General features: G+C 48.1%; 2 protein-coding genes and 1 long non-coding RNA gene across 7 annotated transcripts; 1 reads left to right on the forward strand and 2 right to left on the reverse strand.

Moving 5' to 3' along the window:
* Positions 1-16,508: 16,508 nt before the first annotated feature.
* Positions 16,509-21,348, reverse strand: GJB2 (gap junction protein beta 2). Its single transcript, XM_020900418.2, has 2 exons — positions 21,052-21,348; positions 16,509-18,298 (listed from the first exon to the last, which is right to left on the reverse strand). The coding sequence occupies exon 2, from the start codon at positions 18,274-18,276 to the stop codon at positions 17,596-17,598; it is 681 nt and encodes a 226-aa protein (XP_020756077.1). The 5' UTR covers positions 18,277-18,298; positions 21,052-21,348; the 3' UTR covers positions 16,509-17,595.
* LOC139036343 (uncharacterized) lies at positions 20,400-30,181 on the forward strand. Its single transcript, XR_011489083.1, has 2 exons — positions 20,400-20,872; positions 29,852-30,181. It is a non-coding gene; the product is annotated as an uncharacterized lncRNA (long non-coding RNA).
* Positions 30,182-37,450: 7,269 nt separating this feature from the next.
* Positions 37,451-45,800, reverse strand: GJB6 (gap junction protein beta 6). 5 transcript variants are annotated; one of them, XM_070471642.1, is made up of 2 exons: positions 45,165-45,800; positions 37,451-38,821 (listed from the first exon to the last, which is right to left on the reverse strand). In XM_070471642.1, the coding sequence occupies exon 2, from the start codon at positions 38,805-38,807 to the stop codon at positions 38,022-38,024; it is 786 nt and encodes a 261-aa protein (XP_070327743.1). In that variant the 5' UTR covers positions 38,808-38,821; positions 45,165-45,800; the 3' UTR covers positions 37,451-38,021. The 5 variants fall into 5 exon arrangements, with proteins under 5 accessions (XP_070327743.1, XP_070327745.1, XP_020756058.1 ...); XM_070471644.1 differs by lacking the exon at positions 45,165-45,800 and adding an exon at positions 44,645-45,136; XM_020900399.2 differs by lacking the exon at positions 45,165-45,800 and adding an exon at positions 44,590-45,135.
* Between the last annotated feature and the right edge of the window lie 25,681 nt (positions 45,801-71,481).

A 71,481-nucleotide genomic window follows, 5' to 3' on the forward strand; every position in this document is an offset into this window, starting at 1 on the left:
CTCAAGGAGATGTTTGTACACTAATGTTCACAACAGTGTTAGTCACAGTGGCTTTAAGGCAGAGGGAACCCAGCGTCCACTGACAGATGAATGGATTAGCAAAATGCGGTCCATGCATACAGTGGAACATAATTCAGAATTCAAAATGTGGTCCATGCATACAGTGGAGCATAACTCAGAATTCAAAAGGGAGGAAGTTCTGATGCAGGTTGCATGTGGATGAATTTTGAGAACATTATGCTAAGTGAAATAAGCCAGTCACAAAAAGACAAATACTGAGTGATTCCTCATAAAGGAGGCCCCTAGATTAGTCAGATTCAAGGAGACAGAAAGTAGGATGGGTGGGGGCAGGGAGGGAGGTTGGGAGCTGGTGCTTAAATGGGGGGCAGAACTTCAGTTTTGCAAGATAGAATTCTGGGGACAGATGGTGGTGGTAATTGCACAACATTTTGAATGTATTAAAACCATTTAATTGCACACTTAAAAATATTTACAATGATACATTTTATGTTATATGATTTTTACCACAATAAAAAAGTGAAAAAAGCCCTCATACTTACTGTATGACCCTAAAAGAAACGTGAACAGAGGGGTTAACAGGGAGGTGATTCGGGCGGCTGAATTCCATCTCCTTGAGTTGAAGAGTGTGATTTCTAAAGCAAGTAGAACACAGCTGATAAAACAAGTGTGTGGGAGGCCCTGCCTACCGGGTTATCACCCCAGAGCACAGCCCTCTTCCTGGCGTTTCATGCTCTTCAGAAATAAAGACCGTTTTGGCTGAAAATGGTCTTCCCTCTAACAATAAAAATGCAGCAGCCCACAGCGGCTGGGTGGTTTTTAACTTTTAGTTTTCAATCTGCTTGATCAGACTTGAGCCTCACAGCACAAGTGTGAGGACGGGGGCACTTTCCTGTGTTATGGCGAAAGAAGCTGAGATGCAGGGAGGGGACCTTTACCACTGCTGGTAAACAGCTCAGCAGCTAACACTTTGGACTATGAATCTATTAATAGTACTTTTTGTATAAAACCACAAGACTTGTGAGGCCGATGAGGAGAAGAACTTTGTCATTTATGAATGAGGAAAGTTCTGTAACACCCGGGAAGGGTCAGGCCGTGGGTTGTGATGCTGGGCTGGTGTTTCTGGGGTCCTCATGCACTTCCATCTCTCACTGTCTGCAGAAGCTTTATCCCCTGTCATCACCTGGAGAGATGTTATGTTATTTTGTCTATTTGGGAACTGGGGAAACTAAGACAGTGCCATGAAATTAAAAGATGCTTGCTCCTTGGAAGGAAAGCTATGGCAAACCTAGACAGCATATTAAAAAGCAGAGACATCACTTTGCCAACAAAGGTCCATGTAGTCAAAGCTATGGTTTTTCCAGTAGTCATGTATGGATATGAGAGTTGGACTATAAAGAAAGCTGAGCACTGAAGAATTGATGCTGTTGAACTATGGTGTTGGAGAAGACTCTTGAGAGTTACTTGGACTGCATGGAGATCACACCAGTCTATCCTAAAGTAAATCAGTCCTGAATATTCGTTGGAAGAATTGATGCTGAAGCTGAAACTCCAATACCTTGGCCATGTGATGGAAACAACTGACTCATTGGAAAAGACCCTGATGCTGGGAAAGATTGAGAGCAGGAGGAGAGTGGGATGACAAAGGATGAATGGTTGGATGGCATCATCAACTCAACAGACATGAGTTTGAGAAAATTCTGGGAGATGGTGAAGGACAGGCAAGCTTTGTGTGCTACAGTAAATGGGGTAGCAAAGAGTTGGACACGACTTAGTAACTGACCAACAATAAAGACAGTACATGTGTACTAAGTCATTTCAGTTGTGTCCAACTCTTTGAGACCCTAAGGACTGTAGCCTGCCAGGCTCCTCTGACCATGGGGTTCTCCAGGCAAGAATATTGGAGTGATTTGATTCTTCTCTATTTTCTTCTTGATGAGTCTGGCTAAAGGCTTGTTAATTTTGTTTATCTTCTCGAAGAACCAGCTTTTAGTTTTATTAATCTTTACTATTGTTTCTTTCATTTCTTTTTCATTTATTTCTGTTCAGCTCTTTATGATTTCTTTCCTTCTACTAGTTTTTTTTTCTAATCAACAAAACTAGAAATGAAAAAGGAGTGGTTACAACAGACACTGTAGAAATACAAAGGATTATAAGATAATATTATGAACAACTATATGGCAATAAAATGGATAGGCTGGAAGAAATGGACAGATTATAAGAAAAGTTCAATCTTCCAAGACTGAACCAGGAAGAAATAGAAATTATGAGCAACCCAATTATAAGCACTGAAATCAAAGCTATGATAAAAAATCTCCCCAAAAACAAAAGCTCAGGACCAGATGGCTTCACAGGAGAGTTCTATCAAACATTTAGAGAAGAGCTAATGCCTATCCTTCTAAAACTCTTTCAAAAAATTGCAGAGGAAGGAACACTTCCAAATTCATTCTACAAGGCCACCATCACCCTGATATCAAAACCAGACAAAGACAACACAAAAAAAGAAAACTACAGGCCAATATCACTGATGAACATAGATGCAAAAATCCTCAACAAAATTTTAGCAAACAGAATTCAGCAGTACATCAAAAAAGCTCATATACCATGGTAAAGTTGGCTTTATTCTAGGAATGCAAGGATTCTTCAATATATGCAAATCAATCAATGTGATACACCATATTAACAAATTGAAAGATAAAAGCCATATGATAATCTCAATAGATGCAGAAAAAGCCTTTGACAACATTCAGCACCTATTTATGATTAAAACTCTTCTAAAAATGGGCATAGAAGGAACTTACCTCAATGTAGTAAGGGCCATATATGATAAACCTATAGCAAACATTATTCTCAGTGGTGAGACTAAAAGCATTCCCTCTAAGATCAGGAGCAAGACAAGGGTGTCCACTCTCACCACTATTATTCAAAATAATTCTGGAAGTCCTAGCTACAGCAATCAGAGAAGAAAAAGAAATAAAAGGAATCCAGATCAGAAAAGAAGTAAAGCTTTCATTGTTTGCAGATGACATGATATTATACATAGAAAACCCTAAAGATAGTATCAGAAAATTACTAGAGCTAACCAGTGAATTTAGCAAAGTTGCAGGATACAAAGTCAATACACAAAAATCACTTGTGTTTCTATATACTAACAACGAAAAATCAGAAAGAGAAATTAAGGAATCAATCCCATTCACCATTGCAACAAAAAGAATTAAATATCTAGGAATAAACTTACCTAAGGAGACAAAAGAACTGTACGTGAAAAATTATAAGACACTGATGAAAAAATCAAAGATGACATAAACGGATAGGGAGATATTCCATGTTTCTGGGTAGGAAGAAGCAATATTGTGAAAATGACTATATTATTAAAAGCAATCTATAGATTCAATGTGATCCCTATCAAGTTACCAGTGGCATTTTTCACAGAACTAGGACAAAAAATTTCACAATTCATATGGAAGCACAAAAGACCCTGGATAGCCAAAGCAGTCTTGAGAAAGAAGAGTGGAGCTGGAGGAATCAGGCTTCCTGACTTCAGGTTATACTACAAAGCTACAGTCACCAAGACAGCATGGTACTGGCACAAAAACAGAAATATAGACCAATGGACTCTCTATCTTGCAGAGTCCAGAGATAAACCCATGCACCTATGTGCACCTTATTTTTGACAAAGGAGGCAAGAATATAGAATGGGGCAAAGACAGCACCTTCAATAAGTGGTGCTGGGAAACTGGACAGCTACATGTAAGAGAATGAAATTAGAATACCTCCTAACATCATACACAAAGATAAACTCAAAATGGATTAAAGACCTAAATATAAGACCAGAAACTATAAAACTCTTAGGGGAAAACATAGGCAGAGCACTTGATGACATAAATCAAAGCAAGATTCTCTATGACTCACCTCCTAGAGTAATGGAAATAAAAACAAAAGTAAAGTGAGACCTGATTAAACTTAAAAGCTTTTGCATAGCAAAGGAAACTATAAGCAAGATGAAAAGACAACCCTCGGAATGGGAGAAAATAATAGCAAAGGAAACAACTGACAAAGGATTAATTTCCAAAATATACAAGCAGCTCATACAACTCAATACCAGGAAAACAAACAACCCAATCAAAAAGTGGGAAAAAGACCTAAACAAACATCTCTCCAAAGAAGACATACAGATGGCTAACAAACACATGAAAAATGTTCAACATTGCTCATTATTAGAGAAATACAAATCAAAATCACAATGAGATATCACCTCACATCAGTCAGAATGGCCATCATCAAAAAGTCTAAAAATAATAAATGCTGGAGAGGGTGTGGAGAAAAGGAAATACTCTTGCACTGTTGGTGGGAATGCAAATTGATACAGCCACTACAGAAGATGGTATGGAGATTCCTTAAAAAACTAGGAATAAAACCACCATATGACCCAGCAATCCCACTCCTAGGCATATACCCTGAGGAAACCAGGGTAAAGACACATGCATCTTATTGTTCATTGCAGCACTATTCACAATAGCTAGAAGATGGAAGCAACCTAGATACCCATCGACTGGTGAATGGATAAAGAAGTTGTGGTACATATACACAATGGAATATTACTCAGCCATAAAAAGAACATATTTGAGTCAGTTCTGATGAGGTGGATGAACCTAGAACCTATTATACAGAGTGAAGGGAGTCAGATAAATATGGTATTCTAATGCACATATATGGAATCTAGAAAAATGGTTCTGAATAATTTATTTACAGGGCAGCGATGGAGAAACAGACATAGAGAATAGACTTATGGACATGGGGAGAGGGGAGGAGAGGGTGAGATGTATGGAAAGAGTAGCATGGAAACTTACATTACCATGTGTAAAATATATAGCCAATTGGAATTTGCTGTACGGCTCAGGAAACTCAAACAGGGACTCTGTATCAACCTAGAGAGGTGGGATGGGGAGGGAGATGGGGGGGGCGGAGTTTCAAAACGGAGCAGATATATGTATACCTGTGGCTGATTCATGTTGAAGTTTGAGAGAAAACAACAAAATTCTGTAAAGCAATTATCCTTCAATAAAAAAAAAAAAAAAGAGTACCGGAGTGGGTTGCCATGCCACCCTCCAGGGGATCTTCCTAACCCAGGGATTGAACCTGTGTCTCCTGAACGGCAGGCAGATTCTTTACTGTCTAAGCCACCAAGGAAAGAGAATGGCTTTTGCTTCAATCCATCACAAGTGCCTTGGAGTCCTCTAGAAGGGGGTGGTTCCTGCTGCTGGGAGCCCTGCAGGGTCAGGTTGGAGGGCAGGAAGGACACACCAAGGTGAAAGGTGCTGGAACTGCATGGTGGAGAGAAGAGGAGGACAGCTTTCCACAAGGGAGTAATGAGTTCAGATCCCATCAAGGCTGGATACCAGCTCAGACTGTCAGCGCGTTAAATAAAACCTCCTAGGTGATTTCTTAAAAAGCTGGAAATAGAACTGCCATATGACCCAGCAATCCCACTTCTGGGCATACACACCGAGGAAACCAGATCTGAAAGAGACACGTGCACCCCAATGTTCATCGCAGCACTGTTTATAATAGCCAGGATATGGAAGCAACCTAGATGCCCATCAGCAGACGAATGGATGAGGAAGCTGTGGTACATATACACCATGGAATATTACTCAGCCATTAAAAAGAATTCATTTGAATCAGTTCTAATGAGATGGATGAAACTGGAGCCCATTATACAGAGCGAAGTAAGCCAGAAATATAAAGACCATTACAGTATACTAACACATATATATGGAATTTAGAAAGATGGTAACGATAACCCTATATGCAAAACAGAAAAAGAGACTCAGATGTATAGAACATACTTGTGGACTCTGGGAGAAGGCGAGGGTGGGATGTTTCAAGAGAACAGCATCGAAACATGTATATTATCTAGGGTGAAACAGATCACCAGCCCAGGTTGGGTGCATGAGAGAAGTGCTCGGGCCTGGTGCACTGGGAAAACCCAGAGGGATCGGGTGGAGAGGGAAGTGGGGGGGGGGGGGACCGGGATGGGGAATACATGTAAATCCATGGCTAATTCATTTCAATGTATGACAAAAACCACTGCAATGATGTAAAATAATTAGCCTCCAACTAATAAAAATAAATGGAAAAAAAAAAAAACCCTCCTAGGTGACCTCGCTGACTTTGGACATTTGTCAGAAGGACATCTGAGCCGTCTTGTGTAAGGGCAGGAGGAGGGGGGCTTCCTCACCCGCTGGGAGCCTGGGGTCCTCTGAGACTGAGCTCCCAGGGCACAGAGAGAGAGGGGCCAGAAGAGCACTGGCCGCCCTGGGACTCCTGAGACGGCTCCTGACGCAGCCTCTGCCTGGGGTGGTGTTGGGGGGGACAGCCGTGTCTGAGGCTCGGCCCCACCGCAGCCAGGCTCTTGATTAACCAGACTTTTTTCACTGATCACCTGTTTCAACTACTTTCTACTTGTTTCCTTCTTGACTTCTACCGGATACATTTTCTTCTTCGTCACCCTCTCATTTTAATTTTACTTTTACCTAATGTGTCATTCTTGTTTCCCTCCCCATACTCCTCGGGGCGGACGGCTCCCGCTCCACACCCCACATCTGTGATGGGAATGAGCAGAGGTGGGCGGGCAAGCCCCTGTCCCCTCGATAACTCCTGTTGGCAGAGTCCCTGCCCTCAGCAGCGATGATCAGACAAGAGCTAAGTATGTTCTTCAGATAACTGAGAGGATGTCTAAACTCAAATCACAGACCTGACCCTCATCGGCTCCCCATTTGTTAAGTTTCACTTGCCCAAAATGGCGTGAAATGGACAGCATCTATGCAGCCTGTAGTTTTCTCTAAGAGGTCAGATTTTTTCCCCTTAATTAATTAATTTATTTGGCTGCCTTGCATCTTAGTTGCAGCATGGACTCAGTAGTTGTGGTTCACAGGCTTGTTGCCCCATAGCATGTGGAGTCTTCCCAGATGAGGGATTGAACCCGTGTCCCCTGCACTAGCAGGCGGATCCTATGTGCCATCAGAGAAATCCCCATAGGATGGTTTTGAAGATGAATCCAGGTGGGCGGTGTATGAAGTAGTCTAATACAGTACACAGCTGCTGCCCCTAAATGGCTCTTATTACTAGTACTTGGAAACTTTTCTAGCAATTTATCATCACTGCTGTGACATTTATATTGTAATTTACAAAAGTATCGGTCCCCAAGAGATGAGGGGGAAAAAACAATCTTTCACTGCAGACAGTCTGAGAAACACTGGTCTGCACCTCATGATTCCTGTTCTCAGAGAAAGCTCCTTAGAGTGACCAGAGGTGCATCTATAATTAGTGAAGTCCTCAGAAAGTTGCTGAGAGAAGCAACTGGGGACCCAGTGTCACAGGTTAGTTCTGAGTGAACAGGCAGACACAGGACACCCTATTACATCCTCTTTCTCCTTTCTGTTCCTCCACAGCCCCCTGGGGGCCAGCAGGGCAGAGGCTGAAGGGATGCTGGGCACCTGGCCGGAGCTCCTGCCCTGTGCACGCACACCGAGGCGCCCAGACCAGGAGCCCCGTGTCCCTACACACGGGGACAGACTTACTTTTCTGTGTGTTCCAGATTCATTTCACTTGATGCGTGGGAACGTGTTTGTAAGTGGCTTGCAGCTGCCGGGAATATACAGGTGAGTCATTGTCTTCACATCGCCGACCCTCTGGAGAAGAAAAAAAAACTGACACTGCTTTCAAGTGATTCCCGTGTAACGTCTCCGAGGCAGAGAGTGTTGCCACAAGGGCAACAGGAAAGATTATGTGTGCAGGTTTCAGGAAGCAGTACTCTCTTTTCAGAGGCCGGGCTGGCCGTTGGCCAAGGAAGAGAACACACAGGCTAGTGTGCACTCTTGCCAGCACTTCTCCTTCGAGAAGAATGAGGCATGTTTAATCCTTTCCTTTCTCTCAATGAACACAGGCCCGTCAGGGGTAGACGCTCTCCATCCAGCTTGAACGCTGTTCACTTGGCAAGTGCCTAGGGCAGGCAGCGCCATCACAGGGACTCTGAGCTTTGGTGGAAGAGGCGAGGACGGTCTGCTCCCCGTGAAAGACCCGCCACCCAGCTGCCAGGGGCCCAGCAAGGCATCCACCAGGCTGGGGGTGCAGCCGCGGGCTGAGCCAGTCACTGTGTCCTGGAAACTCGCGGTCCAACCTGACGGCCACCGAACAAGCACCTCACCAGCACACACACTGAGCTCCATCGACCCCATAGCACAGCCGATGGTAAATGGGCATGAAGGCAGGTCTTTGGTAAAAGCAAAGCCACGTAAAGTGAAGTTTTGAGAGGCAGGGATCCCTGTACTTTGTTCTACTAGAATCAAGGCTCGGTCCTGATGCTGAGATGTCGTCAGTGGTAGGACACAGCTCTCTGCTTCAGAGATGGCCAAATGCGAAAGAACCAAGGAACTGTTTGTCTTAGAATCTGCGAGTGAGCACCATTCCCTCCTCAGCGCCGTCCTCTCTGACTGAAGGGCCCTGAGGCCTGGCCAGCCCCCTGCTGCCTCTGTCCTGGGGGTACCGCTCACCTGCTCCCTCTGGCGCTGTCCCCAGCTGTGAGGAGGTGAGCAGTCCTCTCTCCTTCTGCAAGGAGAGTCGTGTGGGGCCAGCCTGGACGAGTCTAGAACTGTTCCCTCTTCATCCCTGGGGTCAGCTGGGTTTCCTTGTTGGCCTCGGGCTTTCCCTCGCATGGAAGTCCAAGTGCTGATCATCCACCAGTTCTGGTCTCTCCCTCTCCTTCCGATGGGACCACATCTCCACCCTCTGCTCTGAGCCCTGGTGAAGCAGGGCACGCAGTCTGGACAGTGACCCGGGAGTTGGGACAGAGAAGCTGAGGACTTGAGGGTCCTGGAGGACAAACTGGGAGGACGGGTTGATGCAGGTGCAGACAGAAGAGTGGGGAGGGGAGGCAGGACCTGGGTGGTGCCCTTTATTAGGGTCTGGGGGTAAGGCAGGGCTGGTCAATTCAAACAAAAGACTGGGATTTTGTTCAGTTCCTTAGGGTCTCATCTCAGGACTGCTCAGGGGGAGGCTCGGGAGGGTCAGGACAGAAAGATCACGGGGGCTCTGCCCCTGCTGTCCAGGGTCTGAGTGCATGAGGGGCTGGGGTCCCTCTACGCCCCGCCTCAGCCCTGTCTCCTGGCCGCTCAGGATGGCGCCGAGGCAGCGACACACACAGCCGCTCAGCTCTGCCTCACCACCTCACAGGCAATAAACAGAAGGACTTTCCTGTCCCGACAAAACAGAGATAAATCATTTTTCAAAAAAGGATGACTTCTTAAAAAGCTGGAAATAGAACTGCCGTATGACCCAGCAATCCCACTTCTGGGCATACACACCGAGGAAACCAGATCTGAAAGAGACACGTGCACCCCAATGTTCATCGCAGCACTGTTTATAATAGCCAGGATATGGAAGCAACCCAGATGCCCATCAGCAGACGAATGGATGAGGAAGCTGTGGTACATATACACCATGGAATATTACTCAGCCATTAAAAAGAATTCATTTGAATCAGTTCTAATGAGATGGATGAAACTGGAGCCCATTATACAGAGCGAAGTAAGCCAGAAAGATAAAGACCATTACAGTATACTAACACATATATATGGACTTTAGAAAGATGGTAACGATAACCCTATATGCAAAACAGAAAAAGAGACTCAGATGTATGGAACAGACTTGTGGACACTGGGAGAAGGCGAGGGTGGGATGTTTCAGGAGAACAGCATTGAAACATGTATATTATCTAGGGTGAAACGGATAACCAGCTCAGGTTGGGTACATGAGACAAGTGCTCGGGCCTGGTGCACTGGGAAGACCCAGAGGGATCAGGTGGAGAGGGAGGTGGGAGGGGGGACTGGGATGGGGAGTACATGTAAATCCATGGCTAATTCATATCAATGTATAACAAAAACTACTGTAATGATGTAAAGTAATTAGCCTCCAACTAATAAAAATTAAAAAAAAAAAAAAAAGGATGACAACCACAGCGATGCCCATTTTCTGCTTCTTGTAAAGATGATGGCTCTGTTTGTTATTCTGGGAGCTTTGTGTACATTTTCAGAAATGCAAAGGTAGTCATGATGCTTGAGAACAAAAAATCCATCAAAATTCTTCTTGTGAGTACAATCTGTGCTGGCCATCAGGAGCAAACTCTTCCCCCACGTGTTTCTGGACTTGTGTGAGTATCACAGGCGCTCCTGCCTCTGTCTGGGGCAGGAGTGAAGCCCAGGCAGTCACTGCAGGGATGCAAACGTGCTCCACCTCCTGGGGCCTGGGAAGTGTGTGAACTCTCACTACCTGGCCATAGGCATTTCCTCTACCTTTCATCTCTATCCCGAGAGTAGCTCTGTTTGCAATGTTCTCCTGACACAGGCGACGGAGACCATGGTGCGCACTTCCAAGGTGAGGAGAAGTCCCTCCTTGTGTCTGAACATGGGGCCTCTTCTCTGGACAACCTGAGTGGACTTGAAAAGGAGTGTTCTCTGAGGAGCAGGAAGGCTCTGTGCTCAGACCTGTATTTGTGTCGTGTTTACAGCTAATCTATGGGTTTAGGGAGTTATTTGGGGGCGTTATAGCAGTAATAAACTGGTTTGGAGACGTCGCAGTGTTGGAGGTATGTCTGAGCTCAGAACTCTTCTTAGTGCTTCTGGTCACCAGCAGTGTCTTGTGTGAAGACAATCCATTGTCTCCTGGGTTAAGAAAAGACATCTTAAAAACTTACAGTAAAATACACATGACATAAAATTCACTGTATTAGCCATTTTGTGTGTGCACTTTGAAACACACTCACATCACTGTGAGACTATCCCCAGCACCAGCTCCAGAAGCTTTTCGTCCTCCCAGGCTGAGACCATCTGCCCATTAGTTGTGCCCCTTCCCCCGCCCCTCAGACTGTGGAAGCCACCCTTCTGTCTCCGTGAATGTGACTAATCTGGGGACCCCATGGAAGTGGAATCCTACAGTATTTGTCCTTTTGTGTTTGATTTATTTCACTGAGCATGATGTCAGGTTTCACCCATGTGGTAGCCTGTGTTGGAATTTCCCTTTTTTTTTTTTTTTTGCAGGCTGGATAATATTTTGTTTCGTATTCGAGCCACATTTTTAAAAATCTGTTCATTTATCCATGGACACCTCTAGTGCTTCTAGTTTTTTGCAAGTGTGAATAAAGCTGCTATGAACATGGGCAAATACACATCTGTTAACACTGAGATCTGTTTCTTTTGGAAAAGTCAGGGCAAATGAGAAAAATTAACGCTTTATTGAGTTCTTGTGAGTCACAATTGCCCAAAACCACTTTTTACGTCTTGTAAATATTATTTGTGTAAATATCACAATTAATAAAGTGCCTGAGACTTTTGAGTGGAATGTTATTACGTGATTTTCCCACCTAGACAATATAAAGGAATTAAGACCAAATAACACTGAATATTTAGAGTTGCTGTGTTAATATTAGATGATGGCTTAAAAAACAATTTAAATACGAGACTTCCCTGCCCCATAGATGAGTCCTGAACAAGAAATAATCTCAGCAAAGGATTTACGGCCCTGGATGGTAAGACTTCAAAATACTGGGCCCCCCAGAAACCGGCCGGCCAGAGAAGCCTTGATAAGTCATGCAGCATCTCAAAGAAAAGGAAGAATGCCAGGCTGCACACTGTCTCCCTTCCTGGCCAAAGGCTGCATCTTCCACGGCTTACTTTGTGCTCTTTTAAGCCCGGAAGAAACCATTTCCGGCCCAGGTCTCTCCTGTGGTGCTTGGTATGCCAGCACATCGCTGGTTTGTTTGGACACACTGGCCCTCCACCATGACTGCTTCTGGAATCACCTCTGTGTTTATCAGTACTCCCCACCTGTGGGGACCTCGGTGAGCGTGTCCTTAGAGAAGACACCAGAGTCATAAACGCACTCAGGTGTATGCTGAAGGCCGTTCGCCCCATCTGTCATAATATCCTTACTCTTAAGGAGAAAACGTGTGAACCAGAGGCAGCGAAGTACATTTACGTGGAAAACTCCAAACTCAAATCCTGCTGGTAAATGAACTGTGGTGGAGCGCAAAGGAAGATCTGGAGGCATTCCACAGTCAATGTTTTTACTGGCTGAAGTGGCCTTAGGCTCATTAGACTGACAGGTGACATGAAGTTGGAAGGAATTGCTTTCAACATATTCATATAAACTGAATATGGGGCCATGGAGGTCTAATGGAGCCGAGGGATAGGCCAAAGTCAGCAGGTTGGAATCCACCCAGGAAAAGGCGAAGCCCTGAGTTAGGCTTGAAAATCCACGAGGTGCTTGCTACAAAGGGAAGGGTAGTTTGAAACGAGATGGAGGTGGTGGGCAGCAGGGAAGGGGGGGTTACCCTTTGTGAAAAACTGGAAACAGTGTGACAGCTAGGCACTAACAAGGCAGGATTACCACTCTGAACATTGCTTCTCTGTAAAAAAAGATCAAGTTAGAGCTACACACAGACCTGCAGAGAGTTCTGGGGCGTATTACTGAGACACCATCACAGAGAAAATGACGTAAGAAAAGCAGACTGACGTGGCCGTGTGCATTTGCATGGTTTGAGTGTGAATATCTGCGGTGCAGGACCTCTGGGGCAGGTTTGCATCCAGGGGTTAATACATCGAGCAGGGCTGCAGAGGAGACCTGCACCTGGACTTTGCTTCCGTATTTAACCTCAAAGCCAATGTACTTCTATATTAATTCCACAATCTCATACATCACATCACTGACCTTTTTGATTGATCATGAAGAAAGATGGGGCAGCTGTTAAAAAGCAAACTCAAGATCCCACCGCTTTAGCCACAGGCTGCGTCTGTCTGTGGCCAGGCTGTCTGCTCAGAGGACCGGGTGGAGCCCCTGCTGCTGGACCCGGTCAGGGACTAACCGGGGCTCCATGGCAGAGGTCAGGGTGAGGCCTGTCTTGTTCCTTCTCTGCCTGGACCTGGTGGATCTGGACACAGGAGCTGCTTCATCATGTTGAATAAACAAGTCAGAGTCTGCTAATGGAAATGCGGACCCGTGTGGCTGGAGAATGAAGTTAGGGTTGAATTTGGACATGTTCTTGGTAATGGGAGGTTCCTGAGAGGCAGACAGACTCCTCTGGGTCCAGCAGAGGGCAGGACAGATGCTGGAAGCAGGTGTCCTGGGGGAGGCGTCACCCCAGCCCAGAGGCCTCCCCTCGGCCACGCCGTACCATCTGGCCCCTGGCACCGCCTCTTTCCCATTTATTCCTCTCCACTGCACTCATCTTCAGGTATTTGTTGGTATTTTGTTTGCTCCCAGTCCTGTTGCCCAACAGTTCCTGGTGCTCAGTGGGCACTCTGTAAATCTTGGCTGCGTAAATAAATAATTAGCGACTGGCAGGAATGGAAGGCGGTGTCACCAGAGGGGGCCCCTCGGCCATGCCGGTGTGGGATGAGAGGGCTGTCAGCTTCCGGAAGTAACCCCCAGCTCCAGAATTTCCGCCCCCACCACTGTGCTCCTGCCCTGAGCTGCGCCCCCCACACGGAGGAGGCGTGGCCACCCCTGGGGCATTGCTGGGCAGCTCTGGAGCACTTGGTAACTTGGAAGGAGGTGTGAAGTGACCCTAACAATGTGAATCAAAACTGGAGCCCATGATACAGAGTGAAGTAAACCAGAAAGATAAAGACCAATACAGTATACTAATGCATATATATGGAATTTAGAAAGATGGTAATGATAACCCTATATGCAAAACAGAAAAAGAGACACAGATGTACAGAACAGACTTTTGGACTCTGTGGGAAAAGGTGAGGGTGGGATGTTTTGAGAGAACAGCATCGAAACATGGGTGAAACAAGGGTGAAACAGATTGCCAGCCCAGGTTGGATGCATGAGACAAGTGCTTGGGGCTGGTGCACTGGGAAGACCCAGAGGGATGGGGTGGGGAGGGAGGTGGGAGGAGGGATTGGGATGGGGAATATATGTAAATCCATGGCTGATTCATGTCAATGTATGACAAAAACCACTACAATACTGTAAAGTAATTAGCCTCCAACTAATAAAAATAAATGGAAAAAAAAAAAGCTTTTTTCTTTCAAGATCTTTCTCCAGGTGCAGGGTAACAGAGCCTCTCCTCCCCTTCTTGGTGGTCTCAGCCACTCCACCCCCTGCCCCCCAAAAATTGTACTTATTTCAGACTTTGAGTAAACAGGCACTTTCCCCAAGCTTTGGGAGGGTCATTCCTTCTAGAACCCCATCCATCCACCCCGCAGCCTGGGATCCACCTGCTGGAAAACAAAGACAAGTGTATATCACTTAGCACTTTGCTGCATGGACACTTTGATGTAAATTATCTTATTGGGTTTCTGTGACCCTCGGGTACTGTTCAGCCAGAGCTTTAAGATGAGGAACCAGGTCTGACAAGTGAGTGAGCTCCCTGTACCCACGACAGACCCCTCAGTGCCCTGCCTCTCCCCAGGCCCTTCCCCAAGGTCAGGGGCAGCGTGAGGGACCACTCAGGCCCTGGTCACTCCCAGATTCCCACCTTCATCTTCCTGATTCAACCCAGATTTACCTGCCCACAGCTGCCCATGCATGGAAGAGTCAAGGTGTCCTAATAAACCCCAAACAAGAAAGCCTTAGCAGCTGGGCTGTTCCCACTGCCTCTTAGGGGCTTAGTATGGCCAACCTGACATGGGCAACTTGGGTGGACTCTCCACAAACAACACAAAAGGGGAGCTTTTTTACACCTACAACAAATTATAAATGAGTGGCTTGAGATATATGTTAGGATGATCGTTTTTAGAGTTCAAGCTCTAATTTTCAGGCATGTGGCCAAACCTGTCTGTAAATTCTTAAAAGCGGTCAGTAGTCGTCTGTAATTATTTTGACCCAGTCTTTTAATACCCAAGCGTCATAATCTTCATAGCTTGTGAGTGCATCTATTTAAAAAGTCACGTGTTCCTGTCACAGGCTGTGTGGAGGGCAGCCTGGAAGGTGGCCAGGGACCATTTATTATCCCTTCTCTATCATCTGGAGGAAAAGTGACTGCTTTCTGTCCTTCAAAACCCATCAACAAACTGTATGGGCTTCCCAGGTGGCTCAGTGGTAAAGAATCTGCCTGGTAACGGGCAGGAAATGTGGATTCAAGCCCTGGGTCGGAAAGATCCCCAGGAGAAGGAAATGGCCACCCACTCCAGTATTCTTGCCTGGAGAATCTCATGGACAGAGGAGCCTGGCAGGCTACATTCCAGGGGGTCACAAAGAGTTGGACATGTCTTAGAGACTAAGCAACAACAAAGGAGCGCATGGTTCCCCATAAACACACTTGTAATTACCAATATGTAAAGTGCTTTCAGGTCCCTGGATGAGGTCTCCGACCACCTTGGGTGTTTCTGGCATCCTAGGAGTGCGCTGGGCATCAGGCTACATTCATGGACTGGTAGGTGCTCCCGGAACAGAAGACAGGTGATAACACCAGTTTGGTTGCACACAAATGGACATGAAACCCCATAGAAAACCCCATAGAAAAGACACCTGATTGAATTTTTCTCATGCCTCAGCCAACTTTGACTGTGAATAACATTTTAACATCTTTGAATGATTCTTCTAGGAGCCAACCTGGTCACATGACCCCAGCTTAGCGTCCTCCAAGTGGCAAAGCCTGTCCACACCTATTCTGTGCATGTTTCTCAGGAACCCGCTAGTGGTGAGCACGGGGCAGGAATAACCCTTTTTTCTCCTTTCCCGACTGTCCTTCTGGTGACACAGGCTTTTCCATAACTGGGGCGGAAGGATCCCAGAGTCTCAGACAGACACAGTGGTAACTTACCCATTTAGTGTTATAAAATTTTCACATACTTTTACAAAACCAGCTATAGATGAAATTAAAAGCTACTGTTCTATCTATTAAAAGGGCTTCCCAGGTGGTGCTAGAGGTAAAGAACTTGCCTGCCAACACAGGAGACATGAGATTCAGGTTGCACACCCCTGGGTCGGGAAGATCCCTGGAGGAGGGCATGACAACCCACTCCAGTGTTCTTGCCTAGAGAATCCCTTGGACAGAGGATCTTGGAGGGCTATAGTCCATGGGGTCGCAAAGAGTTGGATGTGACTGAAGCTACTTAGCACACATTCTGTAATAGATTTTAAATAACCATTATATGAATCAATTATATTTTAATATTTAAATGGTATATGAGATGTTACAAAATTATTTTAATTACAAGTATGTAATTAAAACTATTATGTATTATTAGAAAATGTTTTTATAAAGCTATTCTTGGCAACAGAAAAGTATTTACTCTCACTGCAGTATACTGAGTACCATTTTTTTTAAACCATGTCAAGCATCATGAAAACATTAGGATTCTGTCTGTCTTATAGAACTGCTAAATAGTTATCTAAACCCTAGTTTCTACTTTTTAAAAAATGTCTATTAAATCTATTTTCACTTTAAAAGCCTCGATGCTGAAAAGGGAAGTGAACAAACCTTTGAAGTAGATGAAACTCATTTTTATTTGTCAGAATTGAGAGTCTAGTTTTTACACCTCTTTTTTAGAAATATTTGCTGCCCCTTACCCCTCAATTTGTCATTTTCTTCTGCACCATTAAATCATACTGTGGCAATAAAATAATCCCAAGCAACCTCTGTAAGTCAGCATTCTTCCTGTGGGAGTGGAAAAGGCACCATCGTAAGGAAGCTCAGGGTGTCTTGAACCACCCCACCATTGGTAGTAACTCATGGTACATAAAGTCTGTATTCCTCATGCAAAATCACATCTAAGCTTTTGAAAGGAGGCAGTTTGCTATTAGAAGCCGTCACCAAGGGCTGCTAGTTTGTTTCACTGAGGGAAGCTAAAATGCGTCCCTGTAGCACACACCACACGTCACACAACAGACAGCCTCTTGGGGGCAGTGCAAACCACTCACACCTGAAAGGCCATAGTTAAATTCAACAAGAGCATCTAATTATACCCCGTTTACATATCATAATCTGAGCCTTTGAAATAAGAGGAACCTATAATGAATGGTTCCTTGCAGATCAAAAGAACACGTCATATTTTAAATTTTCACTTAAAAAACGTGTAACAGAGTTTGAAGCATTAGGGAGCGCGTCCACTGTTGAAGACTGAAACGTCAAAGCAAATAAAAGAACCAAGATTCTCTGTGTTCACCTTTAATGCAGGGGAAATGGCAAAGAGAGCCCTAATTGGATCAACCAGACCCTGTGCTTTTCAGGCCCTGGCGTTTCTCTCCTTTCCTCAAAGAAATGGAGACAAACGCCATGTCCTTTGTCTAAATAGGCATGGCCACCCGGGCCAGCTCGGCCCCACAAAGACCGATTTCAGAGAAAAGTGGCAGAGGCTCTGAGTCTGCCTTCAATGGGACACTTGCAGGGGTGGGGTGGGGGACACAGCCTCTAGAGGCATCTGGGGTTGCATGTGCGATCTACCGGGGAGGGGGTCAAAGGTGGTCCTGAAGTCGAGCTGTACCCGGGGCGGGGGGGCCAGCTGACTGTGCCTCTTGGCTGAGCACAGATCACACTCCTCTTTTATCTAAACCTGGCAACCACTATGGTTACACTGGTTTTTTGGACTTTCCGGAACAAAATCGAATCAGCAAGTAACACAGCTCAGTGACATTGAGCAGGATGCAAATTCCAGACACTGCGATCATGAAGACTGTGAAGACGGTCTTCTCCGTGGGCCTGGACACGAAGCAGTCCACCGTGTTGGGGCAGGGCCAGGCATTGCACTTCACTAGGCGCTGCATGGCGAAGCCATCATACATCACGTAGAAGACGTACATGAAGGCAGCCTCGAAGATGACGCGGAAGAAGATGCTGCCCGTGTAGGTCCACCACAGAGACCCCTCGATCCGGACCTTCTGCTTCTTGATTTCTTCGATGTCCTTGAACTCGGTCTTTATCTCTCCCCTGATGAACTTGCGCTTCTTCTCGTGCCTGTAGTAGGCCACGTGCATGGCCACCAGCAGGGCGGGCGTGGACACGAAGATGAGCTGCAGTGCCCAGAGCCGGATGTGCGAGATGGGGAAGTAGTGGTCGTAGCACACGTTCTTGCAGCCGGGCTGCAGAGTGTTGCACACGAAGTCGGCCTGCTCGTCCCCCCAGACCTCCTTGGCGGCCACCACCAAGATCATGATTCGGAAGATGAAGAGGACCGTCAGCCAGATCTTGCCGATGCTGGTAGAGTGCTTGTTCACACCCCCCAGGATCGTCTGCAGTCCGCTCCAGTCCATTGTCTCGTTTGGGTGGCTTGTGCTGGAAAAGACAGAGTGACACAGCGTGACACGGGGTGAGCATGTGGGACCGGCTTGGGGAGGCTCAGGGGGGCTAGCCCATGAGCACCAGCCATCTCAAAGGGCCAGTTCTTACACAGCCTCCCTCAACAAGGGGAAACAAGAGCAATCAGGCTTGCCATGGGGTTTGCTGGGCAGCAGGCAGTCCATTGTGGATGCGTTCTCTGTTCTCTAGTAAAGAGGGGTGTACTCACCCCAGTAATGTACCCAGCCTTCAGCACAATCAACTCGTGGGGTGGGGAGGGAGCACCCCAGCAAACGTGCCCACTGACCCAGGGCCCTGGGTATGCTGACACCCCCTGTTCGGGTGTCCCAACCCTCCAGTGGCATTCAGCACTCCCAAGTGTTTGCTGGCCTCTAGCTCTGGATGGTAGTCTGGGCTCGTGCCTGCCTGGGCCGACCTCGCCTTCAAGGCCAAGTGGCCATGTCTTCCCACAGCAACTCCTTTCTTAAAGTATTTCAGTTTTCCGGACATGGGATGCAGTGGCGAAATGACTGTCCCCAAGGGTAAAATACATGTTAAACATTTCCCATTGGGCTTCACTTCCTTTTCCTGTACAAAAGGGAGCTGGTTAGAAACGATCCTTCCTCAGAGAAGAGCCAGTGTGTGCCTGGGTTTCTGTGTGCGCCCTGTGTGTGGGCTGGGGTCCTCGTTGTCCTGATGGACTGACCAATCAGTCAGTACTTGAATTTGAAAACTGTTCAGATGGTGTATTTTTATTGTGGCTATGGTTTTAATTTAGAAGTGCTTCTAAAGAGGTGCATCCTAAGAAAATAAATGAAAGCTTAACTCAGTGAATCCCCAGGGACTGGCCGTCACAGGCATCCTCATGGTATTGAGGGTCAATGTGGATGCTGCTGGGTGACGTGCTGCCCGCTGGAGGGGACCTGGGGAGCCCGGGCATTCGCTCCAGGAGCTGGTGGCCTTCTCATCACAGGGTATGAACTGTTTTCATTTACGTGCAGTCACACCCATCTGTCTCAATCAAGCCTCTTATAACAAGGCTCCACCCTCCACAATCTGATGAGTAATCTGTGTCTACACTCTCCGTACTGGTTCTCAGTGCTTCTTCTTGCCTAAAAGCTTAGTGTTCTTATTCTGAGCAAGTCGGGTCCTGTTTCCTGCTGGACTTCCCAAGCAGCCAGGGTCAGCAGCGGGGGGCGGGAGGGGGTAGAGTGATCACCTCGCTGCCTATGGGGCACTGCTTGGGGCACCCAGGCCTGGCTGAAACCATCCATGGCCACTTCAGAGGAGGCAGCCTAGACACGAGAAAGTCAGGACAGGAGAGCTACGAGCGCTGAGACACTTGGGCAGCTCGGCTTGAAAGAGGGAAACGTCACCTGGAAAAGGCTCAGCCCTGACCCTGAACACAGATGGCCTGTGGGCCTTAGGTCCCTCTGAGCTGGCCCGTCCTGGCCGGCAGCGTGACCACCATCCCTGTGAAATCAGACCCTCCACTTCTCTGCCTTAATTACCAAGTGCCAATAGGACCTCTCTGAAACAGCCCGTCTGACTTGTATCAGTGCAACTGGCTAAAGATTCGGGGTGGAGTGGGTGCCAGCCCAGGACCCACACTCCTCTAACCAGTCAACCAGCGGCTGATGTTCAGAAAACACGGTGGGAAGTAAACCCTCCATCCTTGTACTTCTGTAAAATCTCTTGGTTGGGCGGCAGCTTCTTGTCCAAAGATCCTTGAGGCAGAGGAGCTAATTAAAGTTTGACCCCCATGGGACAGGGTGACAGGAGAGGAGGGCTGGCCAGGTGACCTGGCTGGAGGAAAGCATTCTCAAATTCATCCCGGCGCTGACCCCTGCCCTTCCTGACCTGCCCACACCACCTGCCCAGTGGGTGAAGGGGCGACCTTCGGGGGGTGGGGGGCGCTGCTGGGTGAGGCGCAGGTTGTAGAAAGGTCACCAGGAGTCCTTCACTCGTTAATTCCTGAACCCTCACGTTTTGGGTGGTGGCCCTTGTCTCCACAGACCCCGCCCCCGACTCAAAGGGCGGATGGGGACGCGGCTGTCACCGCATCTAGAGATGGGGGGCGCGGGGGTCAGATCTCAGGACTCGGGAAGACTGTGAGGCCTGGGCCCCGGCCGGCGGGGGACACCCCGAAGCACTGCTCCCCGTGTGTAACCGGCGCCCTGAAAGTCGCCCCCACTACTGCGCCTGGAAGCCCCGCTCGGAACTCGAGCTCGGGGAGGGAAAGAGGCCATGCCGGCCGCTGGGCTCTCGCTCGACCGCGGAAGGTCAGCTTCCTGCAGGTTGAGCTTCCGCTTCACGCCCGAGACCGCGTTTTCTTTCTGAGCGAAACCTCCGGCGACGGGAGGCTCCGGGTGAAGAGCCCGGCGGCCGCGCCAGCCTTTCCGGAGGAGCCGCGAACACTCCCGGCGAGCGCGCGCACCTGTCCGCCCCCGGCCCCGCTCCCTCTCGACCGCGCGCTGCGCACCAGACTCAGCCCGAGGAGCTCCGGCCACGGGTTCGCGATCGCCTCTCGCCCGGCGCCGCTGTAGCCACTGCCCCGGGCGCGGGACCTCGGTGCGCGCCGGGTGCAGCCTGGGGACCCGGGTCCCACCCCGCTGGGTTCCAGAGTCCCTGGCGGTCCCGGGGTCCCTCTCCGAGGGGTCCCACAACCCCTGGCGGCCCCGGGGGTCTCTCCCCGAGGGGTCCCACAGCCCTCTGCCTTTCGGGGCAGCCGAGAGTGGGCGCGGCCTTACCGCTGGGAGCGGGACGCACGAGCGGAACGCGCGGCGGCTGCAAGGGAGTAGCGGGAATCGCGGGGGTCTCGGGGGCGGCGGGGGCGCCGCTACAGCCTGAGTCCGGAGAGCGCGGCGCGCGGGGCGCTCGGGCCTTCGACACCTGTCTGACCGGCGGCGCCTTTTAACCGCGCCCCGCACCCCGCCTCCTCCTGGGAGCTGTTGAGAAAGTCCGGAGGGGGCGGCTCCTCGGCGTCCGGCCGCCCCCAGCGCCGAGGGGCGGGGCGCGCCGCTGGGGGGTCCACGGCGCTTCCCCCGGCCCGAGCGCGGTGAGGCTGGGGTTACCGGCGTCTCGGGCGGTGGCCGGGGTGGGGGTGGGGGGGGGGGGCGGAGACGTGAAAGGTTTGGTGTCGTTGCTGTTACTGTGGTTTCTGCCTGGACTGGTCCTAGAGTGCTGTGGTGGTCAAAGCTCGGATTTAATTAATTAATGCAAAATAGTTGAAGAGAGAGTTCAGGCGCAGAGGGCCGTTAGCTCCGAGGCTCTGCGAGCGCGCAGGTGCCCGGGCCGCTTCCCTGCCGGGAATGTGGGTTCGCAGTGGGCGAGGAGGGGCAGTGCTGCGCCTGGCCGAGTGCCTGCTTGTTTCTCCCCCAAACTTCGCAGGCAGACTTAACAAACGTCTCCTTGAGTTCCCTGTGTGACTCGATCCCTCAACTATGCGCCGAAGGCGGGGGCTGGCGGTGGTGGGGAGACCCTGCGGGCGCACCCAGGCCTGCGCCCCAGCTAGGGTGCCCGGGGCCCTGCCGGTGTTCTCCGCCTCCCACGGCCGAGAAATCGCGAGGACGGTACCCAACTCGGGGTCGGGGGGCCGCCACGAATGAAGTCCCCAGACCCCTGCCCTGCCCACTCGCCGCGAAGGGGAGCGCGGCTGGGGTTTCTGGAGACGATCCTGGGAAGCCGGGCTCCTCTCCCGGAAGCCTGATCTCGGATTACAGGGTTCATTGTTCCCCTGTGGTTGGGTATTCTGAGGTCCGCAGAGAGAGCGGATGGAGAATTAAAATCGCAAGACTAGGCCGCATCTGGGGACCTGCGTCCAGCATGAGGAATGGGGGTGGGGGGGGCAGGATCTGGCTCCAGGATTCCCACAAAGAGGGCTGCCCCGAGGTGCGGGCGTGCTCGCTCCCACCACCGCTTTACTTGGGTCGTCTTTAAGTTGAGCAGAGATGATTCACCCTGACAGGGCAGATCTGGCCTTACAAATGAGTTTCCCATGAGTGCCAACACTGGCGTAAAGGTATTGACTTTTCCTTGTAAAATTTGTACCTTATCACCACGGGTCAGCTTGGGCCTTTCTTGCCTGGGGAACCTGACTTTGTCCCGCGGTCACCACCCCACCTTCCTGCCCCAGGTCTTAGTCCAGGAGGGAGTGTTCACGAACAGAGGAAGTCCAGGAAGGCCCATCTGAGAGATGTGCTGAATCGGCAGGTTGGAAATGACAGGCCAAAGGCGGGTGGCTGGGGGAAAGCTTGCTGCCCACCCGCAGCCTGGGGCCACCTTCAGGTGGTCAGGGGCAGCGCTCTATGGGGGTCTCACATTGGAGTGAAGGAAGGATCTGGCATCCTTGTAGAAAGCCAACTGGTAACGGTGGCTTACAGATTGAAAGTTGACTCGCTTTCTCCCACTGACAAATTTCTCCTGGCTTTTTGTGTATATAGCAAGATTGCAGGTTGCTGTTCAACACCCTTTCCTGTTTTCCCTGACTTATTCTCCTGATTTGCATAATGACCACGGTGTTGTTGGCTAATTGTATATCTAGCCACTCTGCGTTTTGGGTTTTATAGTTAGAATGCCTACAGCTCTTAACTCTTAATTACAACTCAGCACTTGATTTCCTTCTGTTTGTTCTGACTTTTGTTATTTTCTGTGTGTGGGTGCCTTCTTCCCAACCGGACTTGGATTCCAGTGGAGCAGGAAATCCCCTGGAGGTATTTCTGTGTCCCCCAGAGCAGAGAAGGGAGGAGGAAATGATTGAACAGGGTCTCAGGTCTGGACACGTGAAGTCACCGTCACATGAGCTTAGATGGATATGCACTTAGTAGATTACACCAGGGGTTAATCTTTTTTTCTTTATAAATCCTGTAATTATTCTGTGAACAGTACACTCATGTTGCTGCATTATTTTTGGTTAAAAGCATTACTGTGTTATACGTAAACATTGAAAATAAGCCTTCATTCTGTGACCCTGGGTTCAGGTCTTCGTTTTGAATATAACAGCCCCCGGAGAAGGCTGCCTGCCCCGACCCTGCCCTCTGCTCCAGCCTCCCCAGCCTGATGGGCACACCTCTCTGGCCTTGTCTACTGGGCACCAAGACGATAGAGGATAGGTTTGGAGTCTGATGGAGGTGCTTGGTGTCTCCGGGGCAGGGCTCAAATGAAGTTGATACGGAGGACTGGCCCTTTCCAGGGATGGCCAGGTCCTTCCTTACTGAGTAACTATTAATGACTAACTGGTGTGCACCTGTCACTTCATGGTGTCAGAGCTGCATTGATGAAGGATTTCATATACGTGCTTTGTAGCAAGCAGTCAAATCCCAGGTGTTCACAATTGAGCTGAACCTTTGTGCAATTGTCAGGTCTTAAAGGGAAATGCTATTGTGAAAAGCTCTTTGATATTTTAATTTGACAGTTCTATCAGTAAACCAAAAAAGTTGCTATTGGGCAAGAAATCAGTGTGAGACAAATATGTATTTCTTAACATATTGTAATGAATGATTGCCTGCCAGCTGCCTAATGGGGCAGCCCCTGGAACTTCCCCTGGGGAGGATGCTCTGAATGTACATAAAGAATGTGTCAGTGAAATTTCTGACTCACAAATCCTATGTGGGTGATATCAGAAATGCTCCAGACAAGAAGGGACTTGTGAGAGGTGGGCACCCTGCCTTAACTCTTGGCAGCTTGGGGGTCGCTGGATGTCTCTGAGCTATTGGTTATAAGCCATTCGCTATTGGCCTGCATGCACTTTCTTGACTTTGCTGTTGAAATATTAATCATATTAATAATTGGCAAAAAGGGAAAATTCAACCCTTAGATGGGCAGATATTAAGAAGCCCTGGAGTCTCTGTGTAATTAGTTAATAATGACTTACATATGATAATGTCATTTTAAAGCAGGAGTGGCCCTGGTGTGATCCTTTCACAGTTTTGTGGATAATTATCCCAGGAGAACAGCATCGCACTAAGATTTATCTCTGCACCATATTTATTGACCTACACCTTCACTTGTGCATCCTGAAAATTGTTAATGTCAAATAATTTGGGGGAAAAGAACAAACTGTTCCATCCCAAGTATGTAGAACAGAAAAAGACTTCAGATATCACTATTTAATTGCTTTCTTCACTTTCAAATTAAAGTCATAAAAATTCCATCTTCTGAGTTGCGGCTGAAACTGTTAAAGGCCTTTCTGGTTTCCTCACACTATTTTTGGGGGAGAGGGGTGCCCCCCACCACATGGCTTGTGTGATCTTAATTCCCTGACCAGGGATCAAACACAGGCCCTTGGCAGTGAGAACTCAGAGTCACTGGACCAGAAGGGAATTCCCCCTCACTCTATTCTTATGTTCATACGTAAACTATTTGGGGAAAGTTTGAATTGTTGGATGTGTTGGTTGCAAGGAAGTGGTAAACAAGTTGATTTCCTTGGCCTTACTGGATGGGCATATGCTCCTACTAGCAAATACACTGTGTAGTTCTTGTTTGCAAGTTCAGTTCGGTTCAGTTCAGTCATTCAGTCGTGTCCGACTCTTTGCGACCCCATGAACTGTAGCCTACCAGGCTCCTCAGTCAATGGGATTTTCCAGGCAAGAACACTGGGGTGGGTTCCATTTCCTTCTCCAGGGGATCTTCCTGACCCAGGCATCGAACCCAGGTCTCCTGCGTTGTAGGCAGACGCTTTACCGTCTGAGCTACCAGGGAAGCCCAAGCTGTGGAGAAATTACAAAGATGTTTCCAGATGTATTTGTGTCAAGAGCTTTTGTTGGTCAGAAATGAATACAAAGCTATAACTCCCCAGGCAAACTGGTAGGGGAAACTGACTTCTATTAAATATAAAAATTAAATTCTGTAAATTCTGGTGAGCTGGTCAAATGGAAACTCTGCACAACTCATAAAGGAACAAAAGAGAGTTGTACATTTTAGTTGTGTTAGGACAATATTGTGTTATATATCATCTTGAAGAGGTTCCTAACTTAGAATAAGTTAGGATCTAGTAAATACATTGGCTTTCCTGGTGGTGCTAGTGGTAAAGAACCCATCTACCAATGCAGGAGACCTAAGAGATGCAGGTTCGATCCCTGGGTCAGGAAGATCCCCTGGAGGGGGGCATGGCAACTATTCTTGTCTGGGAAATCCCATGACCAGAGGAGACTGGAAGCTATGGTCCATAGGGTTGCAAAGAGTCAAACAGGACTGAAGTGACTTACCACACAGCACACACACACAGCACCCTGGTGGCTCAGGGCAGGCCACCTGGTTTGATCCCTGGGTCAGGAAGAACTCCTAGAGAAGGGCATGGCAACTCACTGCAGTATTCTTGCCTGGGAAATTCCATGGACACAGGAGCCTGCTGGGCTACAGTCCATGGGGTCTCAAAGAGTTGGACAAAATTGAGCAACTAACATTTTATTATGGATTGCTTTAGTTTAAAAAAAAAAAAAGGAGAGAGATAGGTTCGATAAAGGGCAGCAGAGCAATGAGTCCCTGTGTGAATTGAGTTTGCTGGACGCTGGCAGATTTTTGTGAAATGCTCGTGTGGACTGTTCTGGTTTAAATCTGATGCTATCTGGAGTCCTCTGGTTCCAGGTCAGTCTTACACCAGGCGGCTATCTGTTCTCTGGTTGAAAGCCCTCTTTGGGAAATGGACATGGAGTCTTTGATATTAGAATTTTCAGAACTGGGTTTGTCCGTTAGCCACCCATATAAACCTCTCCTTGAACTGTTTCAGAGCCTTTCTACTTTGGGGGAAGAAGCACATAGTGGTGTATTGAGTTCTTTGATTTCATCTCATTTTTGCAAAATCGCTGTGCAGGGAAAAAGGCACTTGCAACACCCAGAGTGCCCAGTAGATGGCACTAGGAGGACTCGACCAGGGGACACGGAGGATCCAGGGCTAAAGAGTATCTTTTTTTAAGTCTAGCATTGCTGTGATGAGCTCCTCAACAGGCTGGGAAACAAATGTCTTTCTTTTTTTTCCACAATGGAATGAAATAGAATAGGAAAAATCAGAACATGGTGCCCTTAATAAGAGTTAAGTCATATTTCAGGCAGTGTTTGTTTCATGTGTGTTTTCATATTCACACGTGTGCTGGCTCCAGGGTAAAATGTACCTGCTGCTGTAGATTCATCATTCCCAGGGTGACAGGAGAGTCCCTGTGGCCTCAGGGGAAGCGGTGCCACAGCAGGAGAGACCCACAGGCCCCGAACTCGGCCGCCTGCTCTCCTGGGCCTCCTCTGAGCTTGGCTCCCAGGGGCTGAAGACCCCGCTCAGGCTGGGACGGGACCGCCTCCATCAGACTTGTTTCCCCAGGGCTCCTCTCTGGTCTGAGGACGTAGGTTCTAGGGGTGGAGGAGAAGCAGCAGCACCATTTGATCAAATCTTTTATGAACTTAATAAAATTATTTGTCTAAAAAAGGACCCACATATAATGCTCTGGTATCCAGCATGCTCAGGAGTCACAGGTCAGCTATTTCAGTGGATCACGTATTTAATGTCAAAAGTGTGGGTTGGATTACGGTGCTGTGGGAAAGAGGAGAGATAAATATACAGCTTTTCATTGTTTTTTTGTGGCCTTTGATCCGTGGTGGTGGTGCTTGGACTCCCTCTCCTTAGTGATGCTCCGTCTGTTTGGTGGGTGGTAAGTGGAGATGCTGTGGGTCAGCCTGGAGGATCTGAGCGTCATCATCTCAATCACCGTCTGGTGGGAAACACCCGTCTTTCCTCACAGGCTCCATGACATTGCACACAAGATTATTAGGTTGCTACGCTTTGGAACAACATTGTCCCTGCCTGCAGTTTACCAAAGGAAAAGGTAGACTATTGCAGAGGTAGTGGATCTGAACCACTAACTAGGTTGTGTGACTGACATACAGAATGCACAGACACAAAGGAAAGACTCCCTGGGTATAATCCAGCGCGAACGAGTGAGCCACTGATGTGTGGCTGGATTTCCTGAACTGCGCTCAATGCTTTAGGTTTACTTCATCACATAACTCCAAGAGAGTATTTCTAGTCCAGCCCAGCACCCAGCTTGCAGGAGAAGCTAGAGAAATTAGAGTCCCCCTGGGTTTAAAGGGATTCGATTTGATAAAGGAGGGAGTAAGTGTTGGGGAAGAGACAGCTTCGGGAGACATCTGCCTCCATCCTCGAGTGAAGATGTGGTCCAGGCATCCACTGTGGTTGAAACTGCGGCTCCAGGCTCACCTGCCACCAGGCCCCAGCTCTGGCCCTGCCAGAGCCACAGCCCCCTGACCCAGGGCAAACTGGGACGACGGGCTGTCACCGCGTGATGGACTTGGCTCCTGACCTCCTGCCTGTGTTGGGGAAGATAAGGAGAACCCTTTGAAAGGGAGGAGAAAGCAGATAGCGGTCAGAGAACAAAGCAAAGGAGCTGGCAGGAAAGGGCGGCTGAGGTCCGGTTCCGAGGAATGAAGAAGGACAGCAGGTCCCCAAGAGCGCTTCTCAGCAGCTTTAGTGTCGTTTCATCTGCGCAGAGAATGAGGGCCCGGCCGCCCGCAGGGTGTGTGCTGTGTGACCACACCGGAACCCTCCCAGGGCAGGGACGGGACAGCCTAGACACTCCCCACAAGTGGGACTGGCCGCTGAAGCCACTGGGAGGACAGACTTATGTTCTGTCCATGGGGCTGCAAAGGGAAGAGTCAGGCCCTTGGATGGGTGTAGGTTTTATCATCCTGCCGTGAACATGACATTTCCAGAGTGCCAGGGTCTCAGAGGTATGGAATGCAACTGTTTCTGAAATCGTTCCTGCCTGAAATTCCACGTGTCTGTGAGTCTAGCATGAGGCTCCCTGTGCAGGGGAGGTGGGAATGCAGGAGCCCCCACCCTAGGCTGGCTGAACTTGACCCCGGAGTGACCCTGGGACAGGCGCTATGAATGACACTGAGATCTGACTGTTCTGTGGGAAGGTGGAACCAGGTTGACGCATAAAAACCAGCTCAAGAGTTTGTTAAACATACAGATTCCCGGGCTGTGGGGCTGGACAGGGTGTCCCAGTAGATGTGGGAACCATGGTCTGTGATCCACATTAGTTTGTCCTCACGGTTTTGTGACTGAGCTCGGCACTGTTTTGACAGACGTGCTTCAGAGAAACTCGGATCCTGACCCTGCGATGTCCACTCTGCCTGAGTGGTGTCTGCCTCTTGTTTGGATCAGAACCATGGCGTCCGGGGCGAAGACACGATGGGATAAAGACCCAGACCCCAGCGTCTGGTGAGGAGGAGCCTGGCATGTGGCCAGGATCATCTCTGTGGTGTGAGCACTGAACACAGACGTTGGCTCCTGACGACTGCTGGGCGCCCCTGCCCCCAGAACAGAATCCGGGCCATTCCGGGTCCTTTCGGGGCTGAAGTTCATCCAAAAAAAAATAATTCCATTCTTGACTTAGGCCTTCTTCTTTCTGAACATCAACACTGTCTCCAGTTGTAGTCATATGTTTTGGGTAGAAACTAATCTCTTAGCTAATGAGGTGAATAAGGGTAACCACATACAAAGAAACGTCACTTACAGCTGAGTGCTAACTACATTTTAAACCACCTTAACCCCGACTGCAAGTATGATAGCAGAAAAGCTAGAAATAAATTATTTTCATGTCTGTCTAATAAATCACACCCAGAAATGATTTAGGTTAACAAGAAGCTTCACGTTTCTGAGGTTGATTAATGATGGAGCCTCTGAGGTCTGCAGTGTTATCTTTACAAAGACTCTTGGCTTTGGTTTCACTGTTACTTTAGTTCCTCACGGTGGAGAGTTTCCTGCTGTGCTCTGACATCTGAATGGCTCCAAGGCGTTCTGTCACTTCTTTGATGTCCCCTCTGACAGTGACCTGAAAAGGTCTTGGGTGGCCATGTCCGCAAATAGGTGTCCTGGGTGCTGAGGCAGCCTCGGGTGTGAGGTCTTCTCTGGGACCTCGGTCCCCCTCGGGAGGGCGGGGGTCGAGCTCCCCACAGCCCCGTCCCCAAACTGGGAAGAGAGGGTTGTGAGCAAGACCCCAGCGGATCGCACACACACACCCGCCGTTGCTCGTGCTCGATGCTAGCGTTCGTGCTTGGTACTTGGTGCTTGTGCTCATTGCTTGGTGCTCGGTGCTCGTGCTCAGCACCCAGCGCCCAGTGCCAGGGCTTGCGCTGTGAAGGGCTGTGTCTTGGGGGCACAGGGAACAGGATTGGCTCTGCCCTGCACAGAGCCCCCACCCTAGCGGAGAAGCAAGGACCCTAGAGCACGAAGCCCACAGTGACCCTGGGGTGGGGGGCATCCTGGGAAGAAGACTGCACTAGTGGAGGAGGACAGACGGGAGGAGGGAGCTGGCAGGATGCCTGGGAGGTGGGGGGTGGGGGGTGGAGGGTGAGGGGTGGGGGCCGAGGGAAGGATGAGGAGTGGAGAGGGTGAGGGGGTGGGGACTGAGGGGTGCTGAGGGAGGGGTGGGGGTGGCATCAATGCCCCTCAGGGATGCTCCATATGGGAGCATCGAGACCCCAGTGAGAGAGACTCTGGAATAACCCCAGTGTCACGTCGACTCTTGGTTTATATTGTAGAAAACACGAGGATGGAAGACCGTGTACACCACCATGAATATGCAATCCGCAAAGTCCAGCCTGTGAGAAACTGTGGGAGACAAATGACCCAGATTCTGAGGAAAAAAAACTCTCAGGAGAACAGAAGGGGAGAGAAACGAGCAGCATAAAGAGGCCCAGGAACTAGCTGCTGCCCGGGCTTCAGTGATTCCCGGTCGGCTGCTGTTTCAAAAGGGAATTTTCACTTCCGGAAGGATGCATGATGTACTTTTCCTATTCTTCTAGCCAAGTAAAACTTAAATCCTGGAAATCAGATAAAAAATAAATGCACTTTACTCAAAAAAAAAAAAAGCAATAGCTGTTAAATGCTGGTGAGAAGTCCAGGCAGGCCCTGGCCTGTGGTCCTGGGAAGGGCAGGCAACAGCCTGGCTGAGGGTGGGTCAGTGTGAAGTGTTATGGTGGCTCAGCTGGGGCCTAGCCTGGGGTGATGAGGCCAGGGGGGCAATGAGGGCAGGGGGTCAATGGCTGGGCAGGGGGTCAATGGCCGGGCAAGTGACAGCCTGAGGGAGGAGGTTGCAGGAGTGGGAGTGGGTTTGGAGTTGGTCAGTGGGCTCATGAAAAGTGCACGTCACAGAAGAGTTGTCTGCTGTCTCTAGGAATTCCCCAGTGCGGGGAGGGGCCGTCTCCCCGGTGATAGGGAGGCCACAGGCACCAAAACATCAGAAGGAAAAGGTGGGCTTAATACAGGGCTACTGAAAAATCTCAGCACATTTAAAATAATTGAAATGGTAGAGTGTGTTCTCTGATCACAGTGTAATCAAAGTGTAAATCAACAATTATTAATCAATAAAAAATGGAAAGAAAGAAAAGAGAAAAATCTCTGAACACTTGGAAACTAAAATGCTCTTCTAAATAAACCATGGGTTGATACAGTGTATTGAATGAAAATTAAAAATTGATTGTATCAAAATTTTGGGGACACAGTACAAGTGTGTTGAGAGATTAATGCAAACAGGAGTGAAGAAGGAAAGACTCAAATCAACCATCTACGCTCCCATTTCAATAAATGGAAAAGTGAAAAATAAGCCCAAGGAAAATAAAAGAAATAATAAAGATAAGAGCAGAAATCAGTTAAACTGAAACAGAAAAAGAATAGAGCAAATTGAATAAACAAAGAGCTGGAAATATCAATAGAATTGATGAACTTCTAGCAAGACTAACAAAGGGGGAAAAAGAGACAAGACAAATTACCAGTAACAGGCATCAAGAGGGCACATCACTACATATCATAAGGACATGAAAAGGATAACAAAGAGTACCGTAAACAATTCTATACTTACAGACTTGCAAGTTAGACGAACTGGGTCATTCTCTCAGAAAACACTCACCAAATATGAAATAGATTATATGAAGATCCTTGTAACTATTAAGGATTTTGAATGTATAACTAAGAAACTCTCAAGAAATGTCCAGGCCCAGATAGTTTCACTGGGAAATTCCACCAAACGTTTAGAGAAGGATCACACCTATTCTGCACGACCTCTTCCCTAAGACAGAAGAGGCGAGAACATTCTCAGTTCGTTTTGTATTGCTGGTGTTACTCGGACACCAAACCAGACAATGACAGCAAAAAAATAAATAAATAAAAAGGGAAACTACAGACCAGTATCCCCACAAATGTTGATGTAAAAAGGCTTAATAAAATATTAACAAATGAATTGTTAGTTGACTATATGAAGAGGATCACACACTGTGACCAAAGAGGTTCATTTCAAGGATGCAAAGTTGTTTCTGTATGAAGATAAGATAATCCATCATGTTAATGGGCTAAAGGAAAAATCACACAATCATATCATGCAGTGCAAAAGCTTTTTCCACAAAATTCCACACCTATTCATGATACAAACTCTCAGAAAAATAGGAACAGAGGAGAACTCTCTCATCTTGATAGCAAGCATCAACAAAAACCCTACAGTTAACATCGTACTTAGTGGTGAAATAATGAACCTTCCCCCTTGAGATCAGGAGCAAGAATTTCTGCTTTTACCATTCCTATTCAACACAGTGCCTGAGGTTCTAGCCAGGGCTACATGGCAAGAAAAATTAATATGAGACACACAAACCATAATGGAAGAGAGAAAACTATCTCTAGGACTTCCCTGGTGGATAAGAATCCACCTGCCAATGCAGGGGACGTGGGTTCAATCCCTGGTCCAGGAAGACCCTATGTGCTGTGGGGCAACAAATCCTGTTCACCAGAACTACTGAAGCCCGTGCGCCCAGAGCTTGTGGTCTGCAACAAGAGAAACCTCTGTAGCAAGAAACCTGCGCACCACAATGAACAGTAACCCCTGCTGTCCGCAACTAGAGAAGGCCCATGCATAACAGCAAAGACTCAATGCAGTCAAAATAAAAATAAAAACACAAACTATCTCTATTTTCAGATAATATGACTGTCTATACATAAGTCCCGGGGAAACTATAAAACTCCAGAACTGATATGTGAATTCAGCAAGATCACAGGATACAGCAAATAAACCAAGAAGTACATTTATTTCTATATACCAGCAATTACATGTGAACACTGAGATTAAAATATAATACTATTCATGATCACTCAAAGAAAATGAAATACCTAGAAGTAAATCTTTTTACTTTTTACATAAAATAAAACTTTTGTGACTCATATGCTGAATACTATGGGATGCTGATGAAAGAAATCAAAGATGATGTAAATAAACAGACATGCTGTGTTTTGGATAAGATTTGACAAAAATAAAGATGTCAATTCTCTCTAAATTGATATACAAGTTTAATGTTTTTTAATAAAAAACAGCAAGAAAAAATGCAGCAAAAATTTTTTTGTAAACATAGACAAAATTATTATAAAGTTTATATGGAAAGGCAAAGGAAATAGAATAGCTGAAAAAGTTTGAAAAATAGGGAGGAATCATTCTAGCATTCACAACTTATTTATACAGCACAAGAATCTGGACCACAGTGCTGGTGAGAGAACAGAGGTCAGAGGAACAGAACCGAGAAGAAGCCCCACACAGAAGTGTCCTGTTGATTTTTAACAAAGTGCAAAAGCCACTCGGTGGGGGAAGAGCTCCTTTCATCACATAGTGCTGGGCAGCTTGATGCCAGGCAGGCTACAAATGAACCTCATTTGTTAAAAAGTCTCAGACCTTTTATAAAAATTAACACAAAACGAGCACAGACTTCAATGTAGAGCATAAAACTAGACAGCTTTTAGCAAAACCATAGGAAAAAACTTTGGACTCTAGGGCTAGACAAAGAGTTCTTAGACTTGACACCAAAGCCACAACCCATAAAGTGAAAAGAACTTTCAACTTCATTAAAACAAAAATCTGTTGCTTTGCAAAAGACCCTATTAATAAGACAAAAAGAAAAGTCACAGAGTGAAAAATATTTACAAACCACTATCTCTGTCCAAGGATTCATATCTACAGTATATAAAGAGCTCTCAAAACTCAACAGTAGAAAAACAACCCAATTAGAGAATGAGTGAAAGACATGAAGAGGATGGAAAGATGGCAAATAAACACATCAAATGGTGGTCAAGTTCAATAGTCATTTAGGAAATGCACATGAAACATGCCTATCACAATGACAAAATGACATGGAAGCTATATTCAATGTCTTGTAATAACTTATAACGTGAAGCAATCTGAGAAAGAATATATATATCACTTTGCTTTCACCTGAAGCTAACTAACGCATCACTGTAAATTAACTGCTAACTATACTTCAATTAGAAAAATGGTTACTAAAAAAAAAAGGCTAAATGAAACATAGCGACCACACCAAATGCTAAAGAAGCTCAGGAAAGACTGGGTGACTCAGATGTTGCTGGTGGGGATGTGTAATGAGAGTTACTCTGGAAAACATCTTGGTGATTTTTAAAAACTGAAATATGCATTTCTCTGATAATGAGTGATGTTGAGCATCTTTTCATGTGTTTTTTTGCCATCCGTATGTCTTTCTTGGAGAAATGTCTGTTTAGTTCTTTGGCCCATTTTTTGATTGGGTCATTTATTTTTCTGGAATTGAGCTGCAGGAGTTGCTTGTATATTTTTGAGATTAATCCTTTGTCTGTTGCTTCATTTGCTATTATTTTCTCCCAATCTGAGGGCTGTCTTTTCACCTTGCTTATAGTTTCCTTTGTTGTGCAAAAGCTTTTAAGTTTCATTAGGTCCCATTTGTTTATTTTTGCTTTTGTTTCTAAAATTCTGGGATGTGGGTCATAGAGGATCCTGCTGTGATTTATGTCGGAGAGTATTTTGCCTATGTTCTCCTCTAGGAGTTTTATAGTTTCTGGTCTTACATTTAGATCTTTAATCCATTTTGAGTTTATTTTTGTGTATGGTGTTAGGAAGTGTTCTGGTTTCATTCTTTTACAGGTGGTTGACCACAATGAGGTACCATTACACGCCAGTCAGGATGACTGCTATCCAAAAGTCTACAAGCAATAAATGCTGGAGAGGGTGTGGAGAAAAGGGAACCCTCTTACACTGTTGGTGGGAATGCAAATTAGTACAGCCACTATGGAAAACAGTGTGGAGATTCCTTAAAAAGCTGGAAATAGATCTGCCATATGACCCAGCAATACCACTTCTAGGCATACACACTGAGGAAACCAGATCCGAAAGAGACACGTGCACCCCAATGTTCATCGCAGCACTGTTTATAATAGCCAGGACATGGAAGCAACCTAGATGCCCATCAGCAGACGAATGGATGAGGAAGCTGTGGTACATATACACCATGGAATATTACTCAGCCATTAAAAAGAATTCATTTAAATCAGTTCTAATGAGATGGGTGAAACGGGAGCCGATTATACAGAGCGAAGTAAGCCAGAAAGATAAAGACCATTATAGTATACTAACACATATATATGGAATTTAGAAAGATGGTAACGATAACCCGATATGCAAAAAAAGAAAAAGAGACTCAGATGTATAGAACAGACTTGTGGACTCTGTGGGAGAAGGCAAGGGTGGGATGTTTCAAGAGAACAGCATCGAAACATGTATATCTAGGGTGAAACAGATCACCAGCCCAGGTTAGATGCATGAGACAAGTGCTCAGGCCTGGTGCACTGGGAAGACCTAGAGGGATGGGGTGGAGAGGGAGGTGGGAGGGGGGACCGGGATGGGGAATACATGTAAATCCATGGCTAATTCATTTCAATGTATGACAAAAACCACTGCAATGTTGTAAAGTAATTAGCCTCCAACTAGTAAAAATAAATGAAAAAAAAAAGAATATAAAAAAAGAAAAAAAAAAAAAACTGAAATATGCAGCCACCATGCAGCCCAGCCATGGGGACAAGCTCTTGGTGCCTGGCCCGTGTAAACCTCCAGAGAATAACACTGAGGAAAAAAGTCCAGTCCCAGTCCTTGCACACTGCATGATTCCTTCCATGTAACTCCTGGAATGACAAAATCAAAGAAATGATGAGCAGATTAGTGGTTGCCAGGAGTGGCTGGGATCCGAAGAGGGTGTTACTGGGTGTGGGTATAAAAGGGCCACGGGCTTTCCCACTGGTTCAGTAGTAAAGAATCCACCTGCAGTACAGGAGATGCAGGTTCATTTCTTGGGTGGGGAAGATCCCCTGGAGGAGGAAATGGCAACCCACTCCAGTATTCTTGCCTGGGATATCCCATGGACAGAGGAGCCTGGCAGGTTATAGTCCACGGGATTGCAAAGAGTCAGACATGAATGAGCACACATAAAAGGACCACACCAGTTGTGTCTGACCCTGAGACCCCACGGACTGTAGCCCACCAGACTCCTCTTCCATGGGATTTTCCAGGCAAGAATACTGGAGTGGGTTGCCATTCCCTTCTCCAGGGGATTTTCCCGACCCAGAGACTGAACTAGGGTCTCCTGCATTGTAGGCATATTCTTTACCACTGAGCCACCAGGGAAGCCCTACATCTACATGTGAGTCTATAATTACCTCAAAAATAATAAGTTTAATTAAAAAAAAGAGAAGAGCATCAATAGGACAATTTGGGAATTATGAACACTGACTGGCTTTTTAGTGTGAAGGTGGCACTGTGTTTTTGTTTTAAAAGTTTAGTCTATGCTCCTTAAAGATCCATACTGAAATATCTCCAGGTGAAATCATCTGTCTGGGATCTGCTTTAGAGTCATCCAGGTGGTTGCTGGGGCCGGGTGGGAGGGGATGGCCTCGTGGCATCATGGTCCCCAAGCAAGGAGCTTTGGGAGCCTGCAGTGAGTGAGGCCACCAACCCCGGACACTGTCAGCCTGCTTTGAATCTTGGCTCTGCTTATTAGCTGGGTGAGCTTGGACAAGTTATTTGACCTCTCTGACTGCAATGGCCTCATCTGTCAAATGGGGATAACATCTCATAAGGAAGAGTGCAGGGAGGGAAGGAAAGGTCCCCTTCAGAGGAGGGGAGGAGCCAGTGCGGGGTTGGGGCAGTGCCTCAAGGAGAAGCCACTGCCCTGGTGTCAAAGCGTCATCGGTGCTCCGAGCTGAGGGGAGGCGCTGGGAGGTGGGGGGCGGGGGGAGGTAGGCAGTGTGACCACTGCCTCAGACCCTGATGGGCGGCCGGAGATGGCTCTGGGAGCAGGAGCGTTGAGGATGGTGAAGGAGCAGAAGAGAGATGGAAAATGGAAGAGGCAGGGGCCGGCTGGGAGCCCTGAGGGGAAGTGCCTCTCCCACGCGGTGGGGGTGCCGTCAGGGCCGTCTCACCCTCCTCCCAACACTCCCCCTTCCCGTCTGTGGGCTTTGCTGGAGACCTGTGCAAATAGCCGTTTATCCAGAAAGACCATCACGGGGATTACGGATGCTGGCTGGATTTTGCGTGTGAGGATTGTGGTTTTGCTTTTATTGGTTGTGCCATGTGGCCTGTGGGATCTTAGCTCCCCAGTCCAGGATCTAACCCGAGCCCTCTGCAGTGGAAGTGCAGAGTCTTAACCATTGGACTGCCAGGGAAGTCCCCGTGGCTTTGTTTTTATAGGTTAGACCTTGATTTTTGTGGATTACTACTAAAATATTTGCAGATGAGAGAGTATGTCTGAAATTCAGACTCTGAAGGAAATGAGACTTACTGTTTTTTCTGGGGAGTGGATCTGGAACCCTGGAGACCATCCCTTGCTCTCTAGGTGTCTCTACATTTAGCCCGTGTGCCAACTGCATGCCTTCGCATGCAGGGGTGGCCCTGGTGTGCGACATCTGTGGAGTGACCAGTCCTGGGTGGTGCCCCAATGCCCTCATTAAGAGCATCTGTGTCCACCCACGAACCTCGATACCACCTGTGGGCATGGAGCTGGGCGCTTGCTGGTCCCCATGGACCAAAGGGGCCCCTCCCCCATCAGAAGGGTGAAACCTCCCCACTCTCCTCCATCAAGGCTGGGCTGACCCCAAGGACACTTTCCTTGTCCTGGAGCAACTGACCTTAACCCTCCCCTGCTCAAGGGATATGAAGAGAGAGCAAGAGTCCATGGACTCCAGCCACTCCGGCCTCGAGCCCACAGCCTCCCTGGTGACTGCCCCAACCCACTGATCAGGAGACCAGGGATGTGACGCCCAGATGGAACAGAAACCCTGAGCCAGGTGGCTTCAGCAACGGACTCATCTTTATTGAGAGTGCATTCTTGCATCAGCTGTTCATAAGGATTGCAAATCACCTATTTGGAAAGTTTCCCCCTTCCATATAGCTCTGGCCATGCCCAGAAAGCAGTGAAAATACATTGTACAGTAAACACTTTCCACCCTAAGAGCCATGACAGCTCATGACAATGCAGATATCTACGACAGGACAGAGTAAGTTCAAATATTAGACACTTGTGGGATGGTTCGAAAGCTAACATTGTGTGTTTTTCCAGGTAAGGAAGACCAGTCATTATAAAAATACTTTATATAAACTCAGAACTAAAACAATCCTATAAAAATATCTTTTCCTAATAAAAGTATTAATTTCTAGATGAATGTCCTTTATCGACATCAGTCATGTCCTTAAGTTTTCAGGAAATACCCCATGTCAGACTGTCCACTGAAACCCACATGTAAAGTCACACCATGGCCCTGTTGTTAAGAACGGACCACATGGTCCCGGCCTGGTTATTCTACAGGAAGTTAACTCAGGCATCTATGAATTAGGAAAGCCAGCTATGCGGTGCCTTCCACTGTTTAACTGGGAAACCCGGTGATGGCGTTCTGCCCGCCCTCGGAAATCAGCTCGTTCATCTCGTTCTGTTTACTCTCCTTGAGGGCATGGTTGGGGGCTGCTTTCTGCGTCTGCGCTCGCTTGGACCTCCTGAAACACACCTTGAGCAGCAGGTAGCACAGCTCGGCCACGTTGAGCAGCATGCAGATGACGGACGCGGAGATCATGAAGATGGTGAAGACCGTCTTCTCGGTGGGCCGGGAGATGAAGCAGTCCACAAGGTTGGGGCAGGGCTGGATGCCGCATTTCAGCACCCAGGGCAGGTGGTACCCATTGTACAGGAAGTAGAAGACATACATGAAGGCAGCCTCGAAGACAATGCGGAAGAAGATGCTGCTGGTGTAGGTCCACCACAGCGAGCCCTTGATCCGGACCTTCTGCCGCTTGATGTCCTCCAGGTCCTTGAACTCACTCCTCGTCTCGCCCCGCCTGAACCGCCGGGCGGCCTCATGCCTGTAGTAGGCCACGTGCATGGCCACCAGCAGGGCGGGCGTGGACACGAAGATGAGCTGCAGCGCCCAGAGCCGGATGTGCGAGACGGGGAAGAAGTGGTCGTAGCACACGTTCCTGCAGCCGGGCTGCAGGGTGTTGCACACGAAGTCCTCCTGCTCATCCCCCCAGACCTCCTGGGCGGCCACCACCAGGATCATGACGCGGAAGATAAAGAGGACAGTGACCCACACCTTCCCGATGCTGGTGGAGTGCTTGTTCACGCCCCCGATGAACACGTGCAGAGTGCCCCAGTCCATGCTGCCGCTTCACCCTGCTCAGGTGAGAACACAGCGTTGTGAGTGGGGCAGTCTCTCCGTGTAGAACAGCTCTAATGTCACAGATGGAAGCCTTTCTCTTGACATTACCCTCTCGACTGCGAAGTAGGCCGTTTTCTGGTGGGGGGAATACCCACCCTGAGAACACTCTCAAGTTCTCATAGGGGTTTAGGATCATCTTAAAAAAAAAAAAGGAATATAATATATCCTTTCTCTCCCACCCTCCATTCCACCTGTCTAGTCATCACAGAGCAGAGTTGAGCTCTCTGTGTTACACAGGAGCTGCCTGCTTACACATGGTAGTGTATAGACATCAATTCTAATCTCCAAGTTTCGTCCCTCCCTTTCTTCCCTACTCTGTGTCCACAAGTCTGTTCTCTATGTCTGTGTCTCTATTGCCACCCTGGAAATAGGTTCATCTGTACCATTTTTCTAGATTCCACATACATGCATTAACACAGGATATTTGTTTTTCTCTTTCTGACTTCATTTTGATTCAGCTGAACTCGAATTATATGTTAGGTTGCTGCCTGACACTGAGCCAGGAACTCAGGCAAACACATTTGTTTCCAAGCTCCCTTTTAATTCTTCAAAAAAACAAAAATCATTCATTGGAATGACACAGTCTGTTTTACCCAGCAGACTAAGAAGGGACTCGAACAACATCATTTGCCATGATCACGTGCTCTCAGGAAACCTAGCACCATAGCTACTCCAAGAGCCTCTTCCAGAAGAGAACCATAGGCCTCTACAAACAGGCTGACTTTGCTCTCTCATCATGGGCAGTGCCGGCTCCATGCTGATGGGCTCCAAGTTCACACCAGGAGCCTCGGGGGGAGGGTCAGCCCCTCCTGCAGTGGGGTTCCTCCCCCACAATGCCCTGATCCAGCATCCTGAGGTAGAGCCTCCACTGTGAACCTGCGCAGTCCACATGGTGGATGCCTCCGCACCACCAACAGCAGACCCGAGAGCTGGTCAGCATCTACTTAGAACAGAGGAGAATGGACCCTTTGAGAATCCTCTAAAACAGAAAGACCAGTTCCTCAGAAAAAACATGCTTACCAGGTTCTCATGCCTATTTACAAGGAGATGCCCCCAAAAGCCTTTTGTCCATCCCCCCAGGAGACTTTCTTGCACTTGAATGTGGGTCAGGCTCCTCCCTTTCAGGCTGACTCCCCCAGTCTCCTCAGGGTCCCCCACTCTGTCCATCACCTGCTTCCTTGGCATCATACTGGCTAACACTAGGAGGCAGCTGAGGAGCTGGAGGTGGTGCCCAGTTGCACTCAGGTGAGCCCAGGTGAGTCCAGGTGTGTCCAGGTATGCCCAAGTGTGTTCAGAAGCCAGCTCTCTCACATCCTATACTGTGAAAGGATGCCCCCATTTTGGTTGGCTGTCTGAGAAATTCATCTTTTGCCCTTGGTTTGACTTTTAGAGCACATGTTCTTGGGAAGGCTCGAGGTCTCAGGAGGCCATGCCTCCATCCACGTCGCCCTGCATGGGACCCTCCTCTGCCGTCTGGTGGGGGTGAGACGGGTGCTCACTGGGCAGGGGGAGGGGCGTGCAGAGTGCTGGAAGCATCCTCTTCTGTCTTTTTCTTTGTCCAGAACAGTCAGAGCCAAGTACAGGGAAAGCCCTCCCTCCCTAACATCCGTCACCAGGGCCAACCAAACGACCGCCCCTAAGCGCTGGTCAGCACTCATTGAACGTCTGCTGGATGCAGACATCGGCTGTCTCCTTCGAATCCCCGGGCCCAGTCGGGTCCCGGCCAAGGGGGCTCTCGCATCGTGAGACGGTGGCTGTGTGTCCAAGGTGCACCAACCACTGCGGCCAATGTTCTCGTGTCCCTCACGAGGGACACCCACATGACAAGGTGTTGGGAGGGTTCGAGAGCTCAAGCTGGTGAGGACATTGGGGCCTGGTTTTCCCAGGCAGCTCTTCACTCATGTTCCCAGAAAGACCTGTACGCAGCAGGGCATTGACCTGGACGGGATTGGGGGGGGGGGGGTTGGGCAGAGCCTGGAAGGAGCCCCGGGGGGGTCGCAGCTGGAGGCTTGATTCCTATGTGGATCCAGGACAGGACCCAAAGGCAGATCTGTCAGCCAGGAAGCCAGGTTTTTGCTTTTTTGAAAAAAAGAGCTGAGGAAAAACAAAAAAGCACACCTCTTTAAAAACACATTCATTAAAGTTGAGGTTTCTGGTCCTTAAAGTTTTGATTGGAGTCTGTATGAGTGCCCAGGGGGTGGGGACACGGGGACCTTGGTCAGGAAGACCAGTCCCAGGCTCAGACCGCTGACCTCGTGGGCTGATGGATTTCCAAGTCCACAGTAGTGAGTCTTTGATCTAAAAGCCTTGTTGGAGACGATGTGGACTGTAGGATTGATTCAACTCCTGGTGAAAGTTGTCAGAATAAATCCTCCCAGTCATCATCCTTGCCCTCTGGAAGCACTGGGATGCACCCAGTGGGAGGAAGAAATGTGGACGTCTGATGTCTGGACATACTTTACAGTGGCCACTCACCTGGGAAGGCCCTCCTGTCTGTTCACAAGGTGGAGATGTTCTCCGGTTAACCAGAAGACCTCTCCCACAGAAGTGGGGTGGACTCAATGCCCAGCTAGCAAGATTTTGATTGATCAAATGAAGGTCACAGTTTCTCAAACTCTTCAAAGTGTAGAGAATTTAAACTCTCCCACCGGTAAGAAGTCTCTTTCCTCTCTGAGTTCTCTCTCCACAGCTGCCTGAGAAAGGCACAGCTCCCACCCACCCCCCAACCCAAGGGCCAGAGGCCACACTGGCCAGGAGGGACTCAGAGAGGCTGACATCAAGAGAGAAGTCAGGCAGTCACCCCCCAAGTAAGGACCCCACTTTCTAGAGCAGATTCCTCCACTCCTGCCCCTGGAGCATCTCCTTAAAAAACAGGGACAATTATTGTGGCAGCAGCTTTATTTCTTTCAACTTCTCTGGGGACTTTGACTAAAATCAGCAATTTGCCTTTAAATAAAGAAAAAGAAATGAGGTGCCTTCCTAGGGTGTCCCCACCCTTCCTGGTGTCTGTCATCCTGGAGGCTTCTGTACTAGGAGCACTAGGAGACTAGCCGGGGGGTGTGCACCACCCCCCCGTCCCAGCCCCCGGAGCCGCTGCCCCCAGGCCTCTTCCACGCCAGGACCGAGGGCAGGCCCCCCTCCCCTGCAGGAGAGCCAGGGGTGAGCCTGTTGGAAACATTTTGGTTGCAGGAGACCTGAAGGCAAAATTACTTTCCATAATAACTGCCTCCTTCGGAACCATCACAATTAGTATTAAACAAAGCGCCTCTTTCCTTTCAGGCTTCAAGCAGGCTGCAGCCCATGGGAAGAGCTTTTTCAATAAAAAGTACAATATTAACTCTTTCCTTGTGGCCCAGATTGGTTTCTTTCAACTGGCGCCTTCCTGACTCTCCTTTAAGGAAAGAGTAGGTTTGCTTGGCCCCAGTCTCCACCGGTAGGAAGGTAGTGACGCTCAGCATCCTGGAGGCAAAGACCACTGGGCTGTGTGGTGTCTGTATTTACTGGACACATGGCCGCAGCCCAAGCGCTTTGCTCTGAAAACAGGAAACCAGGGACCTGACTAATGAAGAGATGGTACTAGGAAGAGAGACTGTGCTTCCCTCTTACAATTCAAATAGTTTAGGTCTATTAACATTCTGCCTTAGCAATACAGTTTTTTGTTTTAAAACTTATTTACTCACAACTAATTTGGCTGACAAAGCCGTTCCAGTGTCACTGGTGACAGAAGCTTAAACTAAAGGCCCAGGAACAACCACATCCCTCAGCACCTGCCTCCAGGGGAAGATTTCCCAGGGCAGGACTCCCTCCAATGACTCATCCCCGAGTCTCCAATGGACCTGAGGACAGGACAGTCCTCACTGCGTCCATATCAGCTCTGGATTACGGGAAAGCCTGTGCTGATAAGAGGCAATCAGGCCAGTGCAAAACCAGCACCCCGGGCTCCAGTCAAGGATTCACAGCTCCTTGGCCAGAGTGGACTCCAGGCGAGGGTCCCTCTTCCAGGGCGTTGTTTTCCTGCACCATCAATCACCGATCACCCATCACCCAGCCTCCAGCGACACTCAGCATCCCCCAGGAACAGGAACCCAGTGCACCTTCTGAGGGCAATGAGGATGTGACCCAAGGAGGGAGAAAGAGTAGCTGTGGCCACAGCCCTTCAGCTCCTCCCTGGGTGTCCACTGCATGACCCTGGTGTGCCAGTTTTCCTTCATCCCCAGAACTGTTATGGGGGTTGTGTGGCCCCTGACAGTTTCCTGATGCTGCGTACTTCAAATACACAATAAAATAAAAATAAAATTTTTAGTGTAGGTTCTTTTGCTTATCAAAATAATAGTAACAAAAATCAATAATGATCAGAATGCCCAAAGCTGAACCTCAAGCCCATTCCCTTCTTTAAGAAAAAGAAGATGGAAAAAAAGAAAAAGAAGATGGAATTTGAGGAATCAAATATACTCCCTCAGCCCCAAGTCAGCAGCCTGAAAAACAAACAAACAAACAAACAACCTTAAACTCTCTCCTTAATCAAAAAGAATCTTTTCCTTTTGTCTCTAGAAATCTCAAGTCATCCAAGGGACAATGTGATAGCTGATTTTTAAATTTTAGTACTCAAAAATTCATCAACTGTCCATTCAAAGTAATGACCAGTAAAGATAAAATGGATTTAGGACTCATATACTTCTTAAAAATTAACTCAGTAAAAATGAAAAAAAAATCCAGTCTATGGAGTCTAAATATAAAAGTGGACACTTCATAGAATTATATGTACTTCTTAATCCATTTAGGAATTCAAAGAGTTAAAAAATTTTTTTTTCTTTCCAGTTAGCCATCTCTGTACATTCAAGCAAACCTGTGTGCCTTCCAAACTTTGAGGTCCAGCTGGAGTTAAATGATCCTGAGAATAAAAACAGAAAAAACCCTCAGGGACCCAGTTTCATTCTCACGGATCAAGTGGGTCAAACAGAAATCTTAACATGACAATAGAGTCACCGGCAGCATCATGCCTTTGCAGACTTGGAATTCTGGGCTGGAAGTTATTTTCCCACAATTTCATTCTAACATTTTAACAAAAGTATACAAACCACTCACAGCTCCTGGGACATTCAGTTCGAGCCGGGGTGTGTGGTGAGTCTCCTCACACCCTGTCGAAATTGTTCAGTCAGAACCTCTGCTGGTTCTTTTCCTTCTTAAAGCTCTTATAATTCAGAAAAGTCAGAAAAGGAGAATGAAGTCCCCGTTTCCGGTATCAGACTTTGTTTTCGTATGGTGGAACTGCTGAACCGGCTGGCATCTTCCGGGTTGGGTCAACGGGATGATGGCAAGTGGGACCTCCCCCACTCCCCAGTTATGTCCCAGGCTCCTCTCTTCATAACCCATCTCCCCTGCCTGGCAGGGTTCCCATGCCAACCCCAGAGTCTCCGGAGGAGCAGCAGACAAGGCTCTGCACGTCCTGCAATTCTAAGGAGCCTGGCTGGGGCAGGAGTCTCTTCTGGAACACTGGCCAGAGCTGGGGCAAGAAAAGGCTTCTGTGGCATCAAGTCTGCCTGAGAAAGAGAGCAAGGGCGCCTGGATGAATTCAACCAGGCGCTCAACCCACAGTGAAATGCCACCTGGGGAGGCGATGCCAGGGTTGCTGGCCCCAGCCCATGTGGTTGCAGGCCCCCAGCCCCTCGAGATCCACAGCTGTGTCCAGCTCACACTCACCTCACACTCCATCCACACTCACCTCACACTCCGTCCACTCTCCACGAAGGGCCGCCAAACCGGTCACAACCACACACCTGTGCCAGGTGATACCCGGCCCGTCTCCCCCACCAGAGGGAAGAAGCCTCTGGTGCCTCCGCCTTTTAACTGAGATGTGTCACCAGTGACACTTAATTACTGCTGTCCAGTGACTGTCTTCTTGTCACGTGCGGCCCACAGGCGTCCCGGCTGACATCACGGAGCCACTCTGGCCAGTTCTCCCTGGGCTTGTTGGTTAGTCCTGCGCCCCCAAACGCGAGCCCGACCTTGCCAGTGACCCGTGAAAGCCAGGACACACCAAACCACAGCAGAGGAAGTGGGGGAAAGCGGCCCTTGAACACCCGGCGTGAGGCTTCTATAAAACCTGTTGTGCAAGTCCGAGGGGACCCGGGGAAAAGCCAAACCAGTCCATCCTCGTTCCTGCGAGCGCGCCGGCGGCGGGCGGGAGAATGCGGGGCGCAGGCGGATCCGGCGGACTGTGCTCCCGGACCGGGTCGCCGACAGGGTCCCAGGGCGAGGGGGTTACTCAGGGCCAGGGGACCGCGGGCGCCGACCTACCTGCTCCGGCTTCTGGATGCAATTCCTGCGGCCGAGATGGGCGGTGAGGCCCCCCCCCTCCCCCGCTCACTTGCTGCGCGCGCTCTGGGCGCGGGGTCCTAGGGCGGCGCCCCCGCCTCGGTCGCAGCCGGACGGGCAGGTAGGGCCGGGCGCCGCGGGCTCGGCGGTGTGGGGCGTCTGCAGGGCCCTCCGCCCGCTCCTCTTGGGGATGGCCCGGCTCCCACCTGCAGCGCTTTTTAACCGCGCCCCACCCCTCCTCTGTCCTGACGCTTCTCTGGCGGGAGACGAGAGGCGAGTGCGCGGGGATCGGAGCGCGCCCGCCCCGGAGCACACGGGGGTGCGGGGCGCGGGGCTCACGGGGTGTGGGGCGCACGGGGGTGCGGGGCGCGGGGTGCAGGGCAGGCCTCCTCTCCTTTCTCCATTTGGGGTCGCGGGGCGCGCGGCCTGGCTGTCTGGTCCCGGACTGTGAGGCGGCCCACGTCTCCCCGCAACATCGGGGGCTCGGGGACCAGAGCCTGCCCTGGGGCCGGGCAGCCGCTTGACTGAGAACCTGGGCGCCTGACTGGGGTCCCCAAGGGACCTCCCGGGCCGGTGGGCCAGCAGCGAAGCTTCCGAGGCCGGACTGGTTGCGCTCAGCGTGAGAGAGGCGGTGTCTTTGCCAGACGCACCCCCGCATTGCCAGGTGCCTGCAGGGCGCTCTCTCCGAGAGCAGCCTGGAGGCAGAGACTGTGGGTCTTCATTCATTACTGACCGCTTGTTAGAATTAAAGCGGTTGTTTTACTAGTCATCTCCGCCCTTTGCCACCTCCTCCACAGAAGCAGAGAGGGCCTTCTCCACCAGCCCCGCGCCCCCTCCCACAGGTCACCTTGGAGCCCCAGGGGCGCCCCAGGTAGTGGCCACAGGGTCCAGTGCGGTGGGAATGGTGGAAGCCACTTAGGGACCAGGCTTTATAGGTTTAAACCTGTCCCACTGCAGACAGGGGAAGTGTCTTGCCTATTTCAATGAATTGGTAGCTGAGTCCTACCCTCTCCCCCAAACCAGGGGCTGCTGTCTGCACCTGTTCTCCAAGGCAGAGGGTTGGTGGTGAGGCCTGAGATGTCTCTCCTGGGTGGTGGAAGCTGAACCGAGACTCCATGTTAAAAACTCTTCTTCCTAAATACTTTATTTGAAGAGAAGGAAATTCTCCGAAAATTGTGTTGGAGACAGAGACAGAGAGAGCACAGTTCGGTCCCTGCAATGTCCTGAAGGTAGGGGTGGAGAGAGACAAAAATCTGTTCCAGGCTTTTCCAGGAGACAGACCTGCTGCTGTCATGCGTTTGTGGCCTTGAGGGTTTGGCGGGTCCTCTACCACCCTCCACCTTCCTCCAACAGGCCCTTTTCCAGTCTCCTTCCCCCCTCCCCACCCCAGACAAATGCTCCAACCAGGCACAGCATTAGAGTAGTAAAAGAACTCAACTTTATAAGCAGGCTGTAAATGTCTTTGGAGATTATAAGCATTTCAAGACCTTTTCTGGGCTTCCCTGGTGGCTCAGCTAGTAAAGAGTCTTCCTGCAATTCAGGAGACTCGGGTTTGATCCCTGGGTCAGGACGATCCCCTGGAGAAGGGAATGGCAACCCATTCCAGTATTCTTGCCTGGAGAATCCCGTGGACAGAGGAGCCTGTGGGCTACAGTTCATGGGGTCACAAAGAGTCAGACACGACTGAGCGACATACAGGCAAGACCTTTTCTAATTTCCACAGCACCAGGCAGGGTGCTTCCCACTCAGCAGATGCAGCTCCGTCAGGGCTTGCATCTTGATTGATTTGTCTCTTGACACAACAGCTGATCCTAGAAATGGCTTTTGCTCTTGAAGCAGGACTGCCCACATTCCCACTTCAACATGGGATCCACGCAATGCCTCCTGAGTGGTTTTGCTCCGGAGTGATGGCAGCTGTTCTAGGACCATCGAGGAAAGAAACCTCCAGAGCAGCCATGAGACTGTGTTGCATTTGCTCAGGTGACCAAAACGGTGCCATCTCAACACCAGGCAAAAAGCATCTCTTTCTCCTGTTCTTGTGATCTATACCAGCCCCATGGCGCTGACTTTTTTCCTGTTATTTGTTTCTTAATGTTTCAATGCTTTCTCCTAAGAACAGGAACAAGGCCGCACCATGTCCATCAACATCCTACTGGAGGTGCCATTTAATGTAACAACACAAGAAGAGGAAATGCAAATGCTTACAGATATGGAAGAAAGTGGAAGTAACAAAACTGTTTTATTTTATACATGACAAAAAAGAATCAATAAAAATTCTCTTGGAACTAATAAACAATTATAGGAAAGTTACAGGATACAGGATTAATATGCAAAAGTCAATTGCTTCCCTATATGTCAGCAATGAGCAATGGGAATTTGAAGTTGAAAATACTGCATGCTTGTAATAGCACCAAAAAATTAAATGCGTATTATGTGTGTGTATTACAGAGAAGGAGATGGCAACCCATTCCAGTATTCTTGTCTGGAAAATCCCATGGACAGAGGAGCCTGACAGGCTATAGTCCATGGGGCTGCAAAGAGTCGGACACGACTTAGCAACTAAACCACCACCATGTGTGTATTAGTCACTTGCAACCCCATGGACTGTATCCTGCCTCTGTCCATGGGATTCTCCTGGCAAGAATACTTTGCCATTCCCTTCTCCAGGGGATCTTTCCAACCCAGGGATTGAACCTGGGTGTCCTGCACTGCAGGCAGATTCTCTACCATCTGAACCACTAGAAAAGCTACCTCCCCTCCCCCATCCCGGCCTTCAAAAAAAAAAAATTAAATGCTTAGATAGAAGTCTAACTAATGTGCACTATATGAAAAAAACCCCAAACTCTGGTGGAATAGATAGCACATCTAAATAAACAGAGATAGTTCATGTTTGAACTAGATTTTTAGTGCTGCTGTGACAAACTATCAGAAACCAAGTGAACAAAACAACAGAATTTTTTCTCTCACAGTTCTGGAGTCTAGAAGTTCTGTGCAAAGTTGGGGCCAGGCTGTTCTCCCTCTGAAGATTGCAAGAGCCGCTCCCTCATCTGTCCAGCTTCAGGTGGTGGCCTCCCTCCTGTCTCTACCTCTGGTGTCACATGGCCTCCCTGGGTCTGTGTCTCCCCTATGGTCACTGTTCATTCCTCTTGAGAAGGCCATGGTCATGTTGGGCTTCAAGGCCACCCTAATCCAGTGCAGCCTCATCCTCACTAATCACACCTGGAAATCTCTCTTTTCAAAGAAGGTCACATTCACGGGTCCTGGGGCCTAGGACTTCAGCATATCATCTGGGGACCCAATTCAACCCACAGTAGTGTTCTTGGACAGGGCGACTCAACCTTACCAAGATGTCTGCTTCTCCCAACTTGGTCTCCAGATATAGAGCTGTCTCCATCTAAATCTCAGGAAGATATTTGTGGATACATTAACAAGCAAGCTGATCATAAAACTTATACCAGGAAAAGAGCAGTGGGGCAAAAGGCCCAGAATAGACAGCAAAATACTGAAGAACAAAGTTGGAGGATGTTTGCCATCCAGCTTGAAAAGTTACTCTAAAGCTACAGGAATCAGTGTGGTGCTGGTTAAAGAATGGAAACACAGATCAATGGAGAACAGATAGCCGGAGACAGACCCAGGTAAATAAAGTGAACTGAATTTTGATGAAGGAGCAAAGGGAATTCAATGGAGAAGGGACAGTCTTTTCAATAAATGGTTCTGAAACACCTGGACTTTCACATGCAAAAAAAAAAAAAAAAAAAAAAGTGAAAAAAGAAGGAAGAAGAAAGAAGGAAGGAAAAACAAGGAATCTAGACACAGATCTTTCACAGAAATTAATTCAAAGTGGATCATAGCTCTAGATGTAAAATACAAAACTGTAAAACTTTAGAAGACAGCCTAGGAGATGAAATCTAAAGGTGACCTTAGGTTTGATAATGACTTTTTAGCTACAACACCAGAAGAATGGTCCATGAAAGAAAACATGGCTTGGCTTGTTGTTGTTTAGTCACTAAAGTGTGTCCAACTCTTTATGACCCCTGTGACTGTAGCCCCCCAGGCTCCTCTGTCCATGGGATTCTCCAGGCAAGAATACTGGAGTGGGTTGCCATTCCTTTCTCCAGGGGGATCTTCCTGACCCAGGGATTGAAGCCGCATCACCTGCATTGGCAGGTGGATTCTTTACTGCTAAGCAACCAAGGAAGCCCATTGCTAGGTTGGAGCTACATTAAAATTCAAAGTATTTGCTCTGCGAAAGAGCTGGTAAGAGAAGGAAAGGACAGGCCACAGACCTTAACAGACCTCACCAAAGGAGATACACAAACAGCAAATAAGCACATGAAGAGATGTTCCACATTGTATATCATCAGGGAAATGCAAAGAAAAACAGCAGCGAGATCCCACTACACAACTATCAAAACGTCTGAAAATCCTTGGAAAGTCCAAATGCTGGGGACGCTGTGCGGCAACAGGAAATCTTGCTCCCTGCTGGTGGGATTTCAAAACTTATAGCCACTTTGGAAGATGGTTTGGCAGTTTCTTACAGGTCTTACCACAGGAATCCAGCAACTGTGCTTGTGGCATTTACCTAAAGGAGCTGAAAACTTATGTCCAGATGAACATAAAAACCTGCACATGAATGTTTGTAGCACTTTTGTTCATAATAGTCAAAACTTGGATGCAACCAAGATGTCCTTCAGTAGGTGAAGATTAAATAAACTGTGGTGCATCCAGACAATGAAATATTATTTAGATATGAGCTGTGAAGCCATGAAAAGACATGGAGGAAACTTATGTGCACACGATTAAATGAAAGAAGCCAATCTGAAAAGGCCGAACACTGTATGATTCCAACTACATGCCGTTCTGGGAAAAGCAAAACTATGGAGACAGTAAAAAGATCAGTGGCTTCAGGGTTTGAGGGAGGGAGGGATGAACAGATGGAGAACAGAGGAATTCCAGGGAGGCCTGCTTTGCATGAGACAATGATGGTGGAAACATGTCATTGTCCATTTATCCAAACCCGTAGCAAGTCCAATGCAAGAGTGACCCCCAGTGTAGACCATGGACTCTGGGCAACGATGACGTGTCAGTGTGGGTTCTTCCATTGTATTAATAACAAGGGTACCATGTGTTGGGAGGATGTTGAAATCGGGAGAAACTGCGTAGGGGAGAGGTGATATATGGGAACCCTCTACACTTTCTGCTCAGCTTTTTTGTAAGCCTAAACCTAGAAAAATAAAGTCTGTTCATTAAGAAAATCAATAAAGGAAAGCCCTGGGCTCTGTAGCTTAAGCTCTGGCATTAATTCACAGAAGAGTGTTCATTAACTAATAGCATTTGCTCACAAAAAATTTCAACAAACCATTGAAATGTTGAAACAGCTTGTTCTCCTAATGGATGTGTCTGTATCACCCTGATCTCCACAGAGATTTTCTTTTCCATTTGCTCAGCAAATAGGTGAGGACTTGCCATGTTCCAGTCCTCACACAGGGCCCAGCACGTGCAGAGAGAGGGCGGGGAACCCTGCTGCGGCTCCCGGTCCCTGTCCCTATCCCGGCAAGGGCGGGGACCCTGCTGTGGCCCCCAACCCTCTCCCCTCTGGCCCCTTGGCCTCCTCTCACCCTCCTGTCTGTCGGAGGTGTCCTGGCCTCCGCACTTGGGATCCCTCCTTTGTGGATCTGTTTGGTGGATGCTTAGAAGGTTTCAGTTCAGTTCAGTTCAGTCGTTCAGTCATGTCCAACTCTTTGCGACCCCATGAATCGCAGCACGCCAGGCCTCCCTGTCCATCACCAACTCCCGGAGTTTACCCAAACTCATGTCCATTGAGTCGGTGATGCCATCCAGCCATCTCATCCTCTGTCGTCCCCTTCTCCTCCTGCCCCTAACCCCTCCCAGCATCAGGGTCTTTTCCAATGAGTCAACTGTTCGCATGAGGTGGCCAAAGTATTGGAGTTTCAGCTTCAGCATCAGTCCTTCCAATGAACACCCAGGACTGATCTCCTTTAGGATGGACTGGTTGGATCTCCTTGCAGTCCAAGGGACTCTCAAGAGTCTTCTCCAACACCACAGTTCAAAAACATCAATTCTTCGGCGCTCAGCCTTCTTCACAGTCCAACTCTCACATCCATACATGACCACTGGGAAAACCATAGCCTTGACTAGACGGACCTTTGTTGGCAAAGTAATGTCTCTGCTTTTTAATATGCTATCTAGGTTGGTCTTACTCCTTCCAAGGAGTAAGAAAGTTTAGGAACTTCTAACTTTACAGCAAACTGACACAATAGAAAGGGAGCAGACCGACATCACAGGTCCGGGTTCTCAAAGCATTATTGTCTGAGATGCAAAGAGGGTTCGGACAGTTACTCATCTATGCCCTGGGGCTGTTTGCAAAACCTGAGGGCACTTCAGGAGTTGGGCTCAGGCCCGCGTAAGACTTGGACCCAGAGCCGCAGCTGTTTCACTCCCAAGGCTCCCACGTCAGTTCACAACTCAGGCCATCCAGGCAGACAACCATCCGTCTCGCTGGGGAACAGGGCTGTGCCCACTTCTGCTGTGTTTCGTCTTTGATGAAAACCTCTGCACGGCTTCGAGCAGAGTCAGGCATGTTGCCCAGCAACATCTGGAGGCCTGGAATCTGACTGTCTCACAGCCGATAACTGGTCACATCCTGGCATTGATGTCTCACTGGGGCCTGGAACCTCTGGGGCCCCAGCCTCCCCAGGCCTCAACCTCCGCAGACCTCAGTCTTATCTCTGGGGATCCAGTCTCCCCAGGGCCCCAACCTCCCCAGGCCTCAGCCTCCCCAGGCCCCCGTCTCATCCCTGTGGGATCCAGCCTCCCCTCACTGGCTTCAGGGTGTTCCCGGACCCTCCTCTCCCTGGGGGCAGCACATTGATCTTCCCTCTGGTTTCCCTGTTCTCACCTTTCTGCTGACGGCATTCAGATCCTTGTCACCTTTTTATTGGCTGATTCTTCTGTTCACTTCGCCGGTTTGAGGGTTCATGCATGGGGTGGGGGTGGGGCCCTGGGGACACTGGTGCCTGGACCCTCTGTCCAGGGCTGGCCAGGGGCTGAGAAGGTGGAGGGCGGGACCACTTTCTGGTGCCGAGGGGCCTCTGGAGGTGAGCAGCTGTGGGCCCTGGGGCTGGGTGCTCATGTGGACACCTCAGGGAGAGCTTCCAGCTACAGAGCTGCCCCCGAGGGGCCCTGCCGTGTCCCCACCCCACCCCACCCATCCACCCCGACCTCCCACTGGACCTACCCTGCGGACCGCAGAAACACCTGTGGGGGTGGCCCTCCCTGCACTTGGCGCTGGTCACTTGGCATCTCTGGGTGGAGCTGCTCCTGCCATCTGGGTTTTGCTTTCTTCATCTGGGAAACTCACTCCTGCTCTCAGGACTCAGTTGCTTTTCTTGGTTCTAGGAGTGATAGCCATTTCCCTCCAACTGTTCTGTGTGTTGTTCACACAGTTACTCTGCACTGAGGTCATTTGGTGACATGGGATGCCGAGAGTTTACTTACCTGTTTTTAGGGGAGAAGACCCCTGAGGACAGAAATATCATTGCCTCTTCTAGTGCCCAGTATCCAGCACTCAGTACCCAGCACCTAGCACCCAGCACCAGCACCCAGCACCAGCCTCTGCCAGGGCAAGTGCCTTACCCACAGCAGGTTTTCAGGGAATTTTGTTCAGTGAGTGCTCACTTCTCTAACCCGAGTACTAATTTTAGACTCTTCTTTTATTAAGAAAAGTTCTCTGCAGAGTGACCATCTATGGGTGGGATGTCGCTGCAAATTTTCTTGCATGTAACTAGCATCTCGTGTCCTGTAATAGCTGACACCCAGGTCCATGGAGCTCAGTGTGGGGTAAGGAGTGACCCTGATGTGGTTTTTACCCTGAGCCGGGGGGATGCGGTTTAGCCCCGCAGAGGTGCCGCTAACATTAGGCAGGTGTGGTTGAAAGGTGGACTTATGCAGGCCTCATGTGCTGCATGGGCATAGGTGACATTGAAGCAAAACCCAGGTCTCCCCTGCAGGTGTGACGGCCAACTCTGCTGGCAGCCCCAGGGCCCGCTGGCCGGGAGCCCCCCAACATGGTTTCTCAGGGTCCTCAGCAGTGGAGGGGGGCCATGCGCTCGCACCACCCTCTGTCTTTGCCCATGGATCCTGCAGTGCCTTCACACACGGGAGCTCACTGCAAAACAATTCCCAGATGAGGTCAACGTTTGCCCTTATACAGGAGGAAGCTCGGGGTTCAGAGACGGTCATTCATTTCTTCATTTCACAAGCATTTATTGGATGGCTGAGCCAGACACACAGGCAGGCACTCGCCCAGACAGGGGATGTGTCAGAACTTAGACTCCTCCTGGTTCCCCACCCGAGCTCTTCCCACCACCTCATGTGCCCGGAATGAAACACCTGCAGAAATGGGGGTGGCTGGAATTCTCCCTTCTGTGAAGCGGAGCAGAGGTGAGATCCTGGGAATGGAGGTGACCGGGAGAATGCCAACATGGACCAGATGTCTATTGCCTCTGCAGGAGCCCCTGGGAGACTCCAGTTCTATGTGCTCAGCCCTCCTTCCAGTTTTTCACAAAATCAGGGCCCCTCTCTTCTTGGTGCAGCTCATCTATGACATTGTTTCATCAGCTCCCTCAGTTGAGAGGAGCCCAGAAGGACTACCACCTGCTCACCCTTCATTTCTGTCCTTTACAAGCATCCCCACAGAACTGGCTGGGCAGGGCAGCTGGGGGTCCCAGTACGGTGTTTGTCTCTGACTTGCTCATGTTTGTGGCAGCCTGTGTCCAGCGGTAACCTGGAAACCGGGTCTTTAAGCTGAGCCAGCACCTTCTTAGGAATTGCAGACAAGTGTCACCCACGTGTTGTTCAGGCATCGCTTTCACAGATGTTTGTGTACAGATAATGCATTAGCAGGTGACTCTTCTCAACTGATTTTAAGCTTCACTACAATCCTTGAGATGCAATGTGATCCCCAGTCTGTGGTCGAGGGTTAAGTGGTGTGACCACAGATCATAAATGGCAGAGCAGGACGTGAGCTCCTGTCTCCTGGCCTCAGGGCAGGACCCCAGGCATCACGTGGATGATTCTTAGTCTGGAGCTCCTGCTCTGCCAACAAAGCCACACGTCCCTAAGCTCCACGTGACCATACCCAAAGCTTGTGGTCACATGTGTCTTTCTCGGGAAGATTTTGTACCGTTAACTAGACTCTCAGAGAGACCCACGGCCACAGGGGAACAGGCAGCGGGTCGTGACACCAGGTCTGCATGACTGCTCTTCTTGTCTGCCCGCTGAGCTCTTGGGGAAGACCAGCTCTTTCCTGCCTAAGTTTCAGGCCTTTTGAGGTCTTGGAAATGTAGCACCAGGTTTCATTTACCACATGAGTAATTCCACCCAAACTCCAGGAGATGGTGGAGGAGCCTGGTGTCCTTCAGTGCTTGGGGTCACAAAGAGTCAGACATGACTTAGCGACCGAACAACAACTCTGCCCAATCAACCAACTTCTGTGAGGTTGGTCATAAATACTTCTAGTGACAACTGGTTTTTCTCTGTCATCTGTGATGCAGTGTGGACCCAGACTCAGGTGAAGGGGATGTAGTAATATTTGGGGTTAAATGTTGTAGCCATGAAAGGCTGTCCCTCTTGGAGGCTTTTTACATCCTCTCCTTGGAAAGCTGATCCTTGACTCTGCTTCCTAAGATGAGCGGCTGCGGTCAGTGTAAAGCCCAGCTCTGGTCTCCATCTCTTCCAGTCACCTCTGTGACCTCTTGATCACAGAGCTGTGCCAGGCAGGCAGCATCTGGGGGTTGATCCCCTGAGGAAACACCGGGGAGGTGGCCAGCTCAGGAAGAGTGACAGTTTTGTGGACGGTCTGAGGGTGACTTGGCAGGGGAAGGACCGGCCCCAGGTGCAGACCTGCTTGAAGCCTGACTGCAATGCTGGGCCCGGTGCCCCCACCCCTCACCCCAGGCAGAGCACCTGGGCCTGGAGGCCCCCTGCTTCTCTGGGGTGACATGGCCCCGGCTCACATCTCCAGGGCTGTTTGCCTTGCTTTTCTGTAGTACGTAGAGTGACTGTGTCAGTGGATATCTGAATTTTAAAAGAAGAAGTTGAAAAGAGTAAAAATCTGCATTTTATTTCTAACAAGCAAACTGTGTGGGCCTGGGGGAGGGCTGGGAGGTGGCTGAGCTGTGGTTTTGGATGACCCTGGTGCCCGGCAGGTGCCCCTGTGCCTCCCTGCCGCTCCATCTCCCCTAGGACAGAGGCTCTGTTCATGGACATGAACCCAGAGGCACTTACTCAGTGACGACTTCCTCTTCAGAGCGGTCTGTGGAAGGAACAGAGCTTTGTCAAGGATGGAAACTTCTTTAGAATGTCTGTTAGCCTTATTGCTCAAGTCATATGTTCTGAGTAGCAAACACTCCAAATCTTGATGGCTTAAAAATCCAGTGGTTTGTTATTTCTTGTGATTCTGTGGGTTTTGGGCTTCCCTGGTGCCTCAGTGGTAAAGAATCTGCCTGCAATGCAGGAGATGCCAGAGATGCGAGTTCGAACCCTGGGTTGGGAAGACCCCCTGGAGAAGGGAATGGCAACCCATTCCAGTATTCTTATGGGAAAATCCCATGGACAGAGGAGGCCGGTGGGCTATGGTCCATGACATCACAGAGTTGGACATGACTGAAATGACTGAGCACACTGTAGGTTCCATCCATCTCACGTCGGGTGTCCAGCGGGAGCTGGGCTGGGGCCAGCCTGCCCAGGCAGCTTCCTCCCCTGTGGGGCTCTCTCCTTGTGGGGTTCATCCTGAGCCCCTTCAGGCCCCCTGGATGCCCAGGCCTGGGTGTTGGTTCTGCTGGACTCGCCTGATGTGGCCATGGCCCCGCCTTCAGCCCACCGCAGGTCTGTCTCCAGAGCTGTGCTGGTGCAAGTGGATGGGGCACAGAGCCTGTCTACACAGTCACCCTGCGCGATCTATACCTGAGGATCCCTATCTGAGACCAGGACAGGGACGAGCCTGACGTACCTTCAGGAGTGAGGGAGGACCCTGAACTCGCCCTCCTGACCTGGTCCCCATGGCCACAGAAGCCGCTCCTGGACGAATCTTCATCAGTGAGGGACCTGGGTCTTGAAAGTGTCTGAAGGTTTCTCTGCAACCAGGCTGCTCGTGCAGAAGTGGCTGAGCTGGGGAGGAACCGCCCGGTCCAGTGAGGAATTACATTACCGCATGGCTCAGAGCCGACGCCGAGTGGACATGGATGCAAGTACGGCCCGAGCGTGTGTGCAAGTCCCCAGTCGCGGCCCGGGGTCCCTTCATGAGAACAATGGTCTGGGGGTCCTTTCTGGGCCCTGATGTAGTCACCAGCTCCCTGTGTATAAATTCTGCTGCCCCGTTTTGGTTTCTGGTCAAGCTCTGTTCAGAAACATGCTGGGAAGAGGGGAGCTTTGAAATGGAAACTTTTCATCTTTAAATTTTTTCTCCCTGAACAAGTCTCCCCAGTTTTTCTTTCATTTCCCTCTCACTTTATTCTCCCCGTTAAACACTGTCACCCCCCCATAGAAGTGAGTTGTTTCCTTAAATCGGATCCATTTATTCAGTTCCCTTTTCTGCGCTTTCACAGCAGGCAGGTCACCTCTCCCTGGGTGACTTTCAGGATTTTCCTTCTTTTTCACGCACGGAGTTTGACATTCATTCTCGTGATGAGAGTGCTTTCAAGGGGCTGAGCTCAACCTCTTACTTTCACGAGATCAGGGATTTTAAAAACATTTTCTTGGAGCCTCAAAATGTTCTGTGCATTTTTTTACAACAGTGACATTTCTATAGGAGGAAATGTTTTGCCCTTTGTTTCTTGCCCTGGAGAGTTTGCTTTTGTTGCTTTGGTTTTTTTTCTGTTTTGTTTTTATTGAGGTGTAGTTGACATCTAACATTATATAGGTTACAGGCATACAATATAGTGATTCAATATTTGTACATTCTGTGGAATGATCACCCCAGTTAGTCTAACGAACATCAGTCAGCATCCATATTACAGAATTTTGGGTTTTTCCTCATGAGGAGCACTTTTAGGGTCTATTCTTAGCAGCTTTCACATATGCATACAGAATTATTACCTACAGTCGCCATGCTGTATGTGGCATCCTCATGATTTATTTATTATATAACTACAAGTTTGCAGCCTTTGACTCCGTTTCGCCCACGCCCCAACCCCTACCACTCCCTCTAGCCACCATCCGTCTGTGTTCTATGTCTATGAGCTCGGTGTCTGTCTGCTGTTTGAAGTGAGGTCACACAGTGTTTGTCTTTGTCTGACTTACTTCACTGAGCATAATGCCCTTGGGGTCCATCTACGTGTTGCAAACAGCAGGATCTCATTCTTTGTGGCTGAACAAATACTGTCCCATTGTGTGGGGAGCACATCTTTATCCATTCAAAAACTGATGGACATTTATGTTGTTTCCAGATCTTGGCTGTTGTAAATAATTCTGCAGTGAATGTGAGGGTGAAGATCTTTTCAAGTTACTGTTGTGTTTTCTTCCGATAAATATCCAGAAAGGACTTGGAGAATGTTTTTATAAGTGTGCTGACCGTTCATTCATTAACTCAGGAGCAAGGATTTACCAGGTCTTCTCTGTTGGCTCAGACGATAAAGAGTCTGCCTGCAATGCAAGAGATGCAGGTTTGATCCCTGGGTCAGGAAGATCCCTGGAGAAGGGAATGGCAACCCACTCCAGTGTTCTTGCCTGGAGAATCCCATGGACAGAGGAGCCTGGTGGGCTATAGTCCTTGGGGTCATAAAGAGTTAGACATGACTGACACTTCCTGTCTCTTGAACACAGGGTTATAGTGGTGACTAGAGAGATGAAGCCCGTGGAACTCAGTGTTTTGTATTCCGAAATGGTGAGTAACCGTTACCTGAAATCTTATGGTTTCTCAGTTTTCTGACAATTGTGTAGATGTGGCTGACAGCTCCTGTCCATTTTGCTCTAAGTTGGTGTCGTGAGCCCCAACCAGGAATGACACAATTTTAGACAATGAAAAACAATGGGTCCCTGGGAACCCCAGGCAGGGGTGTGAGGAAGGGTCAGCAGTTTAGTTAAACGACAGTGTTTTAAGTGAACGCTCCATAACTGCTTCATCACCACCCCCACTTAGAGCCGGACATCCTCTCATTCAGCAGATGGACGGTAGGGTGATGGTGGGTGACGGGACAGAGAGTCAGCACTGGCAGGAAGAGTTGGGACAAGAGGCTGTAGGCGCTACGGCCAGTCTACGAGCCCCACCTGCTTCCTGAGGTTTTTGCCTGACTGTTCCAGCAGAAAATCACCCCAACTCACACCCCCTTCTCCTCAGGCACCTTCTCAAGCTGCTGGCTCTGTCAGTCCACAGCATCCTTGTTGGGTCACAAACCCTCAGGGATGTGAATACTTGTTCTTTCTCTGCTCTGCGCCTGTGACCACGTCCGATGCTGGGGTTCATTTGGCCCAGGATTCCACCAGCCCCTGGGAAATGTATCATCGCTTTGTCTGGACAGAAAGAATTGCCCTAAGTGAGGGCCTTCAGGGATGCTAGTAACCACTGGCTCTCCGGTGGGGCTCAAAGTCTTAAATTTCATTCACTTGTGCATATGGGGACAGGATGCTGCTGTGTGAATAAGGAAGATGTGAATTGCCTCCACGGAGGACTTGATAATCCCAAATTTATAAGAACAAGAGCTCAGGACGAAGTCTTCCTGTTTTCCCCAAACCCCTTGTTTTAGGGCCCGTAGGTGGGAGAGAGGGAGGAGGGAGAAAATGGCCTGAGCGGTGTAGACAGCTGACCTGGGTGTTCCAGGTCAGAAACCATCCCTTCTTCTTAAGTTTCCCTAAATTCCTAAATGTTGTCTTAAAGCTCAACATCCAGCAAACTAAGATCATGGCATCCAGTCCCATTACTTCATGGCAAATAGATGGTGAAACAATGGAAACAGTGACAGACTTTATTTTTCTGAGCTCCAAAATCTCTGCAGATGGTGATTGCAGCCATGAAATTAAAAGACGCTTGCTCCTTGGAAGAAAAGTTATAACCAACGCAGAGAGCATATTGAAAAACAGAGACAGGGGAGGAGCCAAGATGGCGGAGGAATAGGACGGGAAGACCACTTTCTCCCCTACAAATTCATTGAAAGAACAATGGAACCCTGAGCAAACTTCACAAAACAACTTCTGATTGCTAGCTGGGGACATCAGGCACCCAGAAAAGCAGCCCATTGTCTTCGAAAGGAGGTAGGACAAAATATAAAAGATAAAAAGAGAGACAAAAGAGTTAGGGATGGAGACCCATCCCTGAAACGGAGTCTTAATAGAGGAAGTTTCCAAATACCAAGAAACCCTCTCACTGGCGGTTCTGGGGGAAGTTTTCGAATCTCGGAGGGCAACCTAACTGGGAGGAAAAATAAATAAAACCCACAGATTACGTGCCTAAAAGCAACTCCCAGCAGAAAAGTACCTCAGACGCCCGCATCCACCACCAGCAAGCGGGGGTGGAACGGAGAGAAGCCGGCAGCATTGCTTAGGGTAAGGACCGGGCCTGAATGCCCTGAGGGCAATCGGAGGGAGCTTTTGTGAGATAGCAACTTAAACTGTGGGATAGCAAGAGAGAGAGAGAAAATTAACCGGCCCGAACACACTGCCGGCCGTTTGCTGAACAAAGGGACTGAGCAAGTCCAGAGAAGAACTAACCAGCGGCGGACTGGCCCATCCCCCACTGGAGGCAGAAGGCAGGAGGGAGAGGAAAGGGGCAAACTTGGCCCCAGAGACAGCATCTCCTATCAAACTGCAAACAGGCCTCCAGTTTCTAACCAAAGACTTCCTGAGATTCTGGATGGTCGACATCCGCCAGGAGGGTCGTGGCTAAACACAAGGTGCATGCACCCGACTGGCGCAGGCAGAAACTGAGGCTGGGACCGCGGAGGGGAGAAGGTGCGCCGCACCTGGGGAGAGTGCGCCCATCAAGCTCCTGGCTGCCTGAGCTGCTCAGGCCGGGGAAGGCACAAAACGCAGGCGCAACTGAGTCCACGCTTCTATGGAATACCCGAAAACTGGAACTGCACGCAACGCAGGGCCCGCTCCATATAGAGCAGCCGGGAGCCTGAGCAGTGTAGACGGGGAAAGCACACACACCCGTGAGTGGGGGCAAACCCAGTGTGGCCGGAACACTGTGAGTGCTACCCACACACAGCAATATCTGTCTGCAGCGCCCCTCCCTCCCTGCAGCAGGACTGAACTAGCGAACCTGAACAAGAGACCACCTCCGCCTGCCTGTGTCAGGGCGGAAATTAGACACTGAAGAGACCGGCAAAAAACAAGAAAAAAAATTTAACCTCTACTCTAGATTTTTAATCTTTGTTTTTCAGTATGTGATATAAAATTTTTACATTTAAGAATCTAATATTCAGTTCCCATTTTTATTCAGAAGTGTGTTGATTACTCTCTCCCACTTTTGACTCTCCGTTTTCTACCTCAGAACACCTCTATTTCCTCCTTTCCCCTTCTCTTCCCAATCCAATTCTGTGAATCTTTGTGGGTGTCTGGGCTACAGAGAACACTTTGGGAATAGATAACTGCATAGATCTGCCTCTCTCCTCTTGAGTCCCCCTTTTTCTCCTCCTGCTCATCTCTATCTCCCTCCTCCCTCTCCTCTTCTTCATGTAACTCTGTGAGCCTCTCTGGGTGTCCCTCATGGTGGAGAATCTTTTCACCATTAATCTAGAAGTTTTATCAGTGCTGTATAGTTGGAGAAGTCTTGAGACTACTGGAAGAATAAAACTGAAATCCAGAGGCAGGAGACTTAAGCCCAAAACCTGAGAACACCAGAAAACTCCTGACTACACGGAACATTAAGTAATAAGAGACCATCCAAAAGCCTCCATACCTACACCAAAACAAACCACCACCCAAGAGCCAATAAGCTCCAGAACAAGACATACCACGCAAATTCTCCAGCAATGCAGGAACATAGCCCTGAGTGTCAACATACAGGCTGCCCAAAGTCACACCTAACACATAGACCCATCTCAAAATTCACTACTGTACACTCCATTGCACTCCAGAGAGAAGAAATCCAGTTCCATGCACCAGAACACTGACGCAAGCTTCCCTAACCAGGAAACCTTGACAAGTCAGTCGCCCAACCCCACCCACTGGGTGAAACCTCCACAATAAAAAGGAACCACAGATCTCCAGAATACAGAAAGCCCACTCCAGACACAGAAATCTAAACAAGATGAAAAGGCAGATAAATACCCAACAGGTAAAGGAACATGAAAAATGCCCACCAAGTCAAACAAAAGAGGAGGAGATAGGGAATCTACCTGAAAAATAATTTAGAATAATGATAATAAAAATGATCCAAAATCTTGAAAACAAAATGGAGTTACAGATAAATAGTCTGGAGACAAAGATTGAGAAGATGCAAGAAATGTTTAATAAGGACCTAGAAGAAATAAAAAAGAGTCAATTAAAAATGAATAATGCAATAAATGAGATCAAAAACACTCTGGAGGGAACCAAGAGTAGAATAATGGAGACAGAAGATAGGATAAGTGAGGTAGAAGATAAAATGGTGGAAATAAATGAAGCAGAGAGGAAAAAAGAAAAAAGAATCAAAAGAAATGAGGACAACCTCAGGGACCTCTGGAACAATGTGAAATGCCCCAACATTCGAATCATAGGAGTCCCAGAAGAAGAAGACAAAAAGAAAGGCCATGAGAAAATACTCAAGGAGATAATAGCTGAAAACTTCCCTAAAATGGGGAAGGAAATAGCCACCCAAGTCCAAGAAACCCAGAGAGTCCCAAACAGGATAAACCCAAGGCAAAACACCCCAAGACACATATTAATCAAATTAACAAAGATCAAACACAAAGAACAAATATTAAAAGCAGCAAGGGAGAAACAACAAATAACACACAAAAGGATTCCCATAAGGATAACAGCTGATCTAGCAATAGAAACCCTTCAGGCCAGAAAGGAATGGCAGGATATACTTAAAGTAATGAAAGAGAATAACCTACAACCTAGATTACTGTACCCAGAAAGGATCTCATTCAGATATGAAGGAGAATTCAAAAGCTTTACAGACAAGCAAAAGCTGAGAGAATTCAGCACCACCAAACCAACTCTTCAACAAATGCTAAAGGATCTTCTCTAGACAGGAAACACAGAAAGGTTGTATAAACGTGAACCCAAAACAACAAAGTAAATGGCAATGGGACCATACCTATCAATGATTACCTTAAATGTAAATGGGTTGAATGCCCCAACCAAAAGACAAAGACTGGCTGAATGGATACAAAAACAAGACCCCGATATATGCTGTCTACAAGAGACACACCTCAAAACAAGAGACACATACCGACTAAAAGTGAAGGGCTGGAAAAAAATATTTCACGCAAACGGAGACCAAAAGAAAGCAGGAGTCGCAATACTCGTATCAGATAAAATAGACTTTCAAATAAAGGCTGTGAAAAGAGACAAAGAAGGACACTACATAATAATCAAAGGATCAATCCAAGAAGAAGATATAACAATTATAAACATATATGCACCCAACATAGGAGCACCTCAATATGTACGGCAAACGCTAACAAGTATGAAAGAGGAAATTAATAGTAGGACAATAATAGTGGGAGACTTTAATATCCCACTCACAACTATGGATAGATCAACTAAACAGAAAATGAACAAGGAAACACAAACTTTAAAGGACACAATGGACCAGCTAGACCTAATTGATATCTATAGGACATTTCACCCCAAAACAATCAACTTCACCTTTTTCTCAACTGCACACGGAACCTTCTCCAGAATAGATCACATCCTGGGCCATAAATCTAGTCTTGGTAAATTTAAAAAAACTGAAATCATTCCAGCCATCTTTTCTGACCACAGTGCAGTAAGATTAGATCTCAATTACGGGAAAAAAATTATTAAAAATTCAAACATATGGAGGCTAAATAACACGCTTCTGAATAACCAACAAATCATAGAAGAAATCAAAAAAGAAATCAAAATATGCATAGAAATGAATGAAAATGAAAACACAACAACCCAAAACCTATGGGACACTGTAAAAGCAGTGCTAAGGGGAAGGTTCATAGCATTACAGGCTTACCTCAAGAAACAAGAAAAAAGTCAAATAAATAACCTAACTCTACACCTAAAGCAACTAGAGAAGGAAGAAATGAAGAACCCCAGGGTTAGTAGAAGGAAAGAAATCTTAAAAATTAGGGCAGAAATAAATGCAAAAGAAACTAAAGAGACCATAGCAAAAATCAACAAAGCTAAAAGCTTTTTTTTTGAAAAAATAAAATTGACAAACCATTAGCAAGACTCATTAAGAAACAAAGGGAGAAGAACCAAATTAACAAAATTAGAAATGAAAATGGAGAGATCACAACAGACAACACTGAAATCCAAAGGATCATAAGAGACTACAACCAGCAGCTCTATGCCAATAAAATGGACAACTTGGAAGAAAAGGAAATTTTCTTAGAAAAGTATAACTTTCCAAAACTGAACCAGAAAGAAATAGAAGATCTTAACAGACCCATCACAAGCAAGGAAATTGAAAGTGTAATCAGAAATCTTCCAGCAAACAAAAGCCCAGGACCAGATGGCTTCACAGCTGAATTCTACCAAAAATTTAGAGAAGAGCTACCACCTATCTTACTCAAACTCTTCCAGAAAATTGCAGAAGAAGGTAAACTACCAAACTCATTCTATGAGGCTACCATCACCCTAGTTCCAAAACCAGACAAAGATGCCACAAAGAAAGAAAACTACAGGCCAATATCACTGATGAACATAGATGCAAAAATCCTTAACAAAATTCTAGCAAACAGAATCTAACAACATATTAAAAAAATCATACATCATGACCAAGTGGGCTTTATCCCAGGAATGCAAGGATTCTTTAATATCCACAAATCAATCAATGTAATACACCACATCAACAAATTGAAAGATAAAAACCATATGATTATCTCAATAGATGCAGAAAAAGCCTGTGACAAAATTCGACATCCATTTATGATAAAAACTCTCCAGAAAGCAGGCATAGTAGGAACATACCTCAACATAATAAAAGCTATATATGACAAACCCACAGCAAGCATTACCCTCAATGGTGAAAAATTGAAAGCATTTCCCCTAAAATCAGGAACAAGACAAGGGTGCCCACTCTCACCACTACTATTCAACATAGTTTTGGAAGTTTTGGCCGCAGCAATCAGGGCAGAAAAAGAAGTAAAAGGAATCCAGATAGGAAAAGAAGAAGTGAAACTCTCACTGTTTGCAGATGACATGATCCTCTACATAGAAAACCCTAAAGACTCTACCAGAAAATTACTAGAGCTAATCAACAAATATAGTAAAGTTGCAGGATATAAAATTAACATACAGAAATCCCTTGCGTTCCTATACACTAACAATGAGAAAACAGAAAGAGAAATTAAGGAAACAATACCATTCACCATTGCAACAAAAAGAATAAAATACTTAGGAGTATATCTACCTAAAGAAACAAAAGACCTATACATAGAAAACTATAAAACACTGATGAAAGAAATCAAAGAGGACACAAACAGATGGAGAAATATACCGTGTTCATGGATCGGAAGAATCGATATTGTCAAAATGGCTATACTACCCAAAGCAATCTATAGATTCAATGCAATCCCTATCAAGCTACCAACGGTATTTTTCACAGAACTAGAACAAATAATTTCACAGTTTGTATGGAAATACAAAAAACCTCGAACAGCCAAAGTAATCTTGAGGAAGAAGAATGGAACTGGAGGAATCAACCTGCCTGACTTCAGACTATACTACAAAGCCACAGTCATCAAGACAGTATGGTACTGGCATAAAGACAGAAATATAGATCAATGGAATGGAATAGAAGGCCCAGAGATAAATCCACGAACCTATGGACATCTTATCTTCAACAAAGGAGGCAAGGATATACAATGGAAAAAAGACAACCTCTTTAACAAGTGGTGCTGGGAAAATTGGTCAACCACTTGTAAAAGAATGAAACTAGAACCATACATCATACACAAAAATAAACTCAAAATGGATTAAAGATCTAAATGTAAGACCAGAAACTATAAAACTCCTAGAGGAGAACATAGGCAAGACACTCTCCGACATAAATCACAGCAGGATTCTCTATGACCCATCTCCCAGAATATTGGAAACAAAAGCAAAAATAAACAAATGGGACCTAATGAAACTTAAAAGTTTTTGCACAACAAAGGAAACTATAAGCAAGGTGAAAAGACAGCCCTCAGATTGGGAGAAAATAATAGCAAACGAAGCAACAGACAAAGGATTAATCTCAAAAATATACAAGCAACTCCTCCAGCTCAACTCCAGAAAAATAAATGACCCAATCAAAAAATGGGCCAAAGAACTAAACAGACATTTCTCCAAAGAAGACAAACAGATGGCTAACAAACACATGAAAAGATGCTCAACATCACTCATTATCAGAGAAATGCAAATCAAAACCACAATGAGGTACCATTACATGCCAGTCAGGATGGCTGCTATCCAAAAGTCTACAAGCAATAAATGCTGGAGAGGGTGTGGAGAAAAGGGAACCCTCTTACACTGTTGGTGGGAATGCAAACTAGTACAGCCACTATGGAAAATAGTGTGGAGATTTCTTTTTTTTTTTTTTTTACTGTATTTACTTTGTGCTATTGCCTTTTATTTATAGTGAATGTTGTTTTTTCCATTTACAGGATCAACATAAAGATTTTTCCTTAAATAAAAGTATTGAAACAAAAATTGAATTGATTTAAAGAAAAAAACACTAAGTAAACAATAATGATACACACAGATCATTAAAATATACAAACATATACACGTGTGTGAGATATATATATATATACACCTCACACGATGATCAAGACCTGAGAAATGTACCCTCTAGTAGAATTTTGCAAAGTGGAAAATCACTCGCAGAGAGATTTCCTAGTTTGCCCCAGGACACACAGCACAGCTGCAGGCACTGAGTTTGGGACTGGTGCTCTCCTCAGGACTGAGATGACTCACGGTCCAGAACACACAGCATTAAGACAGGAGGCCTGTTTCTCCACAGGCGGGTAAGCTATTCGGTGGTAAGGATCCAAGATTCAGACGTCCTCAGGAAAGGGGGAGTTTATTTTGGACATAAAAGCAATAGGAATCCTGAGTGAAGGCAGCAGTCCCCTGTGGAGCAGGCGCATCCGTACTAGGAGCCCAGACACCCTCTGCTAACTTCCCTCTAGCCTTTCGGCCCCTCCTGTCCCTGTTCACGCAGCACCTGCTCCCAGAGGCTCCCCTCCTGCTCTGTATTCAAAAGCCGACTGAGAGAAACCTGATTGGCCAGTTCAGGTCCGGCCTCCCTGATTGGCCAGAGCTTCTGTTCTCAGTCACCTCATAGGCTGCCGACGAAGTAATGGGTGGGCTTGTGTCAGGTGCCCAATCAGTTGAAAGCAGGGCCTATAAAAGCAGGTACTGTGCGCTTTCACACCTCGGCTGATTATCGGGGACCCCTTGTGGTTCTCGCCTCTGGGAGAATTCTTGTCGTCACAAGTGTGATCAGTGCCAGGCATAGAAGGACGAGAAGTGGACGGGTGGTGGGAGCACCGAGAAGGAAGGGGCTCGCCGTGTGTGGCGGGGCAGGACTGCCATGTGAGGGGATGAGCCTTTTGCTGGGGCGGGCATGCCGGAACCTAGTGGACATGGACGGCCTGCCTCTCTAAGGCTTGACCTCAGAGACGTCAAAGTGCCAGGGGTGCCCCTGAGAGGTCGATGGTATCCCCCCTGAATGAAGGCAGCAAGGGCACAGGGAGACCAGGCATGGTGATGCCAGATAGATCATTAATTCACGCAGGGACTCTGATAGGATGTAAAGTGCACTCTGTCAAGGGCAGGGAATGGAACTGCCATCAGGAGGCAGTGTGCCAGCCTTTGAGCTGCAGAAAAGACCCCTCCAGTGGAGGGTGGAGCAGGAGGGGCGCGAGGGAGGGCTCCTGCGACAGCATCAGGACCCACCACTTGGAGGGGTTTACTTTCCAGCGGCTTGCCATTGTGGAAAGATCCAGCCAGGGTCCACTTTGCTGGGCATTTGTGCACAGACTTGGGCCACAGCTGTAGGCAACCATTCCGAGGTCACCAGAGATCCCAAAGGGGACGTGACAGAGACACTTTGTCCCGCCACCCTGTGACCCTGAGAACCTGTCCCTCCAGCACTGATTCTCGAGTTTGGGCACATGAAAGGAGGCAGTGTTTCCTTGCAAGGGAAGTAGAACTGCCACCTGAAGGATAATGGGAGTTTGTCATCAAAAGATGAGGGAGGAGAGGGCCCCCCAGGAACAGGAAATCACAAGCACAAAGGTTTGGGGAAATGAGGGAGTTCCAAGTGGCTTTGTAGGACTGTTGTTCAGTCGGTTGGTCGTATCTGAATCCTTGAGACCCCATGTACTGCAGTACGCCAGGTTTCCCTGTCCTTCACTATCAGTGTGGAGATTTCTTAAAAAACTGGAAATAGAACTGCCATATGACCCAGCAATCCCACTTCTGGGCACACACACCGAGGAAACCAGATCTGAAAGAGACACGTGCACCCCAATGTTCTTTGCAGCACTGTTTATAATAGCCAGGACATGGAAGCAACCTAGATGCCCATCAGCAGACAAATGGATAAGGAAGCTGTGGTACATATACAAATGGAATATTACTCAGCCATTAAAAAGAATTCATTTGAATCAGTTCTAATGAGATGGATGAAACTGGAGCCCATTATACAGAGTGAAGTAAGCCAGAAAGATAAAGACCATTACAGTATACTAACACATACATATGGAATTTAGAAAGATGGTAATGATAACCCTATATGCAAAACAGAAAAAGAGACATAGATGTACAGAACAGACTTGTGGACTCTGTGGGAGAAGGCAAGGGTGGGATGTTTCAAGAGAACAGCATCGAAACATGTATATTATCTATGGTAAAACAGATCACCAGCCCAGGTTGGATGCATGAGGCAAGTGCTCAGGCCTGGTACACTGGGAAGACCCAGAGGGATCCGGTAGAGAGGGAGGTGGGAGGGGGGATCAGGATGGGGAATATATGTAAATCCATGGCTGATTCATGTCAGTGTATGACAAAAACCACTACAATATTGTAAAGTAATTAACCTCCAACTAATAAAAATAAATGAAAAAAAAAATAAAAAGCAGAGACATTACTTTCCCAACAAAGGTCCATCTAGTCAAAGCTATGGTTTTTCCAGTAGTCATATGTGGATGTGAGAGTTGGACTATAAAGAAAGCCGAGCACCGAAGAATTGATGCTTTTGAACGTGGTGTTGGAGAAGACTCTTGAGAGTCCCTTGGACAGCAAGGAGATCCAACCAGTCCATCCTAAAGGAAATCAGTCCTGAATATTCATTGGAAGGACTGATGCTGAAGCTGAAATTTTGGCCACCTGATAGGAAGAACCGACTCATTGGAAAAGATCCTGATGCTGGAAAAAATTGAAGGCAGGAGAAGGAGATGACAGAGGATGAGATGGGTGGATGGCATCACCAACTCGATGAACATGAGTTTGAGTAAGGTCTTGGAGTTGGTGATGGACAGGGAGGCCTGGTGTGCTGCAGTCCATGGGGTCGCAGAGTCGGACACAACTGAGTGACTGAACTGAACTGAATTGAAATTCCTCTCCATCATGAAAACAGGTTAAAGGTGTAGTTGTCAGACGTCTTGTGTTTCAAACCAGTTATTAAGTCAGACGCCATCAGCAGTGAACCCACTCCTCACAACCTTGGGTGCTATGGTGGGCGGAACTGTGTGCCTGGGAGGTCCTGCTTCCCAGGTCTTTCTCATTTGGGACCAGACCCTTGCCGAGTGTCCTAGTAAATCTACATCCATTATTTAAATTTGTAAAATACAGAGTTTAAGTGTATTTCACAATGCTTAACTAAATACTGACTAAAGTACTATTTTGAAAATTTTATCCAAATAATAAGTGTACTAAAAGTTCTCAAGTGGAACTAAAAGGCTTTCAAGGAAATAGCTCAGTCTTCTGCCCGACCCTCTACTCATGGCAGCACTATGCCCTGACAGCAAGCAAAGCCCTCCTTTCTGACAGTGACCCCCCACCTCACTCCCACCCCTGCTCTGATCTCTAAACAATATGCTTCTTCTACTGTTTCCTGATCTGGGTCTTCTGCCTGCTTCTGTAATATTTGGAGGTCTGGCTTCTCCTTACACCGGCGGCTCCCACCCAGCACCCACCGCTTCCTCCATCCTCATAACAAATCCACATCTCATATTTTGGTAAAATAAATACTGGTTCCACAGGAACTTCCCTGGAAATTCAGTGGTGAAGTCTACGTGCTTCCACTGCAGGGAGGCTAGGGTTCCATCCCTGATCAACGGACTAAGGTCCCACAGGCCTCTTGGCAAAAACAAAAACAACAACAAAGCTGGTTCTTTATGTTATGTTAACTACAGAGGAAATCACTTCTGGATGGAGTTTGCTGTTTACAGCCCTTCTTCTGCCACCACCCACCCTCAAAGCTACAGGGCCTGCACTTCCTTTTGCCCGGTTCTCTGTGTGTCTATTGTTCAGTTTTCCCTTCTCTTCCACGCGCCTGTCACACGCTCGGGAATAGCTGTTGGAGCGGACGTGGTTCTGACCCCTCTGCTCCATTGGCTCCTTGCTCCCACCCCCATCTGGACAGTCCTGCAGGCCTGCCCACTGCCCCCGCTATATTGGGCTCCTGCTTCCTGGAGTCATGTGTCGTATCTTCTTTGCTTCACCCCCTCATTTTGCTGGAGTGCGTCCTCCAGCGGGTTCTTGAGAACGGGGTCGGGGGGCTCCTCACCCTGACCTGTCTGCTGTCACCCCTGTCCTGCTTGCTTTGTTCTCTATCATGGAACTGGCCTTGAGGGTGGGTGAGGAGCCAAGCTCTCACTTAGGCACGTGTATGTCAGGACTCCGTCCTCTGGGCCGTGACCCCGAGTGTTCGTGGGGAGCGGGGATGAGGCTGCCTGGGAACATGGACACTTGGGGCCTCTGGGAGGTGATGCAACCAGAGCCTGGGCTTAAATGACGATTGATGATCAGAGCCCGGAGACCAAGTCTGAACTGGACTGTCTGCTCCACCAGCCAATACCCCAGCATCTCCAAACAGACAGACTAGATCCAGGGCCGTGGGGCGACTGGGATGGGCTTTGGGGAAGAGGTGAGGACAGGCGGGTAGTGAAGAGAAGGGGAGTGTGGTTCCAGGTAGTGAGTCACGGCTGCAGTGACGGTGACAGAGACGTGGAGAAGTGGTGGGTGGAGAGGGTGTGTGGGTGGGAGACAAGCTGAGGAGGAGGGCGACAATCAGGGTCCCGGCAGGTGCGGGCAGCCCCTCCCCAACACCCTCTGACCTCAGCCCATGACCCTCCTGAGAAAGGCTGCTGGGCTGAGAGAAGCATCTTCAAAGTGCTATTTGAAGGTTTCAATGATTTATCACAGATGAACAAAGCCCTTGTGTGTATGTGTGTGTGCGTGCATGTGTGCTCAGGCTTGTCTGACTCTTTGCGACCCCATGGACTGTACCCACCCGGCTCCTCTGTCCATGAGGATTCCCAGGCAAGAATGTTAGAGTGGGTTGCCATTTCCTCCTCCAGGGGATCTTCTTGACTCAGGGATCAAACCCATGTCTCTTCTGTCTCCTGCATTGGCAGGAAGGTTCTCTACCACTACACCACCTGGGAAGCCCAAGCAAAGCCCTTAATAAAGTATAATTCCTTTCAGTCTAGAAAAATCAACCGTGACTGCAATAGACCTTGAATGCCGATCTGAGGAACACTGTTAACAGGCAAAGCGGGAACAGATGGTCCTTCTTCTGGGGGAGTGGCAGGTGGTCCCAGGACAGAGCCGACCCCCTGGCCTCTGTGGCCGGGCCTGCCTAGTGGCCAGCAGATCCTGCTGCATCTGCGCTGGGCCCTGTCAGTTCCCAGTGAGGGAGGAGATAGATGGGCTCCAGGTTGGAAATTTACAATCAACCAGCCTCCTGTTTGCATTCCCTGAGATAAGAGGTAGATGGGCTCCAGTTGAGGAAGTAACAGCCAATAAAAACAGGTAAATAGCCAATCTTTGTCTTTTGTTAAACACCTCCAGGGGAGTAATCCTGGCAAGGACAAAGAAAGGAGAAAAATCCTGTCTGATAAGGGAGAAATGACACATGCCCAGAAAGGTTCCTTGGAGT

This window comes from Odocoileus virginianus, chromosome 8, assembly GCF_023699985.2.
Source record: "Odocoileus virginianus isolate 20LAN1187 ecotype Illinois chromosome 8, Ovbor_1.2, whole genome shotgun sequence".
NCBI lineage: Eukaryota > Metazoa > Chordata > Mammalia > Artiodactyla > Cervidae > Odocoileus > Odocoileus virginianus.

Excerpts from the sequence above, each read along its gene's own strand:
- GJB2 (XM_020900418.2), bottom strand. The coding sequence starts at position 18,276 with ATGGACTGGAGCGGACTGCAGACGATCCTGGGGGGTGTGAACAAGCAC.
- GJB6 (XM_070471642.1), bottom strand. The coding sequence starts at position 38,807 with ATGGACTGGGGCACTCTGCACGTGTTCATCGGGGGCGTGAACAAGCAC.